The sequence below is a fragment of the Cibotium barometz genome, chromosome 31, assembly GCF_041138505.1.
Source record: "Cibotium barometz isolate CiBa-2024 chromosome 31, ASM4113850v1, whole genome shotgun sequence".
Classification (NCBI taxonomy): Eukaryota; Viridiplantae; Streptophyta; class Polypodiopsida; order Cyatheales; family Cibotiaceae; genus Cibotium; species Cibotium barometz.
In genome coordinates, this window is record NC_141076.1 from 15,499,159 (window position 1) to 15,571,247 (window position 72,089).

Here is a 72,089-nt window from a genome sequence, read left to right on the forward strand (position 1 = left end):
CCCATGCTTTTCGCCCTGGATTACTCTAGAACTTCTGATCTCTGATGTGAGAGCCAAGAAGTCCATTTTCCTTTGGGGTAGAAGACCATTTCAATCTCACCATATGCATGCATCAAACCCCAAACCACCTTGACTTCACTGCCATTTTAACTGCCTGCCTACATCGACATGTGTGTCGGGATGTTTATGGATTTCCATTTCAATCTCACCATCTCTTTAACTAGAATACTGAAATAAAGCAAGATTCCTACACTAGCAATGCTTCTTACAGTGGCTTCAATGATAGCCTCCTTGTGCAATCATATGCCCTCTTGATTACCATTGTTAAATACACATAGAAGATTCTACAAACATTATTGCTTCCAATTTTTTCAAATCCTCACACCCCATAACTCATCAAGGCATGTGGTATGCTTGATGTTGCTCTCTAGTAGACTCTCATAGCATAACCATGCCACCTCCATATATAGGGCTTCATATGAACAACTCTAATTAAATCACAATACCTTTCAAACGTCATAGGTTTCATGTCCATCTTGTCAAAAAAGCAAAGCCTTGTTCTTGGGCTTTTTGTATCGTCCCCGCCAATAGCCTTGAACATGATGTTCAAATTTTTTAATCCTCATCATGAATCTAAGGTTAAAAGTCATATCAGCTACTTTATCCTTCGAAGTGAACACATTTTTGCTGTAATATCCATCATTCTACACACATTAATCTCCTTATTGTTCCCCATCAATGTACTATACATACTTGTGTAGTCCTTTCCTAGTTTTACACCAACAAAAACTTCTCCAACTTGGGGCCATACCAATGCCTACTAGTGCACCATGAATCCATGCACTACAAGAAAACCTCAACTAAATGACAAACCATTACGGGAGTTGTTTGAAAAACTCGCCTTTAAGGATACTTTTAGGGGAGCCATTGTCTTTTTGGGTCTTAGTTAAAAAAGAAAGAAAGGGATTTTTTACAAGTCCCCCTAGATTTTTAGTAATTTAAGGGAGTTTACTCCATTGAGGTTTCCTCTTTCCTTGCTCTTTTTCTCCACTTCGGTTGAATATCCACTGGTTCATTGTTGTGTGGGTAAACATTTAGACCAATAAGTAGATGTTGCAAGTGCTCTACTAGAAATATGTCCCATTTTTTTAATGCTCATTGCAAATTCTTCGATGATGTAGGGTAGCTTGGTACTTAACAACTTCATGGACACAACTTTTTCTCCTCTAAATTTACAAAATTTGAAAGGTTCATAGCATTTCGGGCTCCATGTATGTTGAATACACATGTGAATTTGGGTCCAAATGAGGGGGGAGGTGGAGCTTCTTTTATACTTCATGCATGGCGTAGTTAGTATATTCTTGTTTTTTATGGAAAGGTATTAGGGTCCTTTTTTTTAAAATTAAAAATTTAACTAAAGTGGGCATCAAAATAACCATTGAAATAAGCATCAAAACAAGTGTTGAAACATGTTTTATCAATACTTATTTTGAGGCCAATATCGACGGTTATTTAGACTTTGGAATTATTAATAGAATTGCGGTGCCTCACTATTAGCATTTTTGAAACCTCATTTTTCTTGTCTAAACTCCTCAAAAATTTGTAGATTCTATCCTCTCCCTTCCCCCATCCCTTGCTTGTTATAATTTTTTATATATGTGTGTCTCTCTAAAAAGGAGCTTCTAATTGTGTGTGTGTATTTGCAACTTCTAATTTGCTGAGATTCCACATAGTCCTTCATCTTTCTCTCATTTTTGTTTGTTTATTTTCTTTGATTTTGATAATTGCACCCTTGGGTGCTGGGGTTTAGTATTAGCTTAGGTTTAAGCATGCATGCATTTAGCTTAAGACTATGCTTAAGGCTTATGCATAAGATTAAGCATTATGCTCAAGCTATATGCATAAGGCTTAAGCTTACGCAAAGAGATTCAAGATTATGGATAGAGCTTTATGCTTATGCAAAGAGATTGAAGATTCAAGTTTATGGAAGGGCCTTTTGTTTCCTTTTCCTTCCCCAGCTCTATTAATAGTATGATTTGCTTGTTGGTTTGCCTGTGTTGTGTGTATTTTGAAGTCTTCCTATCTTTACTCAATCTCTTCACTTCTAGGTATGGATTGTAAACTCTTTCTGCTTTTGTTGTTTTTCTCCTTTTTGACTTGTATAAAAGAGAACCCTAGATGGGGAGGTGAGTAGATAAAGCATGATATATAGGATTTTTTCCTTGTATAGAGTTTATGCAAGAAGCTCATACATAGAGCTTGTACAGGCTTCTTGGAAGCTCTATGCATAGGCTTCTTATAAGCTTGCATGAAGCTTATGCATAGAGGTTGCATAGGCTTCTTGCAAGCTCTATGCATAGGCTTCTTGCAAGATTCCATGAATGTTAAGGAAATCCTACCCTAACCATGCTGTGGAAAGTTGCTTATCCTCTGAACTCAAGCATGGCGGCTCAAGAGCTCCACCATAGCATCACCACCATCCTCCCGGACTCATTTTGTCACACCAAGGCGGTTGCTCTAATCTAATGGGTGATGTAACTTCTCTCACGAAGATCATGTGGGATCTTCACGGAAGAGGATCGTGTTGGTTAGCTTAAGAGAGAGAGAGAGAGAGAGAGAGAGAGAGAGAGAGAGAGGAAGAGAGAAAGCAAGAGGGAACAAGTGATTAGCACTCCCAAACCTAAACCCTAAGAACACCACATGCTAGATTAGAGTTGCAAGAGATAGGAAGAGAGAGAAAACTCCACTTCTATTGCACAAATGAGAGAATTAGTTACAAATAAGAGAAAATGGCTTTTATAGTTCCAAGCCTTTTCCCACTAGGTCGCCCCCAGGAGTAAGTGACTCGGGGCGCCCAAAACACAAGGCTTTTTTATATAGTTTGGCCAACTGACCAAGATCCTCTTGTCTGTCCTTTTTGAAGCTCAATACTTGGGAGAATCTTTAGGGCATTTTCCTTATCAAATGATGGGATTTACAATATAGCATGGGTGCCCCCCATTACATAGGTGTGCGGACATAGTTTTCATAGGAATGTGTTAACCAATATGTGGTTAACATACTCCCCTTCCTGAAGTCAATTGCATCCTTGTGAGATCGGTGAGAGGTTGGTGAGGCATGCAGGGAAGGTCGCACTTGGTTGGTTATCTTGTCTCTCTAGAAATGAGAGGGGGTGGGGGAGTTAGTATGATGGAAAGAAGTTGGTAGAGTACTAGTGAGATTAAGTATCCAGCTAGTTGTACAGGCTCTTAGAGTTTGCTTTTTTGTATGTGTCCAGAAGTACTCTTTATTTTATATATTTTTATTTTTGGGTCTTTTGTCGTTTTTGTTCACCTTGTGGTAGGACATCCTCATTAGAGGAGTTAAAGTACTTGAATGAGTAGACTAGCATGAAAAACTTAATGACTAGTATCCTAGTGGTAGGTGGTATGATTAAAGAGGAGTTAGTAAAACAACAGGATTTTTAAGCAAGTGGAAAGGGGGGAATTTTGGAGGGACAAGGAGGAAACACACATGGAGACTGCTTGTGCTCCGAGATACTGTATGTCGATGGCGATGTTCATGAAGCTCTAGCATCTTTGTCAAGACACTGTGATGGGTATCTTGGCTCCCATGGATGTTGAGACATCGGGTTTTGGTGTTCTCTCTTTTCTTTTTATGCTTTGTCTTCTTCTTGTTGGAGCTATATATATCACACCCTAACTAGACCTAGATCTCACCTATATATACAAACTCATAATCAATATAAACTAGTCTTTTGGGAGTGTATATGGTGTAACTCTCTTCCTCTTTCTCTCTCTCTGAGTCACTTTGTCTATATATCTTCGTGTTCATGTATTTCCAACATGGTACATAGTATCATCAATATTGCTATTACGAAGAGAAGAGAAAAGAAGTATCAATTGTGTTAGTTCCATTCACATGCATGTTCTATGTTTCATTCAATCTCTTATTCATGTTTTGTAGAATTCCAGTGATTAATCATTGTTAACAAGTTTATGTAGGTCCTTGATGGTTGATCTGGACCACCCTATCTTATCCTAATTGGAGTTTTATTAAATAAATGTAATTGGTACCAAAATAGCAGTGCTATAACTATTTTTGGAGTTACTCTCTTATTATATAGCAAACTTCATCTATTTTAGGTACTACTTTTTATCGCCACTTGCTTTTCGTAAATCGTAAATCATGTTCTATATTTAACAACTATTTTTGGAGTTACTCTCTTATTATATATCAAACTTCATCTATTTTAGGTACTACTTTTCATTGCCACTTGCTTTTCGTGAATGTATCTCATATAACTTCCAGGGCCCTCCTTGTTTATGTTCTTGTTTCATGGTCTTCAAATTTTGTGATCTTGTTTTATACATATTCTCACAATCCAAGATGGCAGCTTCTATTCTCGTTAATGGTTTTCCATCTGGTTAATGATCTATTCCCCTGTTTCAAAGCCGAGGATTTCTAGGATGGAAGGCTAATATGATGTTGATACTTGAAGGTGATGATCTTTTTGATATTGTTTTAGGCAATCTTGTTTATTAGTCTTAACCTCTTGATGCAGAATAAGATAACGCTCTTATTACTGTCAGAAGAAATCTGTTACAGAAATTCTTTATCGTTGTAATCTCCTAAATAATTTACAATGCAAAATCTATACTCCTATGACTGCATATTGAATCCTTGAAAGACATCATCAATCAACTTGTTGCTATTGGTGCTCCTATTGTAAGAAATTAGTTGGTTACAAATCTTCTTCATACGATCAAGGATCCTTCATATGATAATATTGTCACTATTCCATCTAATAAGGAATATCACAATGGAAAACACTATTCTACCAATAAAATGACAACTAAATATGTTTTTAAACTCTTGTTGTGTCTGGATCATTAGCAAGAAGTTGATCAACAAAGTCTAACATCGCCCTTGCATGCTTCTTTGTAAGTGTAGCTATATGCTTTGGTGCGGGGCCTTCTATCAGAAGCTTCTCATTTGTAAACAAAAAATCATCTCCTTGCTTAGTGATTCTAGCCCATGAACTGATTTCAAGATTCCCCTCAACAAAACTTCAACACATTGATTCAATCTCACGTAATTCTTAAAAACATGGAACCATTGCCACTGTCTTTTGTTTATTTGCAAGAGCCATTCTACATGCACTTCCCAATGCGAATACATCAGAAACATACTCATCCTCCCTACAAAAAGATCGTATAGTTACAGAAATAACATCTTTCATCTTTAGTAATAGTGGTTGTGCGCTGGTTTTCTCTTCATGTCCATTTGATCATTAGGAAATTTTTAAGGTCATTTAGAGGGCCTTATAAAAAAGTTTGCAACCGGAATCTTATTCTAGGAATTAATTGTGGAAGAGTAGAGAATTCACAAGAATTGATTCAACCATAAAAACCAATGCTTTGCAAGCTTCAACTAAATCAAATCAATTGAAATTTAAACACTTAACAGAATTAAAATACTTAGCTCAATAGACCATATTGGGTGCAATCTTCCCCCCTCTTGTGCGTGGCCTCTCCCCACACAACAGTATTTCTTTATTAGCTTTCTTTTCCACCAAAATTAGGCCATAGCCCCCAAAATATACAAGATGTGCTTTTTAGAGAGCATGGCACTCTTCTTTTACAAAAATAGAGTGTCAAATATTGGGACTAGGGTAAAGCCATAGGCTTTAATAAATTCCACATAATAAATGTATCTTTCCTAAAGTTCAAAATGAAAAAATCATTTGCTCATTGAATGTATGCTTGTGCCAATGGAGACAATGCATCTTTATGATCTCTACAAGCAAACTTCTTTTTCAGCCATATTTGACTGAAAAAGAAATGTTCGTCGAAATAACCGTCGTAGAGAAGCGTCGTAATAAGCATCAAAAACTATTATTTTTAATTTTTAATTTTAAACTTTAAAAAAAAATAAGTGTGCAAAAAACAATAACATTGATAAAAACCAAGTATTTATTGCAAATCAAATTGAAATAACACTTCACATCAAAAATGAACATAGAAAACTTTCTAAAACCCAACCTTGATAATGTCTTGTATCATTCCACAGTAATCAAGCATACCAACTTCACTACTTAGATCACTTGTACTTGAACTACTTTCTTGCATGAAATTTTCTTTGATACGACAATCAAATGTTGTTCTCTTCTTATATATTCACTCCACTCGAAAGTGATGACTGTGTGACCAAAGTGCACCAAATCTGCAATATTGTAAGTAGAAGAAGATCATGAAATTTTATCAAGAACAAGAACTTATGCAAGACTATGTCTTATGGCTGGTTTAACCTGTTTGCAAATGCATCATTAGCCTCCGCCTCTAAAGCCTTTATTTATCATTGCCTATACAGATGGATAGAAGCTTTTTCAGCCTTCAATGGCGAAGCGCAATTCCTCCGTTCACACCATTTGGCACATACACAATAGACAATATGTGGCGGACTGCCGAAAGCATCGATCGTATGCACATCAATTCAAACACCACCACACCAAAACTGTACACGTCACTCTTGTCCGTCAGCTGATTGGTCGCATTGTATCTACATGCATTCAGATGACGAGTTAGGAATTCATTCATCAGGTCATTGATGATAGAGGTACAGTTTTATCGGCTGCATTATAATGAAGGAATGAAGATATACTTGATGATGTGATTTAATTAGAACCATTCGGTACCCTATCCAAGATTGGAAGAATGCTTACGCAGGATCAAGATAGCCTGCTGTGCCGACCACATTTACAGTTGATACATGAGATAAGGCGTTGTCGCCTGCTTGCAGCCTTGAAAGCTTGAAATCAGCCACCTTCGCCTGCATCTTGTCGTTGAGAAGAATGGAACTTGTTGCTTTTCACATCTCGGTCGATGAATGTAGGATCAAAGCCCATATGCAGATACTCAAGGCCTGGAATGTAGAACCATGTTGTGAGCACTGTGTGAGCATGAAGCAGCTGTCCTCTTCTCACCACATGAAAATCTACAAGTATTTACTACTTAATCTGTATCTCTTCCACACTATGAGCACGTAATTATATACCATCCGTTTGCAGTCATTTTGCTGTGTGAGCATGGTAACTTACCTTGCCAGTTTTGTCTATGCACGCTTATGCATGAGGGCAACACATTAAAACTCTTATCCATTAACATTAATTTAGAGGTTAGATCAATACGTGGATAGCAGAATTCCAATGTTTAGATGGCGTTGTAGTTTTTGTAACATAAACCCGCATAAAATATCATCTCTGTAGGGCTGAATTGAAGCTTTGCAAAGGCTTTGCACAGGATGCTATCAAGTCAAACCTCTAGGTATGCATAGTTTAACATGCTTAATTTTTCTGCACCTCGATCTGTGGTATTTTAAAATTGTGATGTTAATGTAAATATTCAATATTCGAGTCATTATGCTTGAAGGGATGATCAATTAAGACTCTTTTTCTTTTTTCGTTGATGTGAATTTATACAGAGAGATGCGGTTTTCATGGAATCATGGTGCTACTAGTAATCCGAATTCTATGAGCACTCTTGACTTATCCAAATTATCCATGGCGATGTGAAACTTTACACTAGACTAAGAAACAAAGCTACACAAACTGCAGGGATCATAAAAACCAAGAACACGTAATAGAGTAAATAACAAGACTAATTGAACTACGATTGAGCCTATGCATGCATATAAACTGTAAAGGTTCTAAACTGGAGTTTGGTTTTTATTGCTAGCATAGGTTAAGTTAACTGTAACTCTAACACGCTCCCTTAAAAACAACTTCATTGGAACTCTTAGAAAAAATACAGGTGTCGTCATGTTTAAGAATAAGAACTAGCATGGTAGGAAAGTCAACCCACATTTTTTTAATGGGGAAATACTTGGCCACTCTCTATGAGATCTCATATGAACTGATAACATAGATCTATGTGTTTTGATGTGTGGGGTTTTGATATGATTCACGATTGGTGATCAGAGTAGAAATAAGATGGCATTGGCCTAGAAATACCAAGTTCTTCAAGTAAGCGCTGGATCCACATGTCTTCTTTAGAAGCTATAGAGGCCGGCATATATTTCTGTTCAATTGAGAAGAGAGCCATGGAATATTGCCTCTTGCCTTGCCAAGATACTATAGCATTAGATAGAGTGTAAATGTATCCGGTAGTGGATCTGACGGTAGCCACATTAAAAATCTAATCCATAAATATTACTTTAGAGGCTCAATCAACACATCGATAGAAAAATTCTAATGTTTAGATGGCGTTATTGTTTTTGTAACATAAACCGGCATAAAATATCCTCTATAGGGCTGAATTGAAGGATGTTATCGAGTAAAACCTGGGTATGCATAGTTCAATTGTTTCAACCAATTGTGTATTCACTAATTTCTCATTAGAAAGTTTGAAAACTTTAGGATGTAATTATTAATTATATTGCAGGGGTGATCAATTAGACTTTTTTTCTTTTTTCCTTGATAGCAACTTGAAGCTTGTGATACGAACTTATGCAGAGAGATGTTCTTTTCATGGAATCGTGGTGCTGATAGTAATTCAAGTTCTATTAGCTGTCTTGACTCATCCAAATTATCAATGGCAATGTGAAACTCTACACTAGACCAAGAAATATAGTTACATAGAATGCAAAGATGATTAAAATCAAGAACATGTAATTGAGTAAATAACAAGACTAACTAATCGAGCCTATGCATACATATAAATAGTAACACTTGAAATAATTGCTAAATTCCATTCATAATGGAATTGGTTTTAATTTCTCACATAGGTTAACTTAACTTTAACTTTTACATGCCCCCTTAAAAATGTTGGAGCTCTATATATGGCTCACTCTACCTAACTTGGTCTCACCTATATATATGTATCTTGTCCTCAATATGAATCAGTCTTTGGGAGCGTACATGATGTGTCTCTTGTCTCGTCTCTTTCTCTCTACATTTCAACATGGTATTAGAGCATCTATAAGGGAAGCATCTATGTCTTCTTGTTAAATTCATGATTATAATTTGATGTCTTACAAGATTGTTCTTTGATTATGTGTTGTCTACATGATTTTATAGCTTAACTTGTTGTAATTAGAGTTGTTTCCTTAATCGTGTCCTTAACTTATGCAAGTGCGTAGATTGTATTGTGCTGGTGAATCTTATCAAAAAAGTTTGTCAAACGGAGTTGTGAGTCAAAAATTATGACAGTTCAGGCAAACTGCATCTGTAACAGCAAAACAGGTTCCTTGAAAAAGCAAACAGGTTCTTTGTGTGAGCATACAGGTTTCATCTTTGTCAAGCGTCTTTGTGAGCACACAGGTTTCATCTTCATCAAGCATCTTTCGCAAACCGCCAAATCTAGCTTTTTCGTCAAGCGTCTCTTATTATTTTGCTATTTTTAGCAAAACGACCAATCTAGCTTTTTCATCAAGCGTCTATCAATGAATCTTGCGTCCCACGTCTCTCTATTTTGAGGACTCTTTTCTTATTGACGTCTCTTATCTCTTGCGGTCGTCCTTGTCGATGGTGTGCAGATTTTGTGATTTTATCTTATATGTCTTCTCGCAGCAGATAGATATGGCTATGACTGTTCTCGTACTCAATGGTTTTCCTTCAGGCCAACATTCTATTCCTTCTTTTCAAGGCCAAGGGTTTCCCGGTTGGAAAGCAAATTAAAGATGTTGTTAATTCTTGAAGGCGTGAGCTCTTAGCTGTTGTTATTGGCGATTCTCTATGTCCGTCTCAGCCTACTATTCCGGATTCTAACAACGTTCTTATCACGAAAGGCCCTGTTTTTGATGCATGGCATCTTGCTTATATGGATTGGCAGAGGCGTGATAAAGCAGCTCGTCGTCGGTACATTCTTTCTGCTATTAGTGATTCTCTCATGCTTGATGTGTATGACTTTCCTACTTCCCATGACGTATGGGAGTATCTTATAGCAAATTTTCAGAAAAAGTCTGTTACAGAAACACTTTATTTGAGAGGTTTGCTTTCAAAGTTACAGTATGAAGTTGGTACTGCTATGACAGGGCATATTGATTCTTTCAAATCTATTATTAATCAACTTGCTGCTGCGGGTGATCCTGTTCCACGAAAGCAACTTATTACAATTCTTCTTGATACGATAAAGGATCTGTCTTATGACAGATCCTGTTCCACGAAAGCAACTTATTACAATTCTTCTTGATACGATAAAGGATCTGTCTTATGACAACATTGTTACCATTCTTTCTAACAAGGACGGTCTTGATTTTGACCAAACTTGCATATCTTTGATTGAGTATTCTCAACGTCAACAACGACGTAGCGTTGGTCATAATGCAGCTATGTTTTCACAACAAGAGGAGCCTAAGTCACAACAGTTGGAATAAGCCTTTTATGTGTGAAGGCGTCCTTTTCAACGAGGCAACCGCAGAGGTGGTCGTCATGGTGGTAGTTTCTCTCGTCTCAAATTTCCTAACAAGTATTGTTCTTACTACAATAGGAATGGTCATACTGAAGATGACTATTGGGCACGTCAATATAATGAAGAACACAACATTACCACAAAACAACCACGTTTATCTAGAGATTCTTCTTCTTGTGATTATTGTGGAAAATCTGATCATCCCTCTTCCATGTGCTTTAAGCGTCAATTTGATGTAGATCTAAATCGAGCATATGCAGCCGAGCATCATGATAATGTTGCGCCTGAAACAAGTTGTGTTTTATGTTCAGTTTCCCTAGATAGAATACTTCATGTACGTGATGGTTCAGTTTTCATTATTGATTCTGGTGCTACATGAAATATGACATATGAATCTAAGTGGCTACATAACTATCATTCTTTACCTGTTAAGCGTGTTGTTTATCTTGCTGATGATACAACTTGCCAAGTCAAGGGCATTGGAGATTTATATCTTGGCACCTTATCTTCTTTAACTCGAGTTTTACGAGGGGTTTTACATGTCCCAGAACTTCAACGTAATCTTCTTTCAGTTGCAAGACTTGTTAATCTTGGTTTGTTTGTTGGATTCGACACACTAAATGCCGCATTGAGAAAGATGGACAGATTATTGCAACTGCTTCTCGTAATGGCAATTTGTTTGAGCTCTCTCTTAATGATGCTGTAGCAAATGTTGTCACTGCTCCAGGTGATCATGATTGCAAGATATGGCATCATGGCTTTGTTCATGCTGATTTCTCAAAGCTTCTTGATCTTCATTGTCGTCAAGGTCTTGTACATGGCATAGATCTTAAAGCTCATCCTCATATGGGAATCTGTGAGTTTTGTGTTCTTGTCAAACACAATCGTAAACCCTTTCCTCTCTCAAATTCAGTTCATTCTCATGATTTGCTGGATCTTGTTCATACTGACATTTGTGGCTTGTGTGATGATGAATCTTCTTCTATAGAGCAACTTTCCTCTCCACAACCATCTAAAGAGCAACTTTCCTCTTCACAACCATTGATTTCGAATGCTGTCATTGATGATGTTGACATTTTTATTGATCTGCCTATTGATTTTGAGTGCCATTGTTCTTGTCATGTTTATGATGAAAATTTTGAGGCTAATGTTTTCTCTACCTCTGAAGATCCTGCCACGTACAGTGATGCTATATGTTCTCCACAAAAGGATCAATGGCAAGAGGCTATGGAAGCAGAGTACGATTCTCTTTTCTCTAAAGGTACATGGATACTCACTGAGCTGCCTCCTGACCGTACTGCCATTAAGTGTAAGTGGGTATATAAGACAAAATTTAAAGCAGATGGATCCTTTGACAAATTCAAGGCACGTTTAGTTGCCAAAGGTTATTCTCAAGTTGCTGGCGTTGATTATCATGAAACCTTTTCACCAGTTGTTCGCATTACTAGTATTCAAGTTTCATTGGCATTTGCTGTTCAATTTGACTTAGAAATTCATCAGATGGACGTGTGCACAGCTTTCTTGAATGGAAAATGGAGGTTTGAATGAAGAAATTTACATGGAACAGCCAGAAGGATTTGTTATTGCAGGTAAGGAAGATCTTGTTGCTCATCTTCATAGGGCTTTATATGGTCTTAAACAAGCTTCACGGGCCTGGTACATCAAGTTTGATCTTTTTCTTACCTCCCATGGCTTTCTCTCTTGCTCTTCTGATCCCAACTTATTTACCAAACACCAAAATGGTAGTTTTGTAATCCTTGCCCTAGGATGATACAATCCTTGTTTCCAATGATTTGGGATTTCTACACCAAAGTAAGCAGTTGTTATCTTCGGCATTTGATATGGTGGATCTTGGAGAGCTTGACTCGTGTCTTGGCATTCAGATTCAAAGGGATCGCAGCAAAGGTATTTTATTACTTCGATAGTCAAAGTTTATTGAAGATACTATTAAGAAGTTTGGTTTGGAATCTGCACATTCAGCAACTACTCCTTGTCTTGCGAGTTCCATGAAAAACACTTCTGATGGTGGTGGCCAGCTCATTACAAATCAACCATATGCTAATTTGGTTGGATGTCTTCAAGTTGTTGGTTTGAACACTCGTCCTGACATTTTGTTTATTGCTAACTATCTCAGGCAACACCTTGCATGTCCTTCTCTTAAGCATTGGTCTTCAGCAAAGCGCGTGTTGAAATACTTGAAAGGCACTGCAGATTATGGTTTGGTTTATCAACGACAATTCACATCCCATCTCTTTCTCTTTTGGGTTACACAGATGCAGATTGGGCCAGCTCACATTTATCTATGCGATCTACTAGTGGCAATTGTTTCTTCATTAATGGTTGTCTTATTTCTTGGACCAGCAAGAAACAACATTGTGTTGCAATTTCTACAATCGAATCTGAATATGTTGCGGCATCACTTGCAGCTCGTGAACTCATTTGGCTTTGACAAGTGTTGATAGATATTGACCATTCTCCTCTTTCTAGTACACCCTTGCGGTGTGATAATCAGAGTGCTATTAGTCTTGCAAAAGACTATGTCCAACATTACAATTCAAAACATATTGCTGTGCATTACCATTATGTTCGATACGAAGTACGCAAAGGCACTATCATGATTGCACATTGTCCAAGTGACCAGATAATTGCAGATATTCTTACCAAAGGTCTCAATGAGTCACGCTTCATTCTCTTGCGCTCAGAGCTTGGAGTTGCCTCGGGCTCACTCTTTCTAGATTAGGCTCTTTACTCCTATGGTAGCTTTGTGCATATATCATTGTAATCTTCTAGACACCATGCACTTTGCACATTTCACAATTGCACACTATGACCTCTTGGTCCTTTTGTATATTTGTAAATAGATGCACAATGCACTTTCACATCATTACTTCTGTTTCATATTTTCACATTTGTATAGGGGCTTGGGTTTTTCCCTTGTACTCCCCAAGGGTTTTTTCATCCATAGCTAGAGACCCTTGTTTGAGTGGGGGTGTTGGAGCTCTATATATGGCTCACTCTACCTAACTTGGTCTCACCTATATATATGTATCTTGTCCTCAATATGAATCAGTCTTTGGGAGCGTACATGATGTGTCTCTTGTCTCGTCTCTTTCTCTCTACATTTCAACAAAAAACAACTTCATTGAAGTCCTTAAAAATTATAGGTGTCCTCATGTTTAATTCTAGGAACTGCCTGGGTAAGGAAGTCAACCCACATTTTTTCAGGGCGAATATACTATTTCAACTGCATGTTGCCACTCTATATGAGATCGATAACAACATATTGTCATGGAGAGAAACATTAGTGTAGTGGAAGTTGATAAAGTTAAGATATTTTTTTATGTTTTCTAGAATATATTATATGCATATAGTCCCTTTTTACTTGATGAATTTGGGTCGCTAGCCCTTTGGGGCACACAAGGAATGCTTGGCTACTTTCATGTGGAGATTGATTCACCTAGAGAGTGACTGATCATGTGATGCAGCAGAGACCTGTTGCGATTCGCAGCACTCAAGTGTTCTTCGCAAGATGGCACCATGGTTTCGACCCTGCATCCGACCCTGTGGCAGGTGTATCCGGCTTCCCTGTGACGGTCTGCTTCCCTGGCCTTCGGAATGAGTACTACTATAACTATTTGGCCCACCTAGTTCTATTTCACTTGATGAAACCCATGCCCGGACACCAGACAGATGGAAGAAGACATGGGGACAGGGTCCATAAGAAAAAGCACCATTCTTGGTCAAAAAGCAAAAAAGTCAAACAAGGTTGACCCCGAGCCAACCCCGAGCCAAGGGCACCATTGGAAAGAGAAGACTCAGCCGGACCAAAAAGCTACAAGCCGCTTTTTCAAAAAGCAACTCCAAGGTGCCAAAAAGCAAGGCCCTGAAGCCAGAAAAGCAAAACAAGAACTTTTGACTAAAATTGAGTAATATTTTACTATTAAAAAGACCAAACGCAAAGCTTATACCCATTTCCAATTAATTCCAATTGCACATTGGAAAGTTCTTTTTGAATTTCTGTTTCAGGGGAGCTTATTTTAATAAGATGAGATAATTTTTTATCCAAAAATATTAAAAATCTGAATATTCTCTCTCTAGAATATTTTCTCTCTCTAGGTTAAAACAGTTAGAAACAAGGTCTTTTATATTTCTGAAGAGGGATTGATTATAGGGGAAGATGCTGGACATTTTGAGAGGCTGGGGAGGAATCTTACATAGGACATTGAGACTCCGATCATAACCTGCGGTGTACAAGCACACTTGCCTTTGCATAGCACTATCTACCACTTACTAGTCTTTACTCACTTCTTGTAGCACTCTTTAAAACTCTAATCGGCCTTTCACTTGCATGCTCACGTGTGAGATTGTCATTGCTGGTTTTTTTCTCAATAAAAGGCTTTACTTGTCTTCCATTGTTTTTTGCAGCTTTTGTTTCTACCGCGCCCAAGGACGTGCGCGATTTAGGAAGGGGGGAATGTTCCACGGGAACACTCACGGGAACACGGATTATGGAAGGAGGCCGAAAGCAATTAATACGAGAGAGCGGGATTGTAGCCATGGGAACATAAAGACGCACATAATTTTTCCATATTTTTGTACTGAAGTGCAATGTAAATCGTTTTAGGCCAATGTGGGTTCTAAGTGTATTAAGCAAGGCTCACTTATGGGGTTGTCCGCCCATGTGTGAAAGAGGCCTAGGGTTAGGGTTAGTGATATCTCTACAAAAGAGATGCTAGCTAAAGAAAGAGCACGTTTTTTTGCCATTCTTATAAGCTATTGAGTGAAGCTCTTGAGCTCTCAAGCTATGGCAACTCTCTAACTCTCTCTATTGTACTCTAATGAGCATCAAGCTCCAATGAGTATAGCTCCACTTCTTTCTCTTAATCTGTTTTAGCATCATTGAAGTAGATTAATCTATGATTAGTTGAATGCTTCTTTCTTTCCCTTGTGTATGCTGCATGCTTGTAGTGTGTGTGTGTGTAGTCTCCATTGATGCAAAGCTCTTGCCCACTTCATTGGCAATGAGTTATTCATGGATAGACTCTGTCTATGAGCTTGTGGGTTTGTGAATGTTACATTCTATGCTTGCTTAAGCTTGTGGGTTAGTAGATTCACGCTTATGGATTTGCTGGCATTAGGGAAAGCTAAGATTTAATCAATGTTTGAATGGGATTAAGAGATTGCCATGCATTGCTTGTTCTCTTGATTAGTGTAGTGGGTTTAATGGATTGAGAGATTGATTGAGGTGTTGAATGGTTGAATCGTCAAGTGGTGGTTCGTGTATGTGAGCTCTCCCGCAAGGGATAAGCCTTCATGCACTAATCGGGTGGAGTCCTCAGATTGACATTGTGTTTCTCAACACATTTGTACTCTATGAGTAGTATATTGCATGGTAGAGAGAACCGCTCTTCAAAGACTTGCAACAAAAAAATACATCCAAAAGTTTCAAAAATAAATTCATCAATATTAAAGGTGCATTTATACTAATTTTCACATGTTACTTACAATCTTGAATATATATCCCTGTTGTCTTGAGTTGATCTTGAGACCATTTAAGCAATTCATATTGCATTGAGAAGTGCCACATCCATACAGTTAGCAACAACAAAACAAGCATCAATTGCAAGGGACTTGGAAGGTCTACTTCTTGATGAATCACCGCAGAGATTGAGGTAAGATTTCACCAACTGGAATGTCCTGATTAATTACCAAAGTAAAGTCACGTTGAATAAAACTATAAAAGCCACCACCTCCTCCAAAATCATCGACAACAAAAGTAAGGTTCCTTGAAGTGTAGCTCCTCCGGATCATCAACATGTGGAAAGAATTAGAGTACCTAAATGGATCATCTGGATACCTAATCATTTCAAGTATCGTAAGAGGTAATTAAAAAAAAGAGAAAATAGTGAAGGTAACAAATCAATGTGTCGCATCTTTTTTTGAGAGCTTAAAGATTAGCACTATCAAATTTAGAATGTGAAGGCTTTAGTACCCTTGCAAGGGGAGTTTATCCCTTAAAAGGGAAGGTAAGAAAAAGAGATCCAAAGAATTGAGAAAGGAAAATATATACCGTTTTAATGTCTTAAAATCGTATTCCCTTTCAATGTCTTGATTAAGATATGGAGGTTTAATACCCATTGCGTATATACCGTTTTAATGTCTTAAAATCGTATGGCCTTTCAATGTCTTGACTAAGAAATCAAGGTTTAATATACGCCCTTTAAGTTTTTGTGCTAATCACTATACTAGTATCAAACCCCTACGATGCTATGGTATGAGAGAAATGTATGGTGGTGTAAATTTATAACACTTACAAAATACATGATCTTTCTATAAAAAACATAACTTAGGCATAGTATAAGGCATTGATAGAGATAATTAAAGTATATTTTATTAAGCAAAGATAAAAAGGTAGGCTACATTATTCCACACCCACATAAGTACAAGAGCATAGATGGATATTAAAATTGTTAAGAGTGTGATGATAAGGTAAGGGAGTAATCACACTATGATTAAAAAAATGATTTGTGTCCAATGGGTAACATAGTGGGGTAACCATGACTAGGTTTGATACAGGTCCAAACGAACATTTGTTGCATAGCACCATACTTGATGTAAACGTAGTCCATAAAGTAGTATTAATTGCAAAACTGTGCTTGTAAAAACCTTTTAACATCGGTATCATTGAGACTAGCAAAAATTTGGCCATACTAGCACTAGTTGTGTCCATTAGTTTTTTAGATTTGGCCATATTGGTGACTAGCCACACTTGGGCCCATAGCACTAATATTTCCAATATTGAAGCCTTAGAAATTGGGTATGAAAATTATGAAAAACATTATGTATAAAGATTAAAAAATTACATATGATTAAATAAATAGTTTTTTCTAATGAGTCAAACCATTTTATAGCCTCAAAGATTGCATTTTTCAAGGTTAATTCTCAAATTTTTCTAATTACTTGACATTAAACTTGAAAGCTTTCTAAGAAATGGTATGATAAAAATGTGAATCGTTAGCCTTCAATGATTTGAAGAAAGAATTATTGAGATATCGAGTTTAATTACATGACATTAAAACCTTACTCTTAAACCTCAATGTTGTATACGCAATGGGTATGGTAGAAATGTAAGTCCTTACCCTTTAATTAATAAAAATAAAAAAATATTAAGATATAAAGATAACCTAGTGCAAATATGGATGGCCTTCAAGGATGACACCTCCACACTTATGGCATGCCGGAATGACACCTCCAAGCTTATGGAATTCCCATGGTTGGTGAGATTATGCTTAGGACGCCACTGGATTACAAGTTGTATCATAGCCATATTGGTTTTATGGCATAGTTATAGTAGCTCATATAGTCGGGTTTGCACGGGTTTGCACTAGAAGACCTTATTTATTCTAGTAGTAGAGTAACTTCCTTCATTATGTAAAAATGAATAAGGAAGAATAATAATATTCATGTAGGCTACATGCTATACGTTTCACCAATGCCACTAACCATATATGTTGCATGACTCACTACTTTCATTATAGGATTTTGAATGAATGTGAAAGCACCTGTGTTGGTGAAAGTGTGCGTGAAGAAGTTTGCTTACAAGGAGCTCAGTCTCACTCTCTCCCTCACTTTCTTCTAATGGTATCAGAGCACCAATACACATAAAGGATCTTAAGAGATAAGAAAAGGACATGATACATAGGTAAGAGTAATTTTTTCTCTTTCCCTTTGATTCACAAGAGAAAATTTATACGTCACTACTAGTGAGGGACGTCATGCGATATAGATCGCTACTAGTAGTGAGGGACAACAGCATGAGATACAACAAGAGGGGGCACTTCCATAACTTAGAAAACATCTTTGGTGAAGAAAAATCACCCTGTGTACTATTAGTAGGACCCAAAGGGCCTTACTTGTATTTTTAGAGCAAGCTAGAGTAGTTTTGGACCCCTTTTTTGGCCTTGTAAGGTATTTGTAGACACTCTATAGAAGTATCAAGAGTGATGGTTTTTAGATGTTTAGCATTTGTTTTTGTGCATTTTCTACAGAAACTATTATTCATAGTGGTTGATTTTAAGTGCCTATAGAGGTTGTGGTATTTGCACATATATAAAAGATGTATATTTATGTTTAATTCACATAAAGTGTTTGCATAGTAGGTTTGTAGTACCACTAGTAATTAGGTTTCTATTTGCTAGACATATTATTCACATAAAGTCATTGTATAATAGGTTTGTAGCATCACTAGTAATTAGGTTTCTATCTTCTAGATATATTATTAGAGATTGCAGGATTATTATGAGTTGAAAAGTTACTATAAGTTTTGTTTGGGATAAAAAATATCAAATTTGGTGTTGGAAAGAGTTATTGTAGGTAACAATGTCTGTTAACAGTCTTTCTCATATTATGAGCAAGAAGCTTCACAAGAATAACAACAAGCGTGGAAGTTTAAGATGACAAAGTCCCTCATGGGAAAAGGATATAGGGAGTTTATTATAAGTGAGGAGAAGGAGCCTAATCATCTTAAAGTAAAATATCACTCCTCGACTAGTACATGCCTTTAAGGCATGGCATGGCTAACCTTGGTAAAGGTGTATAACACAAGTACCAAAGCTGTATAACATAAGTAACAAGGCTATATAATGGTGTATAACACAAGTAAAAGGTTGTATAACAAAAGTAACAAGGCTAGGAAGGTGTAGTTAAATCAAAAAGTGTAAAGGAATAAGAATAGTATCAATGATTACTCATTAAAGATTTAAAGGCTTATAGATGCCCACTCTTTTTCGAGCACTACTTGATGATGACTTGGTGTCAATCAATTTAGACTTGGAAAAGTTTGTGACTAGTTTCAAACATGTATAATATCTCAAGATAATTTTCCTATTTTTGAGGACCTTATAGCCCTTTTAATTAGTGAGGATATTTTGGACTAAATCATCTGGTTAATATATAGGAAGGCCTTCTACTCTCACATAGGCAAAGTAGAGGCAACTCTTCATCTAGAGGTTGAGCTACAAGCCAATAAGGAAGTAAAAATCATAGATAACAACAACATGATGGTCAATCATAAATAGGTGGAAGAGGCCATTTTAGAGATGTGGGGAGCTAGAGAAGAGAGGTGTGTGGCAAAGAAACCAAAGTGGAAAAAGCATGAGCTATTATTATTGTAAAAAAGAAGTCCATATAGCAAAGGACTATTATAAAAAGAAAATTGATATAAAAAGTGGGAAGTTACCATAAAGGGATTTAGGTAAGCACCTTCTTGTGATGTGGTGTATGCTTAGTTCCAAGACTATAGTTGTATCACATTCAAGCGATGTATAGTTTATTGATTATTCAGGTACCTCTAACCACGTAATGAGCCACGGTGAGTGCTTCAAGAAATTAAGGGATTTGGAAAAACTTGGTTATATAAAAATATATTTAGAAAATTTAGGTTAAATGTAAGAAAGGGTGATAATCATAGTGCACCCTATTACGCATGTGTAGAAAGTATCTTTATTTATGTAGGATGGAAAAAGGTGGTAATTATAGTCCACCCTCTTGTGCATGTTGAAAAAGTATCTTTTCTTATATAGGATGAAAATTAAAGTATCTTGTTGATGTGGTTCATGTGCCAAAAACATAACAAAGAACCTAGTTTTTAATGGAAAAATGATTTGAGAATGGTTTTCAAGTGAGGTTAAACCCCCCTCATGGGATGATGTTATGTGCAAGATTTAAATAGCTAGTATTTCTCGGTTGTAATAGAGAAAAATAGTTTACATTGAATGTAAGTATGCCTGAAGTGAAGGTTGTATCATGATGTCACAAAGTATACATGTGATTGCAAACATTACTATTTGACATAAAAATACATTAGACATGTAAGTATTCAACAACTAAAGAATAAACAAGCCCAAAGTATAATTAAAGTTTTTCTAAAGTTCAAAGTGGATGGAAGTAACAAAGTTTGTGAAGCATGCCAATTGGACAAGCACGATAAGCATGTACTTCTTCATGATAAACATGAAAGTCAGAGACCTTTGGATGTAGTAACTTCCTCTATTTGCAGACCAATAAAGATGACATCAACTAGAGGATATAAATATTATGTGTATTTCATTGATGACCATACAATTATTATGTATCTTTCATTGATGAACCACAAAATTATTATATAAAGTGTGGATGTATTTTCATGAAAGAGAAAAGCAAAGCATTACTCACTTTTAGAGGTTTGAATTTTTGGTAGAGAAAAAAAGGCATACACATAAAAAGCCTAAGGTTAGATGGTAGGATAGAACATTCCTCTAATGATATCAATGACTATTTAAGTGAGAATACAATAAAGTGATACTGTAGGTACACCCCGCAAAATGGGATTGTAGAAAGGCAAACCAAGCATATTGCAAAAGTTCCTTGTGCATTGATGATGCCTCATTATTTTTGAAGTAAAGTAATAGAAACTAGAGTTTATATATTATAAATGAGGCTCACACTATAGTAGTTCATGGTATGATGCCCGAATAAAAATTTACAACATTATACATGAAAAACGTTTATTGACAAAAAGCTAGAATCAGCATAATTGAAAGTGTTTGGGTGCATTACTTATGTACTATACGAGATGAGGTAAGAATTGATATGGTCACAAGGTAGAAAAATGATATTCATTGGTTATTCCCTTCTTGAGTAGAAAGAATATAGATGCTATAATCCCACTACTACACCTAAGATGCGAGTTAGCATGGATATTGTGTTTGATGAGATGAGTAGCTAGGATACATCAATTAATGATTCTATAGATTCCGATGCAAAAAATTATATGGGTGACTCAAATGAAGAGTACCAATTACACACACTTAATGGACCAAGAGATTCCTCTAATAGGAAAGTCTATTGTGAAAACCTTGGTGAGGTAGGTTAAGGAAGAATGTTAGGCATTTTGATGTGCCATGTCATGGTCCTATAGGTGCTATAAATTTAACAAGTTGACATGTATCATGCAAAGGAAAAGAAAAGGAGGATGCTTCTTTTCTAACGCATAATGTTCCAATAGGTAATTCCTTTATTGATGGTGGAGATACTGGCTCAAAAGAGAGCCTTGATAAGGATTTTGAGATCCCAAGTATTGTTATGTTTGGTTTAGAAAGAAACAAAGTAGTGTTGAGAACACCTCTAGTAGTGATATCTAGGTGTATGGAAGCTTGCTATAGTGAGATATAGAGTGGACAAGTTGAGATATATACAACCCACCATTATGCATGTTAGGCATTTTGATGTGCCATGTCATGGTACTATAGGTGATGAAAATTTAACAAGTTCACATATAAAGGAAAAGAAAAGGTGGATGCATCTTTTGTAACACTTAATGTTTGAGCAGGTCACTCCTTTATTGAGATGGAGATAGTTGTTGAAAACATAGCCTAGATAAGGCATTTGGGATCCCACGTGTTGTTATGTTTAGTGTAGTGTTGAGAACATCTAGGTGTACATAGGGCTACTAGAGTGAGATATAGAGTGGAAAAGCCGAGATATATATAACCCATCATTACACATATATAGTCAAAGCTATATAAGATGTAGATGCATATATAGTCAAAGCTATATAAGATGTAGATGCATATATAGTCAAAGATATACACAAGATGTAGAGCCTACACCTTGCCAAAAAATACATACCCTACATGTTTTGGTAAGAACTTGGACATAAGCATTAGGAAGATGTAATGGTTAAAGAGATAGTTGCCTTATAGATTTTAATGAAGCATGTGGTTTTGTGACTTTACCTAAGGAAAATCAGGCAACTGGATGTAAGTGGTTCTACAAAGTGGTTCTTCTAGAGAAGATATAAGGAAACATTAGTTGTCAAGGGATATGCTTAGACATATGGCGTTGACATCTAGCTGAGTTTCTAGGATGGCAATGAGAGCAATCGTTGCTATAGCTACAACTAAGCGATGGTCTTTACATCATATTGATATAAATAATGCATTTTTACATGGTGAAATACATGAAGAAGTTTAGATGGTACAACCCACGAGGATATGAGAATCACATGTAAACCCAAACTTTAATTGCAAGTATTGCCAAGCCTTGTATGGCTTGAAAGTAGGCATCTAGAACATGGTTGGACAAGATAAGGAAATATCTTGTAAGTATTGGATTTTAATTATGTGATGTTGATTTCTCACTTTATGCGATAATTAATGAAATGGGGATTATGCTAGTTTTCATCTATGTTGACATTGATGATATCATTCATGAGATGAAATGAAGATTCACTTAATTGCTAGTGACATTGATGATATCATTCATGAGATGAAATGAAGATTCTTCTTAAGAATAAAAACAAAATATTTGGCTGAGCTAAAATACTTCCTCAAGAGAAAGGTGATTATATTATGTAATGGGATTAGGATTTTGCTAAGGTAATATGCTTTGCACATGTTGTCCAAGTATGCAATAATAGAGTGTCACACATACTTAGTTCCATTGGAATAGAACATGGGGTTGTCTATGGATATGTGTGATTTCTAAGAGAAACCTACTATATACATGCACATACTAGATAGTATTATCTATATGAATATCATCAGGGTATAGAACATGGGGTTGTCTATGGATATGTGTGATTTCTAAGAGAAACCTACTATATACATGCACATACTAGATAGTATTATCTATATGACTATCATCAGGGTATATTTGGTTAGATTGGTGAGTAAATTTATTCAAGCCTAAAGGAAATCACATTTACATATATGTACATAAATTCCACATAACATTATGGACTTTTCTATAAGCTATTGGTACAACGACGCAAACTAGGTTGGTAGTGCCTCAGATACAAAATCAACTAGAAGAAATTAGAGGATTTATGCTGTTTTTAGGAGTAGTACTATTTGCTAAAGCATCAATAAGAAACCAGTTTGCTAGATAAAGAAACCATCAAGGTTAAGTACGAGGGTACTAGTAAACCAACTTCATGTGACTTAGCTCCTTTGCAAAAGTTTCTTGTAAATATGTGTGAGCCCATGGATAGGGAAGTCTTCATTTATTGGGACAACCTAAGCAATATACTCTTGGCCCACTAACCCAAGTATCATGCTAGGATAAAACATTGAGGTACAGTAACATTTTTTTATGAAAGAAGATTCTAGGAGATAACATGCTACTATTTTGCTAGAGCATCGATAAGCAAATAGTGGTACTGGATAAAGCAACTGGTGATGGTTTTTATCTAGTGTAGGGGTTGACTATACCAACTTCATGTGAGGTAGCTTGTTTGCAAAAGTTACTTGTAAATATGGGTGAGGCCATAGATAGGGCATTCGTTATTTATTGGGACAACCTGAGCAATATACTACTGGCCTAGTAACCAAATATGTACCTGAGGGGTTCACTATAAATAAACCCTCTGTATCACATGCATTCAAGGCCTATTTTAAAAATCCCTTATCTATGAAACTTTCATGAATAAAACTTACCCTTTTTCTATTCAACCTGTGAATACCTCCTTTAAATGGTACCCTTATGTATGTAAAAAATGTGTAAAAAATAGATTTTAAAATCCCTTCTTTTGAACCCATATTATGGTCCAATTAAGGTTCCAATGGGCCAACTAGATTAATCCAAGTGTTGGGATGAGATAAATCCAAAAGAATAAAAGAAAATACCCAAAAATGAGTAAATGCTCACATAAGTAATGATGCATTTTTGACACCTTGGTAAGGAAAGGGAGACTCTTGAGGTAGGTGCCTCTTTCACATGTGTGGAAGGGTTTTGAATTTAAAAAAAAGTGATATTTTTATCTCTCCTCTCTCCTGGATCAAACCAAATCAAAAAGGGAGCCAAACTGGTCCAAATCTTATCCAAATTGAGTCAAACAAAACCTGGAAAATTCTAGAACCTAGTTGGACTGGTTGAGTGGCCTCCATCACATATAAATAGACCCTCAATCATGTAATAAAATATTAGAGTTATACCATGCCAGTATTATATTATCATAATCATATTTTATATTATCCCTTAAATTTTTCTCTCTCTTGGAAGCTTGGAGCTCTCTCTCTCTACAACAACTCTCTTGGAGTTGCTCTTCTCCTCTTGGTGGACCAATTGATTGGTCGGGGGCTTCACTGCAATTAGAGAATCAAGCCAAACTTGGAGGTAAAATCAAATTTATGGTTTTTTTCAATTTTCTCAATAACTTTCTTCTTCTCAATCCCTCTCAAGCTTGAGAAGCTTTCAAAATGATTGTTTTAATTCAAATCAAGCTTTCCCTTAAAATCTTTATGTTTAAAAAAGAGAAAGTTAATCTTAATGCTTATTTGTAATGGTTTCTTTAAGTAAATATATATCTCTAAAAGAATAGCCATCTTTATGGATAAATCCCTTGAATAAGGATTCTTCTCAATGATAGTCTCTTAATTCAAAGCTATACTCTAGGCTTAATAAGCTATAGATTAAGAAAATGATACTTTCATGATTTTGGGCTATTTAAATAATGGTAAATTCTTTTAGATTGTTTATGAGTAGTTAAAAACGACTCTAATTCATTCTATATGAGAAATGAATTATCCTAGCAATTTGGGAAAAGAGGAATGTTAAAATTAGCTTAATCTAGTGGGATAATCATAGTTATGTTTAATTTTATGGTAAAATTATGATTTTATCATAAAATTAGCTTAATCTAGTGGGATAATCATAGTTATGTTTAATTTTATGATAAAATTATGATTTTATCATAAAATTAGCTTAATCTAGTGAGATAATCATAGTTATGTTTAATTTAAAATTATTATTTTCAATCATAGTTTGATTTTAAGCATAAAAGAGGAACTACTATCATATTTTCATTACAAGCTTTTATGCTTTAGAAAAAAATTGAGAATTATCAGTAATAGCAGTGAAGCTATGGAAAAAAATTTAGAAAATAATACATATCTTATTTTTATGCATAATGTTAAAAGTGGACTTCCTACCATATTCTAGGATTGGACATCTTATGCAAAAATAATGATTTTCATCATATTCATGAAAATAGTTTTTTTTGTAATTATGCATAACTAATTGATTATGAAAAAAGAGTAATTTTTGGTAAATTTTTTTATGCAAAAAGAGGAATTTCCATGATATTTGAGAGTCCAAGTAATTAAATGGTAAAAGAGGAGTTTTTGGTAAATTTATTTTTCTTCAAAAAGAGGAATCCCCATGATATTTGAGATCCAAGTAATTAAATGGTAAAAGAGAAATTTTTGGTAAATTTATTTTTATGCAAAAATAGGAATCCCCATGATATTTGAGATCCAAGTAATTAAATGGTAAAAGAGGAATTTTTGGTAAATTTATTTTTATGCAAAAGGAGGAATTCCCATGATATTTGAGATCCAAGTAATTAAATGGTAAAAGAGAAATTTTTGGCATAATTCAAATTATGAGTATTTATCAAAAGTGAAATTTTGAGCATTATTAATTTTATTGGGAAATATGGGTAGAATTGATTTTTGGAAATCCCACGAATCTTTTACTCAAAAAGAAGAATATTAAATATATTTTGCTTGAGAAATTTGAAAAAGAATATGAAAATATCCATCGAGAAAACTTAGATAATTCTTATCCAGAGAAAAGAGAATCTGGAATCCCTAGGAGGATCGAGATCCAATGAGTAAATGAAAGTTTAGATTTAGTTCTCATTAATGAAGCTTAAGGAATGAAAATACAATATATAAATGCTCTTTCTGAGTTTTTACTATTCAATTCTGATAAGGTTTATTTTCCCTTTTTAAACCTTCAAAAACAACACTCTGATACGTAGGTTCAATGGGATTGAGAAAAAAGTACCTTTAACTAGGCCTAAAAATTGGCAAAAACTTAGAAAAGTCCTATCAATATATCCAAAGTAGAAAATGGTACTAAGAGTGGATGTGATAAGATGTGATGTGGATCTGAATGAATGTAAATGAATGTGATGGGATGTGATTAGATGAGATGTGATAAGATGTGAATGTGATTAGATGAGATGTGATTAGATGTGAATGTGATGTGCTGAGATGTGAGTGGATGTGATGAGATGTGATGTGATGTAGATGGATGAGATGTGAATGTGAAGTGATAAGATGTGAATGTGATGTGATAGAATATGAATGTGATGTGATGAAATGTGAGTGGATGTGATGAGATGTGGATGAGATGTGAGTGGATGTGATATGATGAGATGTGAGTGGATGTGATGAGATGTGGATGAGATGTGATGTGATGTAGATGGATTGTTAAGATTCTAGAAATGGGATTGATCATGGTGAAGGACATAGATTAAGCATAAGATTAAGGTGGATTAAACCACACTAAAAACTCCATGACTAGAGAGAGAGAGATTGCACACTCAACAATAGCTCTATTCCTCTTGCATATCACAATGAACCATACAATGATATAGGCTCTCTAGCCTTATCCCACTTTACACATCATCATCCATGTGGCAACTCCTTTTTCCACTCTTTTGGTCAACTCTCACACACCATACAATATTACATGTGGCATTCCTATCTCACCACAATATCTTGCACCTCTAGGGTGCTTTCCCACACAACACAACACCACGATTATATCTCTCAACACCCCCTCTTAATCGAGGTGTTCCACAACTCACCCATCACCCATATCAATGTAGCATTGCACAAACGCAATCGCTACCTCTCAACACTCCCCCTCAATGATACATTGGAGTGTCCAACAACCAAACATGTGTGCATGTGTCTACCATCTTAGACACCTAGTCCGTTTTGAGCCAACTCGTTCGCTCACAGCAAAACCACTGAGTCCGATTTGAACATGAAAGTTCGAACCAACCCATGCGCATGCACCTCACACGTGCATCGCTCATGCACACATCACAACAACCATTTTAAGCTTCTCGGTGAGCCCGGGCATGGTTACCCTCATACCATGGGTGAGAACAAAAAATACATATGTCATTTTGAGCTTAAAACTCGGGTACAATTACCCTCATAATCATGGGTGAAAAGATCGCAAAGCATTTTCGCCATATAGCCGGGCAATGGACCCCTTACGCGGACCCCTTACGTGTGTATATGAAACAATTTCTTGTCAAAGGTTTTAACTATGCTTTATAAGCATATGAAAAAAATGCTTTGTATTTCGTGCGTGAATGCACTTAAACAACTCTGTCATGTCTGCCGATCACTACACGTTGACAGACTGCCGTCGCTGTGACATAATTAGCATTATCGACTTGCACTTTTATCTCTGCCATAACCTCTACACTCCACATGCTAGCACCCACCCACTCTGGCTCATCTTCTTCAACCTCTTTCTAATGTTTACTGTGCGCAATGGCCGCCATAGCCGAATGCTTAAAGCTTTTCTCTGACTATGCGCCTGACTTCTTCTCTCTAATACCATGCCTTCGACTTGTCTCCGCCTGCAAACTTTGAGCAAAGCTTTAGTCAAGCTTTCGTGGGGCGGCCTCCTCTTTTTCGTGCATACGTGCTATTTCTCTGTAGGAGCTCATCTCAGCTCCCATGGTGATTGACCTCCTCACGAACTGTTGCTCTCGAGATTCTTCTTTGCACCACCTACTGCTTGTTTTCTCTGCAACTCGGTAATGCTACCGATCTTGCTGCCTGCTATTGACACTTTGCTTAGTACTCTTATGCAGAACACTGTTATGCCTTCGTCTCTGCTTTCTCTTTGTGGAGCGAGCTCCTTTGTGCCTTTGGGTTTCTATAGCTTCTTCCTCTTTCTGTTTGATGGTTTGTGCTCCCTTTTTTTTCTTGAGTTTTTAGCTGCTCGTTGGCCATGGTAGCTATCCAAGTAAGAAATGCGAGGAGCAAAACACTCACACCACGCTAGCACCCACGTAACTACAAAACAGTGTTATAAACACACTACACGAAATATAGATTTCTGAGAGACTGCTAATGATCTAATCTCACAATGTGCATGCTCTTCTTCACATGCAACATGATTCCTTGCCTCATCAATTACCTCTTCTTTGCCTCAACCAACAAATCTCCTCGAGATTTTCATTTCCATGGCCTTCATGGCCTCCAAATTAGCATGCTTTTCCTTCAATGCATGCATCCATTCAAGGGTGCTTCTTCACATGGTCTCTCAAATGAAACCATAAGTGCATAAACATGTGGAAACTGCCAAGGTTTCCATCCCCTTCTTTGCTCTCCTTCATTGGGCAAACATTCACAAGTGCATCCTCTTCTTGATGCACACACATGTGAACTCCATTGAGTTCACCATCTCACTTGCCATCATCTTGACAAGCATGCACCTCCACACAAGATTCATGGGATACACAAATCCCATACATAGCAACCCTTCAAAGAGCATTCTTCCATGCTCAAACACAAAACTTTGAGGCAAAACTTCACAAAACCAACCTTCCTGAGGCATAATCAGCAGCATATCTTCTCTTGGCAGCTTCTCCTTGATGATGATGAAGACTCCATAGCCTTCATAATGCTGAAATGTCCATTTTCAGCTTCCTTGGTGATAAGCAAGCTCTCCATGTTGCAAAACTCCATTTGCAACTCTCTTGGGCAGCTTCTTTGATGTTTGATGAAGACTCCATAGTCTTCATAATGCTGAAATCTTAATTTTCAGCTTCATAGGCAGCTTTGAATTCCTCTCTCAAATGCAAATAGAGAACAATAATAGAGTGTGCATAATTTTTTTTTAATGAACCATAATAACATGCTTAATCAAACAAACACACAAACAAGCTAATATACATAATAATCACCATGACCAAGAGCCCCAAGCTCTGATACCATGTTAACAATCTAGAAATGGGATTGATCATGGTGAAGGACATAGATTAAGCATAAGATTAAGGTGGATTAAACCACACTAAAAACTCCATGATTAGAGAGAGAGAGATTGCACACTCAACAATAGCTCTATTCCTCTTGCATATCACAATGAACCATACAATGATATAGGCTCTCTAGCCTTATCCCACTTTACACATCATCATCCATGCGGCAACTCCTTTTTCCACTCTTTTGGTCAACTCTCACACACCATACAATATTACATGTGGCATTCCTATCTCACCATAATATCTTGCACCTCTAGGGTGCTTTCCCACACAACACAACACCACGATTATATCTCTCAACACCCCCTCTTAATCGAGGTGTTCCACAACTCACCCATCACCCATATCAATGTAGCATTGCACAAACGCAATCGCTACTTCTCTTTCAACACCCCCTCTTAATCGAGGTGTTCCAAAACTCATCTATTATCCATCACCCATATCAATGTAGCATTGCACAAACGCAATCGCTACCTCTCAACACTCCCCCTCAATGATACATTGGAGTGTCCAACAACCAAACATGTGTGCACGTGTCTACCATCTTAGACACCTAGTCCGTTTTGAGCCAACTCGTTCGCTCACAGCAAAACCACTGAGTCCGATTTGAACATGAAAGTTCAAACCAACCCATGCGCATGCACCTCACACGTGCATCGCTCATGCACACATCACAACAACCATTTTGAGCTTCTCGGTGAGCCCGGGCATGGTTACCCTCATACCATGGGTGAAAACAAAAAATACATATGTCGTTTTGAGCTTAAAACTCGGGTACAATTACCCTCATAATCATGGGTGAAAAGATCGCAAAGCATTTTCGCCATATAGCCGGGCAATGGACCCCTTACGTGGACCCCTTACGTGTGTATATGAAACAATTTCTTGTCAAAGGTTTTAACTATGCTTTATAAGCATATGAAAAAAATGCTTTGTATTTCGTGCGTGAATGCACTTAAACAACTCTGTCATGTCTGCCGATCTCTACACGTTGACAAATTGTCGCTGTGACATAATTAGCATTATCGACTTGCACTTTTATCTCTGTCATAACCTCTACACTCCACATGCTAGCACCCACCACCACACTCCGGGTTGGACCCGCTCTGGCTCATCTTCTTCAACCTCTTTCTAATGTTTACTGTGCGCAATGGCCGCCATAGCCGAATGCTTAAAGATTTTCTCTGACTATGCGCCTGACTTCTTCTCTATAATACCATGCCTTCGACCTGTCTCCGCCTGCAAACTTCGAGCAAAGCTTTAGTCAAGCTTTCGTGGGGCGACCTCCTCTTTTTCATGCATACGTGCTATTTCTCTGTAGGAGCTCATCTCAGCTCCCATGGTGATTGACCTCCTCACGAACTGTTGCTCTCGAGATTCTTCTTTGCACCCCCTACTGCTTGTTTTCTCTGCAACTCAGTAATGCTACCGATCTTGCTGCCTTTCAAACTGCTGCTATTGACACTTTGCTTAGTACTCTTATGCAGAACACTGTTATGCCTTCGTCTCTACTTTCTCTTTGTGGAGCGAGCTCCTTTGTGCCTTTGGGTTTCTATAGCTTCTTCCTCTTTCTGTTTGATGGTTTGTGCTCCCTTTTTTTTCTTGAGTTTTTTGCTGCTCGTTGGCCATGGTAGCTATCCAAGTAAGAAATGCGAGGAGCAAAACACTCACACCACGCTAGCACCCACGTAACTGCAAAACAGTGTTACAAACACACTGCACGAAATATAGATTTTCGAGAGACTGCTAATGATCTAATCTCACAATGTGCATGCTCTTCTTCACATGCAACATGATTCCTTGCCTCATCAATTACCTCTTCTTTGCCTCAACCAACAAATCTCCTTGAGATTTTCATTTCCATGGCCTTCATGGCCTCCAAATTAGCATGCTTTTCCTTCAATGCATGCATCCATTCAAGGGTGCTTCTTCACATGGTCTCTCAAATGAAACCATAAGTGCATAAACATGTGGAAACTGCCAAGGTTTCCATCCCCTTCTTTGCTCTCCTTCATTGGGCAAACATTCACACGTGCATCCTCTTCTTGATGCACACACTCCATTGAGTTCACCATCTCACTTGCCATCATCTTGACAAGCATGCACCTCCACACAAGATTCATGGGATACACAAATCCCATACATAGCAATCCTTCATAGAGCATTCTTCCATGCTCAAACACAAAACCAACCTTCATAGAGCATTCTTCCATGCTCAAACACAAAACTTTGAGGTAAAACTTCACAAAACCAACCTTCTTGAGGCATAATCAGCAGCATATCTTCTCTTGGCAGCTTCTCCTTGATGATGATGAAGACTCCATAGCCTTCATAATGCTGAAATCTCCATTTTCAGCTTCCTTGATGATGAGCAAGCTCTCCATGTTGCAAAACTCCATGCAACTCTCTTGGGCAGCTTCTTTGATGTTTGATGAAGACTCCATAGTCTTCATAATGCTGAAATCTTAATTTTCAGCTTCATAGGCAGCTTTGAATTCCTCTCTCAAATGCAAATAGAGAACAATAATAGAGTGTGCATAATTTTTTTTTAAAATGAACCATAATAACATGCTTAATCAAACAAACACACAAACAAGCTAATATACATAATAATCACCATGACCAAGAGCCCACCCAAGCTCTGATACCATGTTAACAATCTAGAAATGGGATTGATCATGGTGAAGGACATAGATTAAGCATAAGATTAAGGTGGATTAAACCACATTAAAAACTCCGTGATTAGGCACACTCAGCAATAGCTCTATTCCTCTTGCATTATCACAATGAACCATACAATGATATAGGCTCTCTAGCCTTATCCCACTTTACACATCATCATCCATGTGGCAACTCCTTTTTCCACTCTTTTGGTCAACTCTCACACACCATACAATATTACATGTGGCATTCCTATCTCACCACAATATCTTGCACCTCTAGGGTGCTTTCCCACACAACACAACACCACGATTATTATCTCTCAACATGGATGAGAATGAGATGTTATGTGATAAATGTGCATGTGAATGAATGGATGTGGATAGATGCGAATGCAAATGAAAGGATGGATGTGGATAGATGTGAATGTGAATGAATGATTGGATGTGGATAAATGTGATGAGCTATGAATGGATGTGTTGTGATATGGATAGATGTGAATGTGATGTAATGTGGATGGAATGAATGTGATTGAATGTGATGTGATGTGGATGGATGTGAATGTGATGTGATAAGATGAGGATGGATGTGACGAGATGTGAATGAATGTGGGATGCGAATGGGTGTGATGGATGTGAATGGATGTGAGTGGATGTGGTGAGATGTGGTGAGATGTGGTGAGATATGAATGTGATGTAATGAGATGTGAATGGATGTGATGTGATGTGGATATGAATGGATGAGATATGATGTGCATAGATGAGATGTGATGTGATGTGGATAGATGAGATATGATGTGGATAGATGAGATGTGATGTGATGTGGAATTGGGTAGATGTGAATGGATGTGAAGTGATATAAATAGATATGAACGTGATGTGATGTGATATGAATGGATGAGATGTGATGTGGATATGTTGTGGAGTGATGTGATGAGGATAGATGTGATGAGATGTAATATGATGCGATTGGATGAGAATGGATGAAGAACGATGGGAATACATGTAACTGGATGTGGAATAAGCAATGTAATATGATGTAGAAGAATGTGGAATAACGAGAAATGATGTGGAACAATGTGGAAAGATGAGAATTCGTTGGAAACTGTATTTATGACGTATTTTTAAATGACTCTTTTATGTCAAGAATTTTGGGGAAGCATTTTGACCATCTTGTGAATGAGGTCGTGGTGGAGACGTAAGTGATTAAGTTGTAACAGCTAACAGACAGTCAATGGAAGACGTCTCGCGTAGCAAGGTCAGCCGAGGTCTTAACCAACCTCAGTTTGGTTTAAACGGTGAGCTTCCGGTACCGTGGATGAGGGACCAAGGAAGCGGCCTATGAGTGAAGCACTAGGTGACCTGCGAAGGAGCCTAGAGGGTGCTGACCATACGGTGCCCGGGCTCTAGGTCACCGAAGATACCCATGCGTGCATCGAGGAAGAAAATGGAACAAGGAGTTAGAGTTGTTTTGTGAACTTGGGCATGGATCTGGTTGATTGGCCTTGCTAGTCCTCAAACAACGGATGAGTCCATGGCTCTTTTATATGGAACTGTTGGTTGATCTTACTGATCTTCAACGACGGAGGGTCCATCTAGATTTTTCTTATGTGATTATATTTCCGAGTACTATGAGTTAGGAACTATGGAAAAGGCACTTGAGTGAACAGGTGGTGAGCATTCTGGTTGTGCCAATGATACCATAGGTACACCGATGAAGGAATGATTGGAAATTAGAATTCAAGCTAGATATTTTGGAGGATTAGGATCAGTGATACTATGGTTTCATTAAAATATTAGGATCAGTGATACTATGGTTTTATTAAAATATTATTTTAAAGATAGCTGAATTTGTGAAACAGGTTGTAAGATTCCTCCCTCCAGCTTTTGAGGTGTCCAGGTGTAAGAACCTCCCCTTCTGATTTTATAATTATTCCCCTCTCTCAAATAAAAGAAATATCTTGTTTTGGCCTAGAGAGAGAAAATGTCTAGAGGTAATTCAAAATTGAGATAATTTTGGATATAAAAATCCTCCTAGTGTCTAAAATGGTTTCCCCTGAAACGAAATTCAAAAAGAACTTTCCAATGTTCAATTGGAATTATTTGAAAATAGGTGAAAAGAACCTTAGCCTGAGGGTCTAGATTTTTTTAAAATTTTGAATTAAGGTTCATATGGACCAATAAGATTAATCCAAATGTAGGGAGGAGATAAATTACAAAATAAAAGAAAATCCCCCAAAAATGAGTAAATACTTACATAAGATGAAGAGTTGACTAAGGACAAGGTTTATTAGTTAAAAAAGAAGAGACATTTAGAGGAAATGATGCATTTTTGACACCTCAGTGTGGGGAATTCCCCTCATGAAGGAGGCACCTATTTCACATGTGTGGATGAGTTTTAAACTGACAAATAATGAGATATTTTCATCTCTCCTCTCTCATGTTTCTACTAGATCCAAAAAGTAAGCTAAACTGACCTAAAAATGGTCAAAAAGTGACCAAACTGATTTGGAAAATTCTAGAATCAGTTTGCTTGGTTAGAGGCTCACTTTTTCCTATAAATAGAAGCCTCCCCCCTTGTAAGAGGTTAATGGTATTTATGCACTATTACTCTGCTTCTGTCCTGAGCCATTTAACATTGAATTTCTTGATAATTCAATTGTTTTTTGGCCTAATCCTCTCTAAGTGAATTTGGCCACTCTTGTGCTGCAAACAAGAGTATAAACCTCAAACCCTCAAGCCAAAGGGAATCTTAAAAGCCCCATATAAGCTTAATTCTTACTTATTGTTAATTTTAAATCTATGATTTTCTGAAATTTTATGCTTTGAAAATGTTTGAATTAAAATCTGATGCTATGCCTTGATGGAAAGGCCACCCCCTTCTCTTCTTTAAAATTCAGCCCTTGTTAATCCTAGAAAGTTTAATTAAATGATTGATTAAACTCTTTTCTGTTTACTCTCATGATTTTTGGAAAATGGAGTAAATTACAGATTTTAGAAATTAAATTGGATAAATTCATGTCATAAATTGAATGTTAAAATTGAGAAATGGTCAGCCATACAAAGAAGGTTATGGCAAAACTTTCTTAAATTTTGTGGAACTAAAGTTTATCATTAGGTTATTCTAAAAGAGTAATTCCTTCCATTTGTGCATTATAAAAGATTTATTTTTATTTCAAAAGAGTTATTCTCATTAAAATTAAATTTATGTATAGAAAGATGCATAAAAGATTTATTTTTATTTCAAAAGTGTTATTCTCATTAAAATTATATTTATGCATACAAAGATGCATAAAAGGTTTTGTTTTATTTCAAAAGAGTTATTCTCATTAAAATTGAATTTATGCATAAAAGATTTATTTTTATTTCAAAAGTGCTATTCTCATTAAAATTGAATTTATGCACAGAAATATGCATAAAAGATTTATTTTTATTTGAAAAGTCTTATTCCCATTAAAATTAAATTTATGCATAGAAATATGCATAAAAGATTTATTTTTATTTCAAAATAGTTATTCTCATTAAAATTGAAGTTATGCATAGAAAGATGCATAAAAGATTTATTTTTATTTCAAAAAATTTATTCCCATTAAAAATGAATTGATGCATAGAAAGATGCATAAAAGATTTATTTCTTTTTCAAAAGAGTTATTCTCATTGATTTTGATTTTATGCATAGAAAAATGCATAAAGGAATTTATTTTTAATTCAAAAGAGTTATTCTTATTAAAATTGAATTTATGCATAGAAAGATGCATAAAAGATTTATTTTTATTTCAAAAGTGTTATTCCTAATAAAATTGAATTTATGCATAGACAAATGCATAAAAGATTTATTTTTATTTCAAAAGTGTTATTCTCATTAAAATTGAATTATAGAAAGATGCATAAAAGATTTATTTTTATTTCAAAAGAGTTATTCCCATTAAAATTAAATTTATGCATAGAAAGATGCATAAAAGATTTATTTTTATTTCAAAAGTGTTGTTCTCATTAAAATTGAATTTATGCATAGACAGATGCATAAAAGATTTATTTTTATTTCAAAAGTGTTATTCCCATTAAAATTGAATTTATGCATGGAAAGATGCATAGAAGAGTTATTTTTATTTCAAAAGAGTTATTCCCATTAAAATTAAATTTATGCATAGAAAGATTTATAAAAGATTTATTTTTATTTCAAAAGTGTTATTCTCATTAAAATTGAATTTATGCATAGAAAGATACATAAAAGATTTATTTTTATTTCAAAAGTGTTATTCTCAATAAAATTGAATTTGTGCATAGAAACTTGCATAAAAGATCTATTTTTATTTCAAAAGTTTTACTCTCACTAAAATTGAATTTATGCATAGAAAGATGCATAAAGGATTTAATTTTATTTCAAAAGTGTTATTTTCCTTAAAATTGAATTATGCATAAATAGATGCGTAAAGAATCTTTATATCAAAAATTAGGATTCTCTTAAATTCTATGTTTAAATTCTGTGAATAGAGGTGATGCGATGTGTGAATAGATGTGATAAGATAAGATGCAAATCAGATAGATGATTGGATAGATGTGATGTGAATAGAAGTGGTGAGAATATGAGATGAATAGATGTGATGAGATGTGATGCGAATCTGATAGATGTGAATGGATGGATAGATGTGATGTGAATAGAAGTGATGAGAATATGAGGTGAGTAGATATGAATCAGATAGATGATGATTAGATGGATGGGTGTGATGTGAATAGAGGTGATGAGATGGGAGGTAAATAGATGTGATGAGATGTGATGTGAATTAGATAGATGTGGATGAATGGATGGATGTGATGTGAATAGAGATGATGAGATGTGAGGTGAATAGATGTAATGTGAATCAGATAGATGGGAATGAATGAATGGATGGATGTGATGTGAATAGAGATGATGAGATGTGAGGTGAATAGAGGTAATGAGATAGATGGGAATGAATTAATGGATGGATGTGATGTGAAAAGAGATGATGAGAATGTGAGGTGAATAGATGTGATGTGATGAGATGTGATGTGAATCAGATAGATGGGAATGAATGAATGGATGGATGAGATGTGAATAGAGATGATGAGAATGTGAGGTGAATAGATGTGATGTGAATGAGATAGATGGGAATGAATGAATGGATGGATGGATGTGAATAGAGGTGATGAGACGTGAGGTGAATAGATGTGATGAGATGTGATGTGAATCAGATAAATGTGAATGAATGGTTGAGATGTGATGTCATGTGAATCAGAATGTAAATGAATGATATGAGATGTGAGTGAATGTATGTGATGATAATGGATGTGAATGTGTATATGAAGAATGGATGTGAATGAGTATGTGAAAGAATGGATGTGGATGTATGTGAAAGAATGCATATAGATGTGTATGTGAAAGAATGTGATGTGATGTAAAGAGATGAGATGTGACATGAATATATATAGATGTGAAGTGATAGATATGAATGTATGGATAGATGCGAGTAGTCGTACATGTGAACGATTGGATGGATGTGGATGAATGAGATGAGATGTGTATGAATGAGATATGATGTGTATAGAAGTGATGTGATATAATGGTGGTGAGAATGACTGTGATGGATATGAATGAATGTGAATGTGATGGATATGAATGAATGTGAATGTGATAGATATGAATGCACACACACACACACACACAAAACCCTAATAGAGAACACACAAGGTGAGAGGCTAAAAATCTTCTTCTTCTTCACTCAACACTCAATACACCATATACAAGATAAGAGTGCACATAATATGAAAGGTACTCAACCAATACATACGCGGGTTCTCTATAGTGTGAACCCAACTAAATGAGCTGGTGCTATAACTATGCCAGTCTCTAGAATGGCTGTCACACAGCCTGTCATCCCACTTGCCGCATATCACCCATGATCTCACCAACCATGCTAGTGGTGTAAGTGTGGGGCCTATCCCCCAGGCAGGTCATCACAGTGTCCACCGCCTCACTAGACGAGCTCGATATCTCAACACTCCCCCTTGAGCTCAACTCCATCTCATGTACACCAAGCGAAGCCCTGAATCTGCGGAGCTTCTCTGTACCCAATGCTTTGGTGAAGATGTCAGCTACCTGATCCTCTGTGCTGACATAAACAAGGTCAAGGTCTCCTGCCAAGACCTTCTCTCTGACGAAATGGTAGTGGACCTCTATATGCTTCGTATGAGCATGAAAAACTAGGTTCTTTGCCAGCTGTATACTGCTAATGTTGTCACAGAAAATGACAACTTGTCTATCCACTGATAGACCCAAATCTCCAAGTAGCTTTCTCAACCAAGCTACCTCACATGCTGCCATAGCAGCTCCTCTATACTCGGCCTCTGTACTGGATAGAGCAACCGTAGGCTGCTTCTTGCTGCTCCAAGTCACAACAGCACTCCCCAAAAAAAACATGAATTCACTGGTAGATCTTCTATCTGAGATACTACCAGCCCAATCATCTGTGTACCCATGTACACATATCTCTGTCCCAGTCTCATAGAATAGTCCATAATGCAAAGTAGACCTCACATACCTCAGTATGCGTCTCACTGCATCCAAATGCAGTTTCCATGGAACCTGCATAAACTGCCTCACCAACCCAACAACATAGCTCAAATCTGGTCTTCTGGTGATCGTCATGTAGATCAAACTTCCTACTATGCACCTATACATAGTAGGATCCTCCAAGATCTCTCCTGAATCTACACTCAACTTGCCATTCTGATCCAATGGCACTGAGATAGGCTTACAGCTTGTCATACCATACTTGGACAACATGTCCAAGCCATACTATCTCTGCAGTAATCCAATACCATGTGGTGACCTAATCACCTCAATGCCCAAGAAATATCTGAGCTCCCCCAGATCCTTCATCTCAAACTTCTGTCTAAGCAAGATCTTTACATCAAAGATCTCTGCATCATGGTCCCCCGTAATGATCAAGTCATCTACATAGATGACAACAAGCACAACTCCTCTATCACCATGTCTCACATACAGCGAGAAATCTGCATTGGCTACATGAAAGCCAATAGTGATAAGATATTCAGAAATCTTGTCAGACCATGCTCTTGGTGCTTGTTTTAAGCCATACAAGGCTTTCTTCAACCTGCAAACATGCTCGGGGTGACCCACATCCTCATAACCACGTGGCTGCAACATATACACCTCTTCTTGCAAATCCCCATGCAAGAATGCATTCTTTACATCCATCTAATGTAAAGACCATTGCTTTGACGCAGCCACTGCTATCACAACTCTCACCGTTGCCATCTTGGCAACTGGGCTGAAAGTTTCCTCATAATCAATGCCATATGTCTGCGCATATCCCTTGGCTACCAATCTAGCCTTGCACCTGTTTATGCTTCCATCACCGTTATGTTTTACTTTGTACACCCACTTGCATCCAATGTCTTTCTTGCCTTCAGGCAACTGCACTAAGTCCCAAGTTTCATTTCCATATAGTGCATTCATCTCCTCATCCATAGCGTTCTCCCAACACACATTTCCAACAGCCTCATCAATGCATGTGGGCTCAACAACTTGCACAACCTTTGCCTCATCAATGCATGTGGGCTCAACAACCTGCACAACCTTTGCCATATATGCATAGTGATGTGCCACATAACCATCATAGGTAAATCTCTGCACATGATTTTTCACTCTCCCAGATCTTCGCAGCTTTTCATTCATGGCTTCCATAGCCTTATTTACACCAGGTGTTCTCATAGCTGGGATCCCAAGCTCCTCATCAAGGCTCATATCTGAGCCACTAGACTCTCCATCAACATGAGAATGCCCTGCGGAAATGTCAGGCATACCAAGGGGCTCAACCACTTTCTCTTTTCCTTTACGTGATGTACTAATCACATTTGCAGGGTTGGTATTATGACGCAACCTGCCACTCAACAGACCCACTAGACTAGGACTCTCCTGGTCCACTCAAAGACTGTGATTGCTGACCTGCATTCTGTGCAACCACACTTACACTCACATCAGCCCCAACAGCTTCTTCTTCAGCAGCATACCAGCTGCTCATCTCATCAAAGACAACATCCCTACTTACCCTCAACTCACGTGTAGCAGGGTTATAACACCTGTATCCCTTTTGTTCAAAAGAATATCCAATAAACACACATTTTTCAGCTTTTGGATCCAGCTTAGTTCTTAGCTCATCTAGCACATGCACATATGCAATGCATCCAAAAACTTTCAGATGAGACAAATCAGGTTTTCTGCCAGTAAGCCTCTCCTCTGGAGTTACATCATGTATGGCTGCAGTTGGTATCCTGTTCATGATGTATACTGCTGTAGAAACGGCCTCAGTCCAATAGCTATGCAGCATATTCTTCTCTTCCATCAATGCTCGCACAATCTCAGCAATGTGCCTATTTTTTCGCTCAGCAACTCCATTTTGCTGCGGAGTGTATCTGCATGTAAACTGTCTCCAAATACCATTCTTCTTCAAAAATTCAAAGAACTCATTGGAGAAGTACTCTCCCCCTCCATCTGACCTTAGGCACTTTACATATTTTCGAGTTTGCTTTTCAACCAAAACTCTGAAATTCTGAAAGTGAGTGAACACCTCACTCTTCTCCTTCATGAAATATACCCACACTTTCCTTGTGTGGTCATCAATGAAAGTCACATAATACCTACAGCCTCCCATAGATATGGTCTTCGTAGGACCCCATACATCTGAATGCACAACATCTAGTGCATTTCTGCTCACATATCTGTTATGTGGAAACACATGCTTTGTTTGCTTCCCAAATTGGCATGCTTCACATATTTTTTGCATACCTTCCACTTTAAATTTTGGCAGCCCTGTCACAATTCCTTTAGTCTGCATAGACCTAAATCTCTGCACATTCAAATGTCCAATCCTTTTATGCCAAATGTCTGTGTCTGCAACAATTCCTAAACCATTTGCAAACATCGCAGCACTCATCTCAGGCATGTCTACATTCAACGTAAACATTTTGCCCACTCTGTTGCCTTTTGCAACCAACCTGCACTTGTCTTTAAAGTCTTCAACATAACAACCATCAGGGTTAAACCGAACCTGCAAACCCTGCTCAATCATCTGGCCAACTAAAACCAGATTCTTTGTTATGTTCGGAACGTGAAGTACATCTGCAAGGTACTTCACTTCTGCATAGACAATGGCACATCTCCAACATGGGCAATTGGATGAGTAGTGTCATCCCCTATTTCCACAAAACCTGGTCTTTTCGGGTTTTTCATTTCCTTGAACCACTCCCCATGACTTGTCATGTGGTTCGAAGTACCTGAATCCACATACCACACATCATCTTCTTGTGCTGCTTCAACATTTTTAGACATGGCATTCACGACATGCTGCATAACAAACAACCTTTCATTATCCTCATTATTTCTGCTTGAGGATGCATAATTGTTTTGCTGCACTTTCCCATTTTGCATGTCAGCCTTCTTCTTATAACATTCTGCCTGCAAATGTCCAGGCTTACCACAATAATAGCATTCACATGCATCATTATACTGCCTTTACCAATTTCCATGGCCTCTTTGACTCCCCTTGCCTCTGAATTTGCCTCTTCCACCTGCGTGTTGTTGTTGTTGTTGTTGTGTATTCTGGGACTGTTGTTGTTGTTGCTGCTGCTGGCCACAATTCTGATTACCTATTCGGCCACCTCCTTGACCGCGTCCACGGCCTCCTCTACCTCGTCCTCTTCCTGAACTTGTGTAGAAGGCCTGTTGCTCTGAACTGTTTTTGCTTTGTGAAGACTGTTGGTCTTCACCCAAGCTCTTCTCTTCTCTATAATCAGCATAGACACCAAATCTAAAAAGTTGGGAATGTTTTTCCGAGTCTGAATAGACATCTTAAACGCCTTGTATTGTGGTCCGAGACCACGTAGACAGACTTCCACCTTATCATCATCATCTACTGACACACCAATAGATGCAAGGGATTCTACAATACCCTTTATCTTCAACGCATAGTCATTCACAGACATGCTCTTTTTCTCCATAGTATGAAGTTCATTCTTCAACTGTATCTTACGTGCCTTGGTATTTGTTTCATAGAGCTTTACCAAGGTGTCCCACGCCTCCTTTGGGGGACTTGGCATCCTAAATGTGCCCAATCATGGTGTCCTGTATACTAATGGAAAGCCAATACACAACTTTCCTGGCTCCTTAGTTCCAGTCTTTAAACTCTTTCTTCACATCTGCACAGCAGTCGGATTTATGTTCGGTATCTCTGGTGCCTCTTCATGCTCACCTTCTATGTAGTCCCAATAGCCCTTTCGCATCAGGAAATTCGCCAACCTGAACCTCCAAGCATGGAAGTTATTCTTATCAAGCTTCTCTGCCACAATCTGGGTTATCCCATCATTTGACATCTTGCCAAACACACAATTTTACCAGAAACAGCACTCTGGTTTGTCCTGCACAAACTGCTGTATTTTCTGCAGCGGTACTGCAGTACACTCAAATGTCACAACTAGTGACTTCAATGTGCATACATACACCCAATGGCAACTGTTGACCTCTTTGCAGCACCCATAGTGTCTGCACAGTCAATCTGTCTTCCTGCAGTTCTTAAAACAGAGTTCTGCAGAGTATCGATGACTTACACGCAGTGCTCGAAATCGCCTGCTTTCTGAAAAACGAAGATCCAGACGCGCCCGAAACGCGTTTTCGGCCCAAAAAATTTAGTCCGATAGGATTGTATAGTTGCCCTATAGCTTTACTCCCGCGAAGAAAGCTCCTCAATCAGAGATCGTTTGTCGGTGCCTCCCGTAGAGCTCCCGACAAGGGTGTAGTCACCAACACAAATAGGGAAGAGTAGTTGCAGCTCTTACCCTCGTACTGCTTCCTGTGGTTCTCTTGCTTGCAGCTCAGCCCTTAGCATGAACTAGGCTCTGATACCATGAAAAGATGCAGGGGGGAAGAGAGCTTGAGCTCTTGCAAGCACACACACACACACACAAAACCCTAATAGAGAACACACAAGCTGAGAGGCTGAAAATCTTCTTCTTCTTCACTCAACACTCAACACACCATATACAAGATAAGAGTGCACATAATATGAAAGGTAATCAACCAATACATACGCGGGTTCTCTATAGTGTGAACCCAACTAAATGAGCTGGCGCTATAACTATGCCAGTCTCTAGAATGGCTGTCACACAGCCTGTCATCCCACTGGCCGCATATCACCCATGATCTCACCAACCATGCCAGTGGTGTTAAGTGTGGGGCCTATCCCCCAGGCGGGTCATCAGTGTCCACCGCCTCACTAGACGAGCTTGATATCTTAACAATGGGATGTGAATCGGGATAGATGTGATGTGATGGGATATGAATCGGGATAGATGTGAATGAATGAGATGTGAGGTAAAATGAATGAGATGTGATGTGAGTGAATGTGATGTGGTCTGAATGGATGAGGTCTCATGTGGATGAGATGTGAATGAATGTGATGTGATGAGATGTGGATATGGGTAGATGTGAGTGGATGAGATCTAATGAGGATAAATTGAGGAAAGATGTGATGAGATGAAAATGATGTGATGTGATGAGATGTGGATATGGGTAGATGCGAGTGGATGAGATCTGATGAGGATAAATTGAGGAAAGATGTGATGAGATGAAAATGATGTGATTGAATGAGAATAGGAATACTTATGAAATGGTTGTGGAATTAATTAATGTGGTTTGATGTGGAGCAATGTGGAAAGACAAGAGTTTATTTTATAGAAACTTTATTTTTGAACTGTTTTTAAATGACTGTTTTATGTCAAGAATGCTGGAGAAGCATTTTGACCATCTTGTGAATGAGGTCATGGGAGACCTAATCTGATAAAGTTACAACAGCTAATGGAGAGTCAATGGAGGACGTCTCGCGTAGCAAGGTCGGCTGAGGTCTTGACCAGCCTCGGTTCGATTAAAATGGTGAGCTTCCAGTACGGTGGATGAGGACCAAGGAAGCGGCCTATGAGTGAAGTGCTAGGTCACCTGCGAAGGATCCTAGAGGGTGCTGACCATACGGTGCTCGGGCTCTGGGTCACCGAACGATACCCACACGTGCGTCGTGGAAGATATTGGAACAAGGAGTAAGAGTTGTTTTCTGAATTTGTGCATGGATCTAGTTGATTGACCTTGTTGGTCCTCAACGAATGAGTCCATGGCTCTTTTATATGGATCCGTTGATTGATCTTGCTGATCTTCAACGGAGATTCCATTTTTGATATGTGAATATATTGCCGGTTACTATGAGCTAGGAACTATCGAAAAGGCACCTGAGTGGATAGGTGGTGAGCGTTCTGGTTTTGCCAATGATGCCATAGGTACACTGATGAAAGAATGATTGGAAATAAGGATTCAACCAGAGATTTTGAGGATTATGGTCAGTGAGACAATGGTTTCATTAAAAGATTGTTTTTAAAAGATGTTGATTCTGTGAAAAAGGTAATTTCATACTGTTGTGTAAGTGGTGTGACTAGTTTTAAGTTTGCATGAATATCCCGCTAGGGGGCCTAGGAACTCTTTTCCCTAGTACCCGAGACAAAACCTAACCAAATTCTTAATTGGATCCCATCACTACAGTGGTTGGGCGGTTGGCTAACCCACGGGATTGGATGGGGTAAGGCTTGGACTGATGGATCCCTAGGTTGATTATTTTATTATAAAAGTGCGACTTTTATCATAATTGAATTTCATGCATAGAGGTATGCATAAAAGTTGATTATTTTATTGTAAGAGTGTTACTTTTATCATATTGGATTTCATGCAGATTTTCATCATAAATGGATTTTATGCATAACTTAGATGCATAAGAGAAATTCTTTTATTCTAAAAGTGTAATTCCTACCAAATTGAATTTATGCATAAGAAGATGCATAAAAGTTTGATTTTTAATTCAAAGTGTCATTCTCATCTAAATTGAATTTATGCATAGGAAGATGCATAAAAGAATAAGATTTCAATTCAAAAGTGTTATTCTCATCCAAATTGAATTTATGCATAAGAAGATGCATAAAAGATGGATTTTTAATTCGAAAGTATTAGTCTCCTTAAATGGAATTTATGCATAAATAAAAATGTAGAGAAATCTTATATCAAATATAGGAATTCTCTTGTATTCTATAAAAAGATATGAAATGTGATAAGACGTGATAAGAGATGTATGAGATGTGATAATATGTGATAAGATGCATATGGGAAGTAATAAGATGTGATAAGAGGTGTATGAGATGTGATAAGATGTGATAAGATGTGTATGAGATGTGATAAGATGTGTATGAGATGTGATAGGATATGATAAGATGTATATGAAATGTGTAGGGCGAGAATGGATGTAGATACGGATATGTATGTATGAATGTGAATGTTGATGTGGATGTGTATGTATGAATGTGAATGTGGATGTGGATGTGGATGTATGGATATGAATGTAGATGTGGATATGGATGTATGGATGTAGATACGGATGTGGATGTATGTATGTGGAAGTGGATGTATGAATGAGGATGTGAAAATGGATGCATGCATGGATGTGTATGTAGAATAATGAATGTGAATGTGTATGGGAAATAATGTGTCATCGATATGAGTGAATGGATGATGATGAATACATATGAATGGGATGTGGAATAAGTAATGTGGACTAAGGAGGATAAAATGGAAAAGACGAGAGTTCGAGAGTTTGTAAATGAATGTTTTATGTCAAGAATGCTAGGGAAGCATTTTGACCGTCTTGTGGATTAAGGTCAAGGAGACCTAACTGATAAAGTTGCAACTGCTGACGGAGAGTCAATGGAGGACGTCTCGCGTAGCAAGGTCGGCCGAGGTCTTGACCAGCCTCGGTTCGATTTAAATGGTGAGCTTCCGGTACGGTGGATTAGGGACCAAGGAAGCGGCCTATGAGTGAAGCACTAGGTCACCTGCGAAGGATCCTAGAGGGTACTGACCATACGGTGCTCGGGCTCTGGGTCACCGAAGATACCCACACGTGCATCGTGGAAGATATTGAAACAAGGATTAAGAGTTGTTTTCTAAAACCGGGCATGGATCTGGTTGATTGACCTTGCTGGTCCTCAAAACAGATGAGTCCATGGATCTTTTATATGGATCTGTGGGTTGATCTTGCTGATCTTCCACGGAGATTCCATTCTATTATATGAATATATTGTCGGTTACTATGAGCTAGGAACTATGGAAAAGGCCCCTGAGTGAACAGGTGGTGAGCGTTCTGGTTGCCAATGATGCCATAAGTATACCGATGAATGAATGACTGGAAATAAGGATTCAACCAGAGACTTTGAGGATTGTCATCAGTGACATAATGGTTTCATTAAAGGATTGTTTTAAAGTTAGCTGATTCTAAGAAAAAGATAATTTCATATTGGGTGTGTAAGTGGTGTGACTAGTTTTATGTTTGCATGAACTTCCGGCTAGGGGGCCTTGGAACTCTTTTCCTTGGTACCCGGGACAAAACCTAACCAAATTCTTAATTGGATCCCATCACTACAGTGGTTGGGCGGTTGGCTAACCCATGGGACTGGGGAGGATGGGGCTAGGCTGGACTGATGGATCCGTAAATCGAGACCCAATTTTTGTTATTACGATAGATAAAGTAAATCCCGGATAGTAATTATTCTATGGATAGGAATCAACGGCTGTGCCTCTTGATGGGGAAAAAAGAGTTGATCCCAATGATCCAAGTGCAAGTTTCTTCCTTGATCCGACCGAGTATTATTATAGGTGCAGTCGGATCAGCGTGATCAGTAATGATCTTGACTACGTTAGAGTAAAAAGTTATCTTGGTGGAATCGCCCGTGCTTTCCGAGAAAGGGAAGTTTTTTCGGGTTTGGTTTTGGAAAAATCGACGGATTAGTCTCTTGTCTGGATATCCGTGGACGAGGCCCTGAGTGTGGGTCCCTGCCCCGCGCATGAAGTGCTACTTCCGCTGCTAGTACCCCGAATCCGTCGCATGGTGGGGATAGGGATCCCACATATTTTTGGAAAAATAGAGTAGATTAGAGATATTAGAATTAAAATTAGATTAATTAAAGTCATAAATTGAATGTTAAAATTGAGAAATGGTTAGCCATACAAAGGAGGTTATGGCAAAAAAAATTAAATTTTGTGGAACTAAAGTTTATCATTAGGTTATTTTAAAAGAGTAATTCCTTCCGTTTGTGCATTATAAAAGATTTATTTTTATTTCAAAAGAGTTATTCTCATTAAAATTGAATTTATGCTTAGAAAGATGCATAAAAGATTTATTTTTATTTCAAAAGTGTTATCCTCTCATTAAAATTGAATTTATGCATAGAAAGATGCATAAAAGATTTTTTTTTATTTCAAAAGTGTTACTCTCATTAAAATTGAATTTATGCATAGAAAGATGCATCAAAGATTAATTTTTAATTCAAAAGAGTTATTCTTATTAAAATTGAATTTATGCATAGAAAGATGCATAAAAGATTTATTTTTATTTCAAAAGTCTTATTCCCATTAAAATTGAGTTTATGCATAGAAAGATGCATCAAAGATTTATTTTTATTTCAAAAGAGTTATTCTATTTAAAATAAAATTTATGCATAGAAAGATGCATAAAAGATTTATTTTTATTTCAAAAGTGTTATTCCCATTAAACTTGAATGTATGCATAGAAACATGCAAAAAAGATCTATTTTTATTTCAAAATAGTTATTCTCATTTATTTTTATTTTATGCAAAGAAAGATGCATAAAGGAATTTATTTTTATTTCAAAAGAGTTATTCTCATTAAAATTTAATTTATGCATAGAAAGAGGAATAAAATATTTATTTTTATTTTAAAAAGTGTTATTCCCATTAAATTTGAATTTGTGCATAGAAAGATGCATAAAAGATTTATTTTTATTTTGAAAGTGTTATTCTCATCAAAATTGAATTTATGCATACAAAGATGCATAAAAGATTTATTTTTATTTTAAAAGAGTTATTCTCAATAAAATTGAATTTATGCAATGAAAGATGCATAAAAGATTTATTTTTATTTCAAAAGTGTTATTCTCTTTAAAATTGAATTTATGCATAGAAAGATGCATAAAATATTTTTTATTTCAAAAGTTTTATTCTCATTAAAATTGAATTTATGCATAAAAAGATGCATAAAAGATTTATTTTTATTTCAAAAGTGTTATTCCCATTAAAATTGAACTTATGCATAGAAAGATGCATAAAAGATTTTTTTATTTCAGAAGAGTTTTTTCCATTAAATTTGAATTTATGCATAGAAAGATTCATCAAAGATTTATTTTTATTTCAAAAGAGTTATTCTATTTAAAATTAAATTTATGCATAGAAAGATGCATAAAAGATTTATTTTTATTTCAAAAGAGTTAATCTCATTAAAATTGAATTTATGCATAGAAAGATGCATAAAAGATTTATTTTTATTTCAAAAGTGTTGTTTCCATTAAAATTGAATTTATTAATAGAAAGATGCATAAAAGATTTATTTTTATTTCAAAAGAGTTATTCCCATTAAAATTTAATTTATGCATAGAAAGATGCATAAAAGATTTTTTTCAATTTCAAAAGTGTTATTCCCATTAAAATTGAATTTATGCATAGAAAGATGCAAAAAAGATTTACTTTTATTTCAAAAGAGTTATTCCCATTAAAATTGAATTTATGCATAGAAAGATGCATAAAAGATTTATTGTTATTTCAAAAGAGTTTTTTTCCATTAAAATTGAATTTATGCATAGAAAGATGCATAAAAGATTTATTTTTATTTCAAAAGTGTTATTCTTATTAAAATTGAATTTATGAATAGAAAGATGCATGAAAGATTTATTTTTATTTCAAAAGAGTTATTCTCATTAAAATTGAGTTTATGTATAAAAAGATATATAAAAGATTTATTTTTATTTCAAAAGTGTTATTCTCATTAAAATTGAATTTATGCATAGAAAGATGCATGAAGAATTTAATTATATTTCAAAAGTGTTATTTTCCTTAAAATTGAATTATGCATAAATAGATGCGTAAAGAATCTTTATACCAAAAATTAGGATCCTCTTAAATTCTATGTTTAAATTCTGTGAATAGAGGTGATGAGATGTCAGGTGAATAGATGTGATGAGATAAGATGCGAATCAGATAGATAATTGGATAGATGTGATGTGAGATGTGATGTGAATAGAAGTGATGAGAATATGAGATGAATAGATGTGATGAGATGTGATGCGAATCAGATAGATGTGAATGGATGGATGGATGTGATGTGAATATAAGTGATGAGAATCTGAGGTGAATAGATGTGAATCAAATAGATGATGATTAGATGGATGGGTGTGATGTGAATAGAGGTGATGAGATGAGATATAAATAGATGTCATGAGATGTGATGTGAATTAGATAGATGTGGATGAATGGATGGATGTAATGTGAATAGAGATGAATGTGAGGTGAATAGATGTAATGAGATGTGATGTGAATCAGATAGATGGGAATGAATGAATGGATGGATGGATGTGATGTGAATAGAGATTATTAGATGAGGTGAATAGACGTAATGAGATAGATGAGAATGTATGAATGGATGGATGTGAATGAGATAGATGGGAATGTATGAATGGATGGATGTGATGTGAATAAAGATTATGAGAATGTGAGGTGATTAGATGTGATGAGATGTGATGTGAATCAGATAGATGGGAATGAATGAATGGATGGATGAGATGTGAATATAGATGATGAGAATGTGAGGTGAATAGATGTGATGTGAATCAGATAGTTGGGAATGAATGAATGGATGGATGGATGGATGTGAATAGAGGTGATGAGACGTGAGGTGAATAGATGTGATGAGATGTGATGTGAATCAGATAAATGTGAATGAATGGATGAGATGTGATGTCATGTGAATCAGAATGTAAATGAATAATATGAGATGTGAGTGAATGTATGTGATGATAATGGATGTGAATGTGTATGTGAAGAATAGATGTGAATAAGTATGTGAAATAATGGATAAGGATGTATATGTGAAGAATGGATGTGAATGTGTATGTGAAGAATGGATGTGAATGAGTATGTGAAAGAATGGATGTGGATGTATGTGAAAGAATGGATAACGATGTTTATGTGAAAGAATGTGATGTGATGTAAAGAGACGAGATGTGACATGAATATATGTGGATGTGAAGTGATAGATATGAATGTATGGATAGATGCAAGTAGTCGTACATGTGAACGATTGGATGGATGTGGATGAATGAGATGAGATGTGTATGAATGAGATATGATGTGGATAGAAGTGATGTGATATAATGGTCCTGAGAATGAATGTGATGGTGGATATGAATAAATGTGAATGTGATGGATATGAATGAATGTGATGTGATGGGATGTGAATCGGGATAGATGTGAATGAATGAGATGTGAGGTAAAATGAATGAGATGTGATGTGAGTGAATGTGATGTGGTCTGAATGGATGAGATGTGAATGAATGTGATGTGATGAGATGTGGATATGGGTAGATGCGAGTGGATGAGATGTGGATATGGGTAGATGCGAGTGGATGAGATCTGATGAGGATAAATTGAGGAAAGATGTGATGAGGATAAATTGAGGAAAGATGTGATGAGATGAAAATGATGTGATTGGATGAGAATAGGAATACTTATGAAATGGTTGTGGAATTAATTAATGTGGTTTCATGTGGAAAGACGAGAGTTCGTTTTAGAAACTGTATTTTTGAACTGTTTTTAAATGACTATTTTATGTCAAGAATGCTGGAGAAGTAACTTGACCGTCTTGTGAATGAGGTCGTGGAGACCTAATCTGATAAAGTTGCAACAGCTGATAGAGAGTCAATGGAGGACATCTCGCGTAGCAAGGTTGGCCGAGGTCTTGATCGATTAAAAGGGTGAGCTTTTGGTATGGTGGATGAGGGACCAAGGAAGCGGCCTATGAGTGAAGTGCTAGGTCACCTGCAAAGGATCCTAGAGGGTGTTGACCATACGGTGCTCGGGCTTTGGGTCCCCTCGACGATACCCACACGTGCATCGTGGAAGATGTTGGAACAAGGAGTAAGAGTTGTTTTCTGAATTCGGGCATGGATCTGGTTGATTGACCTTGCTGGTCCTCAACAGATGAGTCCATGGCTCTTTTATATGGATCCATTGGTTGATCTTGTTGATCTTCAACGGAGATTCCATTTTTTATATGTGAATAAATTGCCGGTTACTATGAGCTAGGAACTATCGAAAAGGCCCTGAGTGAACAGGTGGTAAGCGTCCTAGTTGCCAATGATGCCATAGGTACACCGATAAGTGAAGGAATGATTGGAAATAAGGATTCAACCGGAGATTTTGAGGATTATAATCAGTGACACAATGGTTTCATTAAAAGATTGTTTTTAGAATCTGATGGTGATTCTGTGAAAAGGCAATTTCATATTGTGGGTGTGTAAGTGGTGTGACTAGTTTTAAGTTTGCATGAATATCTGGCTAGGGGGCCTAGGAACTCTTTTTCCTAGTACCCGAGACAAAACCTAACCAAATTCTTAATTGGATACCATCACTATGGTGGTTAGGCAGTTGGCTAACCCACGGGACTCGATGGGGTTAGAGGCTGGACTAATGGATCCCTAAAATGAGACTCAATTCTATTATGGTACGATAGATGAAGTAAATCCTCGATAAAAATTGTTCTATGGAAAAGAATCAACGGCGGCTGTGCCTCTCAATGAAGAAAAAAGCGTTGGTCTCTATGATCCAAGTGCAATCTTTTCCTTGATCTAACTTTGATACTACGGGTTGGCTGGCCAGATCAACTCAGTTAGTTAAGGCTTTTGACTACGTTAGAGAAAAATTTATCCTGGAGGAATCGCCCGTGCATTTCGGGCAAGAGAAGTTTTTCCGGGTTTGGTTTTGGAAGAATTGATGGATTAGTCTCTTGTCCGGATATCCGTGGAGGTCTCGAGTGTGGGACCCTGGCTTACGCAGGAAGTGCTACTCCCGCTGCTGCTAGCACCCCTGAATTCGTTGCGCGGTGGGGACACGGATCTCACATAGGCAATTCATATTGGGTGTGTAAGTGGTGTGACTATCTTGAAGTTTACTTGAAGCACCGGCTAGGGGACTTGGGAACTCTTTTCCCTAGTACCCGAGGAAAAACATAACTAAATTCCTAAATGGATCCTATCACTACAGTGGTTGGCTAACCCATGGAATTGGATGGGGTTAGACTAGACTGATGGATCCCTAAAATGAGATTCAATTATGTTATGTTACTATAGTTGAAGTAAAATCCAAGATAACCCTTGTTCTATGGAAAAGAATCAACGGCTGTGCCTCTTAATGAGGAAAAAACAATGGTCTCTATGATCCAAGTGCAAGTATCTTCCTTGATCTAACCATGTGACTTAGAGGTTTGGTTCGATCAGTTTGGTTAGTTCAGGCTCTTGACTACGTTAGAATAAATTTTCCTGTGGAGGAATCGCCTGTGCTTTCTAGGCAAGGGAAGTTTTTATGGGTTCCGAAGGATTAGTCTCTTGTCCGGATATCCGTGGGCAAGGCCCCGAGTGCAGGGATTTCAGTGACGTAAACGAAAACATGTGAACATGTTAATAACATATGTTAATAACACAAAAAATCTTGTGATCGCATGTTATATTCACAAAGCTTTCACAAGGGCCTAAAAAAATTATCTTTGTCGGACATAAAAAATCTTCTTAGGTGGCCACTGACCTGCTATTATATGAAGATGGTAACATGAGAACATGTGAATAGCTTATTCCCATGTGTAGCCAAGATTTTAAGGGATTCCTAATGGTAAGTGACCTGTTATTTTGTGAACGGTAACATGAGAACATGTGAATAACTTGTTCACATGTGTTATTATCACATTGGTTAGGAGCTCAATTTTTTCTATAAATAGAAGCCTTCCCCTTGTTGAAAAATATATAGTGTTTTATGCACTATTACTCTACTTCTCCCAAGCCAAGAACTGTGAATTTATTTAATAATTCACTAGTTTTTGACATTTCCCTCATTGGTGGCCACTCTTGTTCAAACAAGAGTTGAACCCTCAAACCATCAAGCCAAAGGAAAGCTATCAAAGTCATTAGTAAGTTGGTGATTCTTCTTTTCTTTCACTTAGTTTATGGATTTTTATGGATTTAAATGGTTTTTATGCTTTATGTCTTCTCTATAATGTTATGCCTCATTACAAAAGGCATTCCCCTCTCTTCTCTAGCAAAACGAACCCTGTCTCTATCCTAGGTGAATGGTTAATTGATTAATGTCAAGTTTTTATAATGTTTGTTTCAATTAAATGGACAAATGTTTACTTTAGGATAATTTCAATACTTTTGGTGCACTTTTAATTAGTTAGAAATTTAAAAAATGGTCAGCCATACAAAGGAGGTTATGGTGAAATTTTTAGAAATTAGTGAAATAAAATTCATCTTTCTAAAAGAGTAATCCTTATGGTTTCTATATTCTAAAGTATCATTTCCATACATAGAAGATGCATTTTGAATATGTAAAATAATTTTCATTAAAAAAGTGTTACTTTTGTCATATTTGAATTTCATGTATAGAGGTATGCATAAAAGTTGATTATTTTATTAGAAAAGTATTACTTTTATCATATTTGAATTTCATGCATAGAGATTTGCATAAAAGTTGATTATTTTATTATTAAAGTGTTACTTTTATCATATTTGAAATTCATGCATAGAGGTATGCATAAAAGTTGATTATTTTATTATAAAAGTATTACTTTTATCATATTTGAATTTCATGCATAGAGGTATGTATAAAAGTTGATTATTTTATTATAAAAGTGTTACTTTTATCATATTTAAAATTCATGCATAGAGGTATGCATAAAAGTTGATTATTTTATTATAAAAGTGTTACTTTTATCATATTGAATTTCATGCATAGAGGTATGCATAAAAATTGATTATTTTATTATAAAAGTGTTACTTTTATCATATTTGAAATTCATGCATAGAGGTATGCATAAAAGTTGATTATTTTATTATAAAAGTGTTACTTTTGTCATATTTGAATTTCATGCATAGAGGTATGCATAAAAGTTGATTATTTTATTATAAAAGTGTTACTTTTGTCATATTTGAATTTCATGCAGAGAGGTATGCATAAAAGTTGATTATTTTATTATAAAAGTGTTACTTTTATCATATTGAATTTCATGCACGGAGTTATGCATAAAAATTAATTATTTTATTATAAAAGTGTTACTTTTATCATATTTGAATTTCATGCATAGAGGTATGCATAAAAGTTGATTATTTGATTATAAAAGTGTTACTTTTGTCATATTTGAATTTCATGCATAGAGGTATGCATAAAAGTTGATTATTTTATTATAAAAGTGTTACTTTTATCATATTTGAATTTCATGTATAGAGGTATGCATAAAATTTGATTATTTTATTATAAAAGTTACTTTTACCATATTTGAATTTCATGCATAGAGGTATGCATAAAAATTGATTATTTTATTATAAAAGTGTTACTTTTGTCATATTTGAATTTCATACATAGAGGTATGCATAAAAGTTGATTATTTTATTAAAAGTGTTACTTTTGTCCTTTTTTGAATTTCATGCATAGAGGTATGCATAAAAGTTGATTATTTTATTATAAAAGTGTTACTTTTATCATATTTGAATTTGATGCATAGAGGTATGCATAAAAAATGATTATTCTATTGTAAAAGTGTTACCTTTATCATATTGGATTAATTCATGCATAGAGGTATGCATAAAAGATATTCTTTTTATACTAAAAGTGTGATTTTCATCATAAATGGATTTTACGCATAACTTAGATGCATAAGAGAAATTCTTTTATCCTAAAAGTGTAGATCCTACCAAATTGAATTTATGCAATGGAAGATGCATAAGAGATAGATTTTTAATTCAAAAGTGTCAATTCTCATCTAAATTGAGTTTATGTATAGGAAGATGCATAAAAGATTGAATTTTAATTTAAAAGTGTCATTTTCATTTAAAATGAATTTATGCAATGGAAGATGCATAAAAGATAGATTTTTAATTCGAAAGTGTTAGTCTCCTTAAATGGAATTTATGCATAAATAAATGTGTAGAGAAATCTTATCAAATATAAGAATTCTCTTGTATTCTATAAATAGATATGAGATGTGATAGGATGTGATAAGAGGTGTATGAGATGTGATAAGATTTGATAAGATGTGTATGAGAAGTGATAGGATGTGATAAGAGGTGTATGAGATGTGATAGGATGTGATAAGATGTGTATGAGATATGATAAGATATGATAAGAGGTATATGAGATGTGACAGGATGTGCTAAGATGAGTTAGGATGCGATAAGATGTGTATGGGATGAGATAAGAAGTGTATGTGATGGGATAAGATGTATATGGGCTGTGATAGGGCGAGAATGGATGTGATGTAAAAGAATAGATGTGAAGGCGTATGTGGTTATATGAATGGGAATGTGAAAATGGATGTATGAATGTGAATGTGGATGTGGATGTATGAATGAATGTGGATATGGATGTAGATACGGATGTGGATGTATGGATGTATGAATGAATGTGGATATGGATGTAGATACGGATGTGGATGTATGTATGTGAATGTGGATGTATGAACGAGGATGTGAAAATGGATGTATGCATGTAGAGGTATATGTATGAATGTGAATGTGGATGTGGATGTGGATGTATGGGTGTAGATACAGATGTGGATGTATGTATATGGATGTGGATGTATGAATGAGGATGTGAAAATGGATGTATGCATGTAGATGTGGATGTATGCATGTGAAAGTGGAAGTGGATGTGGATGTATGAGTGTAGATACGGATGTGGATATATGTATGTGGATGTGGATGTATGAATGAGGATGTGAAAAATGATGTATGCATGTAGATATGGATGTATGGATGTGAATGTGGATGTGGATGTGGATGCATGGATGAGAATATGGATGTGTATGTATGAATGCGGATATGGGATTGCATGTATGATGTGGGATATGGGATTGCATGTATGATGTGGATGTACGAACATGGATGTGTATGTAGAATAATGAATGTGAATGTGTATGTGAAATAATGTGTCGTCGACATGAGTGAATGGATGAGAATGAGTACACATATGAATGGAATGTGGAATAAGTAATGTGGACTGAGGAGGGATAATGTGGAAAGACGAGAGTTCGATATAGAAATTGTATTTTGTGACCTGTTTGTAAATGACTGTTTTATGTCAAGAATGCTGGAGAAGCATTTTGATCGTCTTATGGATTAAGGTCATGGAGATCTAACTGATAAAGTTGCAATGACTGACGGAGAGTCAATGGAGGACATCTCGCGTAGCAAGGTCGACCGAGGTCTTGACCAGCCTCGGTTTGATTTAAATGGTGAGCTTCCGGTACGGTGGATGAGGGACCAAGGAAGCGGCTTATGAGTGAAGCGCTAGGTCACCTGCGAAGGATCCTAGAGAGTGCTGACCATACGGTGCTCGGGCTCTGGGTCGCCGAAGATACCCACACGTGCGTCGTGGAAGATATTGGAACAAGGAGTAAGAGTTATTTTCTGAGACCGGGCATGGATCTGGTTGACTGACCTTGCTGGTCCTCAACGGATGAGTCCATGGCTCTCTTATATGGATCTGTTGATTGATCTTGCTGATCTTCAATGAGGATTCCATCTTGATTTTTATATGTGAAAATATTGTCGAGTACTATGAGCTAGGAGCTATTGAAAAGACCCTTGAGTGAATAGGTGGTGAGCGTTCTGGTTGCCAATGAGCTAGGAGCTATTGAAAAGACCCCTGAGTGAACAGGTGGTGAGCGTTCTGGTTGCCAATGATGCCATAAGTACACCGATGAATGAATGACTCGAAATATGGATTCAAGCAGAGATTTTGAGGATTGTCATCAGTGACATAATAGTTTCATTAAAGGATTGTTTTAAAGTTAGCTGATGCTGAGAAAAAGGCAATTTCATATTGGGTGTGTAAGTGGTGTGACTAGTTTTATGTTTGCATGAACTTCCGGCTAGGGGGCCTTGGAACTCTTTTCCTTGGTACCCGGGACAAAACCTAACCAAATTCCTAATTGGATCGCATCACTACAGTGGTTGGGAGGTTGGCTAACCCATGGGACTGGATGGGGTTAGGCTGGACTGATGGATCTATAAATCGAGACTCAATTTCTATTATTACGATAGATAAAGTAAATCCCGGATAGTAATTGTTCTATGGATAGGAATCAATGGCTGTGCCTCTTGATGGGAAAAAAAGCGTTGATCCCGATGATCCAAGTGCAAGTTTCTTCCTTGATCTGACCGAGTACCTTTATAGGTGCAGTCGGATCAGTTTGATCAGTAATGGTCTTGACTACGTTAGAGTAAAAAGTTATCCCGGTGGAATCGTCCGTGCTTTCTGGATAAAGGAAGTTTTTTCGGGTTCGGTTTTGGAAAAACCAACGAATTAGGCTCTTGTCTGGATATCCGTGGACGAGGCCCCGAGTGTGGGACCCCTGCCCCGTGCATGATGTGCTACTTCCACCTGCTAGTACCCTGAATCCGTTGCTCGGGGGGGACAGGGATCTTACATCATTGACTAGAGGTGCTCTATCAAGCTCTGAGAAAAAGTATGCGATCTTAATACCGTTGTTGTGGATCCCTAAAGATCTCAGCTCCTTGAGCATTCGTGTAGACATATTGAAGTCTCACATTGAGTGGTAACCCCATGGTGTCGGCTTCAAATGGATTAAAAGATCTTGTGGGTGTCCTATTTGGGGCTAAGGGATGACTATTTGATGGCCCTAGATTGTCCATAGTAAATGAGCTAGTTGTCCTGGAAAGGGTATCAGATTGGGATTCGGAAAAGGTTTCAGCAATATCTACCACATTTCCTACCGATTGGATCCCACTTTCTTGCGTAGGTACTCTAGAAGATGCCCTAGACCCTATGGCAGTGTCTATATGATGTCCCGACCGCAAGTGCATAAGGTCAAATTTTAAGGTTTTTTTTTTCCAAAAAAATCCAAAAATTTTCAAGTTGGCTCAAACTTTGCCAGAACCCATTTTGAGCCCCCTCGAACACATTAGGCCAAAAAAATAGCGTATTTTTCAGGATCGAAAATCGCCTAAAATTTACCAGTTTCCCATACTGACTCACTATGGGAAAATGGTTCCGGGACCGAAATTTCGACGATGGGTGTTTTCTAACTCCTCTCGAAAAGTTAGATAACCTCCCAATTTTTGCGACAAAAAATGAAAAATTTTCCAGACTCTGTGCGTGTGCAGCTGTGAGATTTGCAGCGAATTCGAAATGTTCAATCTTCATGTGTGTGTACAGATTTCAGTTTCTCTACAGGTGGAGGTTTAACAAAGAACTAAAATGAAGGTTTAACCGAGAACTAAAACGCACAAAATTAAAGATGCAGAAAACTAAACTAAGCTAAGAACAGAAAATAAAACAAACATGTAGAAAACTAAACTAAGCTAAGAACAGAAAATAAAACAAACATGTAGAAAATTGAAACTGTAAAAATTATCCTCAAACAGAATGACAGAAATGCAAAATAGGCCTCTCTCTTTCGCACACAAATTAAAATTGGCAGGTTTAGCGCCTACCTCCAATCCTTCCCGTGTGTTGAATCCTTGTCCTGACCTCAAGTGAGAAGCGTAGCTAGCCAATCGCACTCAAATTGCAAGACAATTAAAGAGAATTTAACAATAGATTAGTCTTAAATAAGTACCAAAATTAGTCCCAAAGCCTACTCTCCTATCCAACAGTTTTGCAACCAGTTGGAGCTTAACAAGGAGTGGTAGTGTGTGTATGGTGCTCAAATAATGTAGGCACTCTTTCCCCGACAGCGGCTCCATTGAAGAGCGGTTCTCTCTATCGTGCAATATAGTGCTCATAGAGTACTACCGATCAACAAATGTGTTGAGAAACACAATGTCATCCGAGGTCTCGACCCGATTAGTGCATGAAGGCTTATCCCTTGCAGGAGAGCTCACATACACGAACCACCACTTGATGATTCAACCATTCAACACCTCAATCAATCTCTCAATCCCTTAAACCCACGACACTAATCAAGAGAACAAGCAATGCATGGCAATCTCTTAGTCCCATTCAAACATTGATTAAATCTTAGCATTCCCAAACCCAAAAGCTCATAGAGAGAGTCTATCTATGAATAACATTCACAAACCCAAAAGCTCATAGAGAGAGTCTATCTAGGAATAACTCATTGCCAATGAAGTGGGCAAGAGCTTGCATCAATGGAGACTACACACACACACACTACAAGCATGCATACACAAGCATGCATACACAAGAGAAAGAAAGAAGCATTCAACTAGTCATAGATTAATCTACTTCAATGATGCTAAAATGGATTAAGAGAAAGAAGTGGAGCTATACTCATTGGAGCTTGATGCTCATTAGAGTACAATAGAGAGAGAGTTAGAGAGTTGCCATAGCTTGAGAGCTCAAGAGCTTCACTCAATAGCTTATGAGAATGGCCAAAAACGTACTCTTTCTTTAGCTTGACATCTCTTTTATAGAGATGTCACTAACCCTAACCCTAGGCCTCTTTCACACACGGGCGGACAACCCCATAAGTGAGCCTTGCTTAATACACTTAGAACTCTCATTTAGAACCCACATTGGCCTAAAACGATTTACATTGCACTTCGGCACAAAAATATGGAAAAATTATGTGCGTCTTTATGTTCCCATGGCTACAATCCCGCTCTCTCGCATTAATTGCTTCCGGCCTCCTTCCATAATCCGTGTTCCCATGAGTGTTCCCGTGGAACATATACCCTCTATATCTAGTAGCAGCACCAATAAGGAAGGCAAGGGAACTACCCATGTTCCTTGAATACGAGCCCTAGTGTCTAGTTGATCCTCCGCACTACTACTACTGCTAGTAGATTCATAACCATGTTGGCCTCTTGCAGCTGGTCTTCTACTGGCATAGTCATTGGGTCTCCATCTTCTATAATTATAGCCTCTTTGCCCTCTCCTTCCAAATTAATTGTCCTTGCCACCAGAGCCATGACTGCCTTATAGCAGATTGCCATTGTTGAAAGTGGGCCTTTGGAACCCACCCTTTGATCTCCAATCCTACGTAGAATGTGGTGCTCTTCCTGGCCTTCCTCGTCGTTTGAATTTGTTGTAAAGTTCTCTATTGCCGCCACTAGATGATTGGCCTCTTTACTATAGAATCCCTCGTGCCTTGGAATCCATCGTAGGTGCTTCCTTCCCTTTCAGGGTAGTGGGAACCTCTTTCAGTGTACCTAAAACTAGAAGGGGGAACTCGGCTCTGTTGGACTTTTAGACTGTGTTGTACTTCATGGGTTGTTCAAACAAGCAGTACTTCAGTTTTGGAAGGTGAGGCTAAGTTCATTGGGTTAGTAGTTGGCCTTGTTTCTTAGTTCTATTTCTCTTCTGCCAAGTAGTGGGCATTCTTGGAGTCTTCCACCAGTGTGTTGGTGGCAGTGTCAGTGATGATGCTAGATAAAGGCGCAAAGGTCACCATGGATGGGCGAAAGGTTGAGGATTTGAGAAAGAAGGGGCACTTCATGAAAACATATAGATATACAAAAATTATTGGATTTTGGAGTGATTTAAAAAGAGTTACCGTGCATGATTGGCGCACAACAGTTCAAAATTCTTGATGGGTCTGCATCATATCACCTGGCATTTGGGATGATTCTTTCATGATTGTTTGGAGAGGGGCGGTATCATCAAAGTGATGGATGCCCAGGTAGTGGGTTAGTGGGGTATGATGAAGAAACTCTTGAAACATTATTCATCCAACTCACAGAGGAGTTGGCCTAGGTGATGCTACAGGGACTCCTCCGGGATTAACTTTTCTTTAATGGCAATGTAGAGGCTTGGTACTAGGAATTCCATCAAGACGACTGCTTGTGTGCCATAAACTAGTTTAAATGGGGTCATTCTGGTTGAGATTTTGTATGCAATGTGAAATGACCACCATAAAGAAAAATATAGCCTTTCATCCCAGTTTTAGTGCGATGTGAAATGACCACCATAAAGAAAAATATAGCCTTTCATCCCAGTTAGTGCGATTTTGATTGACCAACTTTGTGAGGATCTTATTGAGGATTTTGTTGGTTGACTGGCTTGCAAAGAGTACATTGTGGAGCGCTTATGATGAGATGATGGGTGACTAGTTCCTTGATGACATCATTTACAAAGTGCTTATGATGAGACGATGGGTGACTAGTTCCTTGATGACATCATTTACAAAGTGCTTGCCTTCTTAAATCAGCTCGATCAAGCATCCTAATGCTGCATGATTATCATCTTGTAGATAAATGTGGCAAAAAATCTTCCTGTGTTATCCGAGAGTGCTCGGGCTTCTACCCACTTGGTGTTGTAATCGGTAGCCACCAAGATATACTTGTGACCGGTGAAGTGGGCTGGTGACTTAAACGGCCTAGGAAGTCAAGGACCCATTTCTAGAATGGTTCTATGGGAAGGATCAGGTTGTGCAGCATCTTGTCTCTATCTATTGGCTATCCGAGACATTAGCATAAATCACACTGCTTGGCCCATCTGTAGGCATAACCAAGGACTGTCGACCACGAGAGACCTTTTTGGAGGATTTTCCTCCTCGTTACTTCTCTCGCAAAGTGTCCTCCACTAATTCCTTAATGATAAGGACAGCTTCCTGTTCATGTGGTGGAATGCACGGCTGGAGGATTTGATCAATCCCCTCCTTGTATAACTGGCCGGCTATGACTTGGAAGTGCCGGCTTTGGATTGCAATCCACTTTCATTGATCTTTAGAAAGATTATCTTCCATTAGACCTATGGCAACAAATGTTAGCATTTCATCATACCACCAGGTTGGGGGAGTTGGGATGACTGCTATAGTTGTGAATAGCTCAGCATTTGATAGGTCATATGCTACTCCGCTCTTGGGGCTTCTCCAAACTCCATGTGGGATAGATAATCCTTTATGGTTTGTGCCCAAGGTGTGGACTATTGTGAACTCAAAATCTTGAAGTAGTATTATCCACCTTGCTAGTTTTCCTTTGCTAAATTCTGCTTATCCACCCAAATGCAGCAAAGTGGAGTGATCCACATGAAAGGTAAACTTATTCCCTAGTAAGTAGTGATGAAAAAACTTGGTGACTGAGTGGATCATGCCAAGGGATTCCCTATGTGTGGTTGAGTAATTTTGCTCAGCATTGGAAAGTCTTCGACTAGCGTAGTAGACTAGCCGAAACCATTTCTTCTCGGCCTCTTGCATGAGAACACTGCTAATTGCCACATCAGAGGCATCCATGAATACATGAAAGGGAAATTCCCACTTGGGGGCTTCAACGATAGGTGCTTCAGACAGCATGATCTGCAAACATGATGTGATCTTGGGACACATTGTCTCTAAGAGTGGTATTTCCATGGACGAAAGCAAGGCTAAACTGATCTTGGAATCACCCCCACCCACCAATTTCAAAGATGTACATAGGTTCATGGGCCGCGTCGGGTATTATCGTCACTTCATAATATTCTATGCTGAAATTGCCAGACCGTTGTAGAGACTACTCATTATCTTTGAATGGATCGAGGAATGCCAAGAAGCATATGATAAGTTAAAGAAAGCACTAGCTAGTGCACCAATTCAGAGACCGCCCAACTGGGAGCTATATTCCATGTGCACATCAATGCATCAAACTATGCAATAGGATGTGTATTGGCACAACCTGGTGAGTTCAAATTGGATTACCCAGTCTGCTTTGCCAGTCGTCGCGTCAGTTGAATGTAGAGATAAATTACACCATCATGGAAAGAGAAGGGTTGGCCATGGTTTATGCTATCAAGAAATATCAACATTACCTATTGGCCAACAAATTTGTATTTTTTGTGGACCATCAGGCCTCATTATATTTGGTGAATAAGCCTTGCACCACGGGAAGAATCACACATTACTCTTGGAATTCAACTTCATGGTCACAGTAAAAAAATGAACACAACATGTGTTGGCCGATCACATGTCTTGAATTGAGAACACGGAACCTAAAATTGGCGTTAATGATGATCTCGTAGATGCTTGTTTGTTCAAACTGGACATGGTGCTTGAATGGAGTGAAGAGATATCAGACTATCTAGCTTATGGTTTTCTGCAAGAATGACCTTTGGACAAAGATAAAATTTATCGGCTTATTAATTTGCCTTCCCCTTATCAATTAATTGTTGGAGAATTGTACAAGCTAAATAAGGATAATATCTTAAGAAGATATGTGCTGGAAGATGAATTTATCACAATACTAGATGAAGCACACTCAGGAATAGCTAGAGGACATTTCACTGGGGAAATTATAGCTTGCAAAGTGCTTCAAGCAAGACTATGGTGTCCCATGTTATTCGGGTATGCCATGGAGTTTGTAAAAAGATGTGAAGAGTCAAAGATTTGCTATTCCACAAAAAAAAGATAGGATGCCACTCACCCTTTGTTATATGCACATTATGTGTGCATATACTAGGAGGCTAACCCACATTAGGCTTGTGAGCATGGGAGCATAGAAGGCTAACCCACATTAGGCTTGGGAGCATGGGAACAAGCTCTAATGGAGCATGGGAACAAGCTCTAATGGAGCATGGGTTAGGACTAACCTTAAGGGTTAAGGTTAGGGTCAGGCATCCAAGGTTCACACATGGGAAATGGAGAGTCAAGTCACTTTGAGGGCCCTCCTATATAATAGGGGCATGGGGCACACTCAAGGGAGGCTGGGCTAAGTTATGATATATTATATGCACTTTATGTGTGCATATACTAGGAGGCTAACCCACATTAGGATTGTGAGTATGGGAGCATGGGAACAAGCTCTAATGGACCATGGGTTAGGACTAACCTTAAGGACTAAGGTTAGGGTCACACATGGGAAATGGAGAGTCAAGAGTCACTTGAGGGCCCTCCTATATAATAGGGGCATGGGGCACACTGAGGGAGGCTGGGCTAAGTTATGATACGATGTTCTTTTGTATAGAGGATTATATCTACTCACCTACATCATATCATAACTTAGCCCAGCCTCCCTTGAGTGTGCCCCATGCCCCTATTATATAGGAGGGCCCTCAAGTGACTCTTAGCTCTTCATTTCCCATGTGTGACCCTTGGATGCCTTACCCTAACCTTAACCCTTAAGGTTAGTCCTAACCCATGCTCCATTAGAGCTTGGGTTAGGACTAACCTTAACTCTTAAGGTTAGTCCTAACCCATACTCCATTAGAGCTTGTTCCCATGCTCCCATGCTCACAAGCCTAATGTGGGTTATCCTCCTAGTATATGCACACATAATGTGCATATCCTTGTGATTGTAAGACAACCTTTTGACATGTGGAGTATTGTTTTCCTTGTCTTCTTCCTCATCTTCTTGTGCAAGGTCTTGTAAAACAAGGGACAACATATATCAATGTATGAAAAATCAAATCTTTATTTATAATAGTGACATTATTTAATTGCTTTCAAATACCTCGGGGGACTCTTCAGTAGCCCAGATATATTGCTCCTCAGTAATCAACCCGTCATTATAGAAGTGCCTCCATGTATCTCCTCTACGATGGTGGCGATGGTAGGCTGTCTCGACAGGAGTAGGGTACCTGCCCATGATATCAAGCTACAAGATGACACAATTTGCGAAGGGGTTAGTACAAAGAAACAACCTCCTAATAAACTACATAAACAATATAATTTGAGATCAATACTTACAAACTGAACCTCCCATGATTCAACACCCCCTGCTCCAAAATGTACGCTTCCATATTGCTCCATTTGGATCCTTTGTGCCTCCACGTGCTTTAGACTGGGTTCCTCCTTCGCTGACTTCATTGCTTTCTTCCACTCACGCTTGTGAGCGGTGTGGGGCGGGCCCCTTGGTGGTTGACCTCCTTGGCAAGCTCCGCTAGTGCATGCCTCTTAATGCCTCTTAAGCGAAGATCTTTTATTGCTAAGTATCGAAACAATCTTTGACTTGGCCCATTTATGTGTGAACTGAACATTAGGGGGGTTAGGATACCTAGAGCGAATAGCAGCAAGGGTCTCATCAGCTAACCTCTTTGGTTGATCTTTGTAGTGAATAAAGTAATCTCTGTAATTCTTAGCAATTACAGAGCGCATGAAGGCCATGATGTCCTTCCCCCGTGCATCCATCAAGATGTGTCCTATCTGAGTGATCTCATAGTAGATCGTATCATCACCCGGAGGCACATCTAAATCATCTGAATCATTCTCGTCCCCACCACCACCCCTCCCAAAGCATTGTGCCATGCATCCCCCACCGCTCTCCCTGCTACTACGCCGACTACTATGTTGTGTCGAGCTAGTACGCTGGCCACCTGTAGTTGTTGGAGAACCAAGTCTCAACTGCACGGGAGTACGCCGATAGCTCTGCGAGGGAGAAGGGCCTCCTGACGGCATGGGGGAAGGGTCTCGGCTATGTAGCCGGCTGGGGCTCTGTTTACTCCACTGGGGTAATCTCAAAAGGTGTGGGGTTGGGGTGGTTTGGAGTCTGTAGTGCCGACTCCTCGGGGGTGTTTAGAGTACCCGTCATGTAGCTGTATAACTCCACAGGACTGGGAGGGTGCCCCAAAAGGTTATATAAGTCCCGAAAGATGGTCTCCCGAAGATCAAGTGAGCCTGAAGAGCTTCCTGGCCACATGATGAACTGGAAAAAAGAAAAAAAGAAGATTACTGATGAACTAAGAAGAGAAAAAGAAGAGAAAAAGAGAGAAAAAGAGAGTAGAAAAGGCATGCACAGCGGGGATAAAAGAGAGGAGAAAGGAGACGAAAAGAGAGGAGAAAAAGAGGGATAAAAGAGAGTAAAAGAGAGTAGAAAAAGTGGGGATAAAAGAGAGGAGATGTGAGATCCCTGTCCCCACCGCGCGGATTCGGAGTGCTAGAAGCGGAAGTAGCACATCTTGCGCTGGGCAGGGTCCCACACTCGGGGCCTCGCCCACGGATATCCGAATAGGTGACTAATTCCTCGATTCTTCCAACCGAACTCGGAAAAACGTCTCTTGCCCAAAAAGCACGGGCGATTCCACCAGAATAACTTCTCTTGCCCAGAAAGCACAGGCGATTCCACCAGGATAACTTTTTCCTAACGTAGTCAAAAGCCTTATTTAACTGAATTGATCTGACCGAACTCGTAAGTTCCATAGTCAGATTGAAGGGACAGATTGCACTTGGATCATAGAGACCAACGCTTTTTTCCTCATCGAGAGGCACAACCCGTTGATTCTTTTTCCATAGAACAATTTTTGTCCGGGATTTACTTCATCTATCGAGAACTAAACAGAAATTGAGTCTCAATTTACGAATCCATCAGTCCAGCCTAACCCTATCCAGTCCCATGGGTTACCCAACCACCCAACCACTGTAGTGATGGGATCCAATTAGGAATTTGGTTAGGTTTTATCCCGGGTACCAAGAAAAAGAGTTCCCACGTCCCCTAATCGGATGTTCATGCAAATTTAATTCCAGTCACACCACTTACACATCCAATATGAAATTGCCTTTTTCCTAGATTCAAATGTATTTAATTCAATCATTTAAAGAAATCATAGTGTTACTGATCATAAACTTCCAAGTATCCGGTTGAATCTTAATTTCCAAGCATTCCTTCATCGGAGTATCTATGGCATCATAAGCAACCAGAACGCTCACCACCTGTTCACTCAGAGGCCTTTTCTATAGTTCCTAGCTCATAGTACCCGGCAGATAATCACTTACAAAATCAAGATGGAATCCTCGTTGAAGATCAGCAAGATCAACCAACAGATCCATATAAAAGAGCCATGGACTCATCCGTTTTGAGGACCAGCAAGTTCAATCAACCAGATCCATGCCCGGCTTCAGAAAACAACTCTTACTCCTTATTCTAATATCTTCCACGATGCACGTGTGGGTATCTTCGACGACCAAGAGCCCGAGCACCGTATGGTCAGCACCCTCTAGGATCCTTCGCAGGTCACCTAGCGCTTCACTCATAGGCCGCTTCCTTGGTCCCTCATCCACCGTATCGGAAGCTCACCATTTAAATCGAACCGAGGCTCTGGTCAAGACCTCGGCCGACCTTGCTACGTGAGACGTCCTCAATTGACTCTCCGTCACTAGCAGTTGCAACTTTATCAGGTAGGTCTCCACGACCTTAATCACAAGATGGTCAAAATGCTTCCCCAGCATTCTTGACATAAAACACTCATTTAAAAACAGGTCACAAAAATACAGTTTCTATATTGAACTCTCGTCTTTCCACATTATTCCACATTAATCCATATTATTCAATCCAATTCCAATTCATATGTGTATCCATTCTTGACCAGATACACATATGTGTATCCATTCTTGACCAGATACATCATTTTCTATCCCATCACATAGGATTCATTCGCTTCACATAACATCCATTCTTATCTTTCTTAATTTACATTACGTCTCCTCACATCCATTTCTCATTATATCTCATTCGTTCAGATCTGATTCACATGATATCTCATCTCATCCATTCGCTCATATCAACTTCATATCCATTCACATTCATATTTGCATTCATTATTCCACACACACATCCACATTCGTACATCCACATTCACATCTACATTCATACATCCATTTTCACATCCACATTCATACATCCACATCCAAATCCACATTCATACATCCACATCTACATCTACATTCATACATCCACATTCACATTCACATCCATACATCCATATCCACATTCCACATCCTCATTTACATTCACATACACCCACATCCATATTCCATATCTACATCCATATCCCCATTCACACATCCACATTCATATTCACATACATCCACATTCACATTCCATATCTACATCCATATCCCCATTCACACATCCACATTCACATTCACATACATCCACATTCACATCCAGACATCCATATCCACATTCCACATCCTTATTCACATTTACATACATCCACATCCACATTCCATATCTACATCCATATCCACATTCACACATCCACATTCACATTCACATACATCCACATTCACATTCACATTCACATTATCCATATCCACATTCCACATCTACATCATTTCTTTCACATACATATAACTACATCTATTCTTTCACATACATACATCTCCATCTATTCCTCGTTCATTTTCATCTAATTAATTCGTTTCACATCCTCATATCTATTTATAGAATACAAGAGAATTCTTATTTTCGATATAAGATTTCTTTACGCATTTATTTATGCATAAATTCCATTTTAAGGAGACTAACACTTTCGAAATAAAAATCAATCTTTTATGCATCTTCCTATGCATAAATTCATTTTAAATGAGAATGACACTTTTGAATAGAAAATCAAATCTTTAATGCATCTTCCTATGCATAAAATCAAAATTGACGAAAATAACTCTTTTGAACTAAAAATAGATTTCTTTATGCATCTTTCCATGCATAAATCCAATTTAGTAGGAATTTCACTTTTAGAATAAAAGAATTTTTCATATGCATCCTATTTATGCATAAAATCATTTATGATGAAAATCACTCTTTTAATATAAAAAAATATCTTTTATGCATATGATTATGCATACAATCATTTATGATGAAAATCACTCTTTTAATATAAAAGAATTTCTTTTATGCATCTAATTTATGCATAAAATCATTTATGATGAAAGTAACACTTTTATAAAAAGAATAATCTTTTATGCATACTTCTATGCATGAAAACCAAATATGATAAAAGTAACACTTTTATAATAAAATAATAATCTTTTATGCATACCTTTATGCATGAAAATCAAATATGATAAAAGTAACACTTTTACAATAAAATAATAATCTTTTATGCATACCTCTATGCATGAAAATCAATTATGATAAAAGTAACACTTTTATAATAAAATAATAATCTTTTATGCATACCTCTATGCATGAAAATCAAATATGATAAAAGTAACACTTTTATAATAAAATAATAAACTTTTACGCATACCTCTATGCATGAAAATCAATTATGATAAAAGTAACACTTTTATAATAAAAACATAATCTTTTGATGAATACCTCTATGCATGAAAATCAATTATGATAAAAGTAACACTTTTATAATAAAAACATAATCTTTTATACCTAAAAATCCATTTTGATGAAAGTAACACTTTCATAATAAAAGAAAATTATTCCTTTATGCATAAAAATCTATTTTGATGAAAGTAACACTTTCATAATAAAAGAAAATTATTCCTTTATGCATAAAAATCTATTTTGATGAAAGTAACACTTTCATAATAAAAGAAAATTATTCCTTTATGCATAAAAATCTATTTTGATGAAAGTAACACTTTCATAATAAAAGAAAATTATTCCTTTATGCATAAGAATAATAATGATCAATATGCATCTTCTATGCATAAAAATGACACTTTTAGAGTATAGAATTGATAGGAAATACTCTTTTAGCATAATAAAAGATAATTCTTGTTTCCAAAAATTTCACCATAACCTCCTTTGTATGGCTGACCATTTTTTAAATTTTTCTACTTAATTGTATCCTAAAAAATAACTTTAATTGATTTAGAGTAATCTATACTAATCAAAGTTCACTTATAAAAGAGAAAACATTATAAAAAGTTTAATTCTAATAATTTTCACTTAACTAGGATAAAGAAGGGTTGATTCTAAGAAGAGAGAGGGGAAAAGCCTTTCAATCAAGGCATAACATCCATTTATCACTTCAAACAATCATAAACATTAGAAAAACATAAAATCAATAAAGAAAAATACAAGAATCTCTACTTACATAATTTCTTGGAGCTTTCCTTTGACTTGATGGATTGAGGGTTCAACTCTTGTTTGTAACAAGAGTGGCCACCAATCTTTGGAAGAGGGAAATGTCAAAAACTAGTGAATTATTAATAAATTCACAGTTCTTGGCTTGGGAGGAGCAGAGTAACAGTGCATAAAACACTATCAAGTTTCAAAAAAGGGGAGGGCTTCTATTTATAGGAAAAAGTGAGCCTCTAACCAAGCAAACTGATTCTAGAATTTTCCAGATCAGTTTGGTCAAATTTTTATCATTTTTAGGTCAGTTTTGCTCACTTTTTGGATCTAGTTGAAACAGGAGAGAGGAGAGATAAAAATATCTCATTATTTGGGAGTTTAAAACTCATTCAATCATGTGAAATAGGTGCCTCCTTCATGAGGGGAATTTCCCCATGCAAAGGTGTCAAAAATGCATCATTTCACCTAAATATCTCTCTTTTTTTAACTATTAACCTTGTCCTTAGCCAACTCTTCACCTTATGTAAGTATTAAATCATTTGTTGGGGATTTTTCTTTTATTTATTCATTTATCTCCTCCCTACATTTGGATGAATCTTATTGGTCCATAGGAACCTTAATTTAAAATTTCGAAAAAATCTTCACTCCTTGGATAATGCCTCTTGAACAGATTATACTTAATTTCTAATGCACCTTCTGAAAATCTTTTTGAACTTTTGTTTCAGGGAAACTTATTTTAATAAGATGATGTATTTTTATATCCAAAAATATTTAAAATCTGAATATTATCTCTCTAGAATATTTTCTCTCTCTAGGCCAAAACAGGTAGAAACAAGATCTTTTATATTTCTCAAGAGGGGAATGAATTACAGGGGAAGATACTGGACATCATCAGGGCGGGGGGGAGGAATCTTATAGTAGAAAGGAGAGGAAAAGAGAGGAGAAAAAAAGAGAAAAAGAGAAAGGGGAAAAAAAGAGAGAGAAAAAACACAGCGTCTATATTCGCGTTTAACAACGCGTCTACAGACGTGGCTACTTGTTTCCAACACAGAGTAGACGCGTCTATAGACGCGCTTTTAGACGTGCTTTTAGACGCGCTCTAAGATGCATCTATAAACGCGCTCTGATAGACAGATTATTTAAAAAAGACGAAAAGGGCATGCGCCCGACGCGCTCGACACAAAAACACAGTTGTTGTACCAAAAACATTCGTTTCAAAGAGAGCAAAGGACAAATCAAACGAGAGAAACTTTCAAAGAAGATCAGCCCTAAAGAGACTTATCTTGGATAGAGGTATGGCAGCTTCTTGTCCCTCTCTTCAAAGCTGCTTCTCTTTCTTCTCTTCCTTGTTCACCCTCTTCTCTTTCTTCTCTTCCTTGTTCACCCTCTTCTCTTGTGTGCTTGGAGATGATTGTGTAAGCCTATAGATAAGTGTGGGTGCTTGAAGATAAGTGTGGATGCTAGGCTATGGATCTCTTAATAGCAAAGCAAGCCTGTTAAAAGTATGTGAAGAAAAGCAAGCGTGCTAAAAGTAGGTTTGAAAATGAAAATCGCGTCTATAGGCGTGTCTAATGTGGCGTCTACTATCGCGTCTAAAACCGCATTTAATTGCGCGTTTATAGCAGTTTTAGACATGCCTATAGACACGTACCACATAGAACAGACGCGGTTTTAGACGCGGTATTAGATGGGACACAGAGTTTTCACATTAAATATTTGATACAAGAGCAATTTTTTTGGGTTGTTTATTTGTAGGATGTCTTCATCTTCAACAAGTAGCTCCAGTGAGGATGAATCCCTCCGTATCCACCATCGCGAAATGTGGTTGGAGCAAAAAATCAAATGTATGTGTGATGGATGTCGAGGAAACATGTATCGTGCACGCACAATTACACTCAATCACATCTCAAAGTATGGAGAATGGGATGCGACCGTAAACATGGTAGGTGTTAAAGAGTTAAGGTTGATTGAGATACCTATGGGTGTTCATATGTTTGAGTTATGATCCCAATTTAATTTGATACAGGATGCACTACCACACCCGCATATGTTGCCCTATGCTCGTCGTGAGGAGGCAAAGCATCGATGATATGAGGTGGGATCTTCAGGAGGGATCGTTATGGATGCATGGAGTAAAATGCTCATAACTTTTCGCTCGGTTGCCCGTCTTCGAAAATTTTTATATAGGCGTGAAGCTCTCTTCAAGCTCTACATACATATGTAATCTTATTTTGTACAGTCTATATGGATTTAAAACTGAAACTCTCTATGTATCTCTGTTTTTATAGACTTTTG